At 49.2% G+C, this 69,224-nt stretch overlaps 2 protein-coding genes and 1 long non-coding RNA gene across 10 annotated transcripts in view; 2 read left to right on the plus strand and 1 right to left on the minus strand.

Annotated features, from left to right (window-relative positions):
- The window catches only part of IQCA1 (IQ motif containing with AAA domain 1), a 102,193-nt gene extending 95,991 nt beyond the window's left edge, over window positions 1–6,202 (minus strand). For 3 of the 4 annotated variants that reach the window (XM_053947732.1, XM_053947731.1, XM_053947734.1), the window contains exon 1: window positions 5,932–6,111. In XM_053947732.1, coding sequence (XP_053803707.1) covers window positions 5,932–5,942 — 11 coding nt within the window. In that variant the 5' untranslated portion in view covers window positions 5,943–6,111. The other variant, XM_053947735.1, reaches the window with a different exon arrangement.
- An 893-nt stretch (window positions 6,203–7,095) lies between these two features.
- On the plus strand, window positions 7,096–50,347 carry ACKR3 (atypical chemokine receptor 3). Of its 5 annotated transcripts, XM_053947737.1 has the most exons (7): window positions 7,096–7,184; window positions 7,504–7,548; window positions 8,807–8,936; window positions 18,276–18,358; window positions 28,081–28,256; window positions 30,321–30,435; window positions 48,761–50,347. In XM_053947737.1, exon 7 carries the CDS (start codon window positions 48,788–48,790, stop codon window positions 49,880–49,882), a length of 1,095 nt encoding a protein of 364 aa, XP_053803712.1. In that variant the 5' UTR covers window positions 7,096–7,184; window positions 7,504–7,548; window positions 8,807–8,936; window positions 18,276–18,358; window positions 28,081–28,256; window positions 30,321–30,435; window positions 48,761–48,787; the 3' UTR covers window positions 49,883–50,347. The 5 variants fall into 5 exon arrangements, with proteins under 5 accessions (XP_053803712.1, XP_053803715.1, XP_053803713.1 ...); XM_053947740.1 differs by lacking the exon at window positions 8,807–8,936; XM_053947738.1 differs by lacking the exons at window positions 7,096–7,184; window positions 7,504–7,548; window positions 28,081–28,256 and having other exon boundaries at window positions 8,809–8,936.
- An 845-nt stretch (window positions 50,348–51,192) lies between these two features.
- On the plus strand, window positions 51,193–52,670 carry LOC128790947 (uncharacterized). The gene is made up of 3 exons (XR_008431916.1): window positions 51,193–51,290; window positions 52,004–52,127; window positions 52,563–52,670. It is a non-coding gene; the product is annotated as an uncharacterized LOC128790947 (long non-coding RNA).
- Window positions 52,671–69,224: the final 16,554 nt, after the last annotated feature.

Below are 69,224 nucleotides of genomic sequence, written 5' to 3' on the forward strand. Positions count from 1 at the left end.
GTGTTGGAGAGGCGCAAGCAGAATCAGAGATCGGTGTGGCCTTACGACACAACCTGTCTGAGTTCAACAAGTGTTTAGACAATGCTCTCAGGCACAGGGTGGGGTTCTTGGGATGTCCAGTGCAGGGCCAGCAGTTGGATCGATGGCCCTGGGGGGTCCCTTCCAACTCAGCACTGATTCTGTGAGCCAAATTGACTGAAATGTTGTCAGAATTAATTGCTGATTTCAAAGCCTTTAGCCTGCAGTCTGAAGCAGTTCAGGCTCATGAGCCTGTTTAAGCCTGCCTTGCTTCTAAAATAAGATTAGTCTCACAATTATGCCAAACTTCTCAGCTGGTGGTGAATGTGACTCTGCCAGATGACTTTTTAAGCAGGCTTGCTCCAGCCACGATGTTTTACAGAGTTGGAAGCATTTGGGGGAAAATAAAGGATAAACCTCAGTAGGCTTTGGTTGTGACAAGAGAAGAAAACACACAGCCTGCTGGCATTGTTAATGTGAACAGCTCTGTGCTTCTGTCATCTCCAATTTCAGTCCTGGGTACTATGACAGAAAGTGAAGGGGGGAATAAAAGATTTGTGTGGCAGAAATGTAATGGGAAACCACAGGGAAGGCGAGGAAGCAGCTTCACGGAGCAGCAGCAGCAGCAACACACCGCAGCAGGTCTCAAGCACCTGCTCCAGCCAAACTCACAAGGCTGGCAGGAAAAAGAAGTGTTTTCTTCTAGTTTTCTGACAAAAAAAACCCTGTTTTCCTAAATTGCAAAGCAATTAAGGTGTGGGAAAAGCTATTTTGGGCTGTCAAATGCTCCAGAGGCTGCCCTCCTGTCCCTCAGGCTGCAGCTCCTGCCTGGGCCGTGCCCTGGGCTGATCCCACAGTGTGGGCAGCAGGAAAGGGGGAATTCTGCCCCTCTGCCCTGCTCAGGTGAGACCCCACCTGCAGAGCTGCCCCAGCCCAGCACAGGAAGGACCTGGAGCTGCTGGAGAGAGTCCAGAGGAGGCACCAGGATGATCAGAGAGATGGGGCAGCTCCATGGGGAAAGGCTGGAAGAATTGGGAATGCTGGAGAAGAGAAGCTTTGGGGTGACCTAACTGTGGCCTTCCAGTGCCTGAAGGGAACCTGCAAGATGGATTGAGAGAGACTACAAGGGCCTGGAGTGCCAGGACAAGGGGGAATGTCTTTCCCACTGCCAGAGGGCAGGGTTGGATGGGATATTGGGAAGGAATTGTTCCCTATGAGGTGATGAGGCACAGGGTGCCCAGAGAAGCTGCGGCTGCCCCTGGATCCCTGGAAGTGTCCAAGGCCAGGCTGGATAGGGCTGGGAGCAACCTGGGCTAGTGGAAGGTGTCCCTGCCCATGGAAGGAGATGAGCTTTAAGGTCCCTTCCCACCCCAAACTATTCTGTGTTATATGAACAGCAGCCTCCTCTCCTCTGCAAGCAGAATTTTTCCTTCCAAGCAGTATTTGCCTGTAACACACTTCACTGCTTCTGACAACAAAGTTTATTTCAGCTTTAACCATCCTATGCAATCTTTTTACCCCCCTCTTCTTTAGGACAGGAGGGGCAGTTACCCATCGAGCTGCCTACAGTTCCATGCATAAAGGGCTGTGTCTGGGTGCTGCTCTACCCCAGCCAGGAGCAGGAGGCTTTAGGCTCAAAGCTGACACCATCTACTCAGTTTCTTGAAAACTGGGGCCTTTTCTTTCCCTGTTTTCCAGCACAAGTGCTGCTGGGATATTTCCACTGACAATGCTTTTCCCCAGAGGAGACGCTGAACAGAGTAATACACAAGATCTTTCCCTACCTGCTCATTAAGGATGAAGGGAGGCACAGGAGGGAGCTGCAGCTTTGAGTCTTAGCTGTGATCAATTTGATCCTGTCTCTGATTTCCTGCTTTAACATAAGCAAGATGATGTGCTAATGCTCACCAGGGGTGGAAAGAGGGGCAAAGATGAATCTGTGACTGCTTGGGAGATGTATGAGAGAGAACATGCAAGGAATGCCCAGGAGGAAGCTAATAATTGTGGCGTTTGGTTGGAATTTGAAGAATATGGCCTGGGGCCAGACGCTGAATGAGGGGATAAAAAGAAATATTCAACAACGGGCCAATGGCTGAATGAGGCTGGGGCCCCGTGGGAAGAGAATAGGATGTGATCACAGCATCAGAAACTGCATCGTAATGCAGCCGCAGAACGTGAGGGGGGAGAGGAGAGGGGATTAGAAGTTGACATTTTTTCACATTTGGGTGTTGCAACCTTAATTTTCTTCAGCTGAGCCTTCGGGATGTGATATAAAACAGAGAGCTCTTTGGTTGTTTCTGTTGGAAGCAGGAAGGGAGATGCTCAGGATCTTGTCTTAGATCAATATTTAACCAGTGAATTAATATAAATTCTATTTGTGACACGAGATTAAATTTTAAAGCGCTTTGATTGTTTAAAGCTCCTTGGTGGCAGTGGCAAATGTCTTGTAGCTGATTAAAACCTGGCAGGAGTGGTAGCCGTGCCAAGACTTGGCTTTGAACATGTCTGGACTAGGGCTGTCAGAGGCAAGGTAAGAAATCACTGGTCAGGATCCCCCGGGTCAAGGAGAGGGTAAACAAATCCATAAAAGAGGAGGAAACAGCAGGAAAACATAAATGCAGCAGCATCTCTATGAATCTCCAGTGTCTGGAACAGAAGGTACATCTGCATGCAAATGCTGGGGCTGAGTGCTTTGGGAAGTGAGATACCCCAACACTTTTTAATCACCCTACACTTAATGGCTCTGCTCCCTCCAGAGGGCTGAGACTGTCCCTAGAAAATCCCAGGCATGTCTGGACATGCTGACTTCTCCCTTGGCTGGCTGCTGGACTTAGTGACCCTAAGAGAACATTGCTGCTCCCTGAGCATCCTCTCTGCCCTGACACAGAGCTTCCTGAGGCAGTGGAATTAAATCTTCTGCTTTAGCCCACACCTCTTAGAATCACAGCACCTGGAGGATGGTGAACATGCCTCAGAACCCAAGGATTAGCTCAAGGAAAGCTGTGTAACGTTTCTATTTCTGAAGAACCAAAGTTCTTTCTCATAACCCTCTTTCATTATTGTCTCACTGCCTTCAGGTAAGGGAGGCTGTTATAAGTCGTTTTTGTCACACAGCATTTAAAATACCTTGGATACAGCCTCAAGTTGCACCAGGGAAGGTTTATAAAGTAACAAACAGAATCATGGAATGGTTTGGGTTGGAAGGGAGCTTGAAGATCATCCCATCCCACCCCCTGCTATGGGCAGGGACACCTTCCACTAGCCCAGGTTGCTCCAAGCCCCGTCCAACCTGGCCTTGGACACTTCCAGGGATTCAGGGGCAGCCACAGCTTCTCTGGGCAACCTGTGCCAGGGCCTGCCCACCCTCACGGGGCAGATTTTCCCCTCAATATCCAATTTTTAACTGCCCTCCTGCTAAAGGCCATTCCCCTTTGTCCTGTTACTTCATACCTGTGTGAAACATCCCTCCTCAGCCTTCTTGTCAAGCCCGTTTAGCTATGGGGAGGACACAGGATAGACTGGATTTTAGCAAAAATTTCTTCATGGAAAGAAGAAAGTGGTAGATTGCCCATTCCTGGATGGATTTAAAAGCCATTTGGATGTGACACCTGGGGACCTGGGTTAGTGGTGGCCTTGGCAGAGCTGTGTTAAGGCTTGGACCTGATGATCTCAGAAGGCTTTTCCTACCTAAACAACTCTGATTTATGGTACACAGCCAGCATAACCTCACTACCACCAGCCACATCACCAGTAGCCTTTGAGACTCAACTCTGGCTCGTGTTTAGGAAGGGCTGGATTAGCCCAGCTGTAAATCCTGTGCTGTGCACAGCTACAATGTCATTACAGCAACCTGAGCCAAAGAGCTTCAACACCAAACTGGAGTCCCTCAGCAGCACCTTGCTCAGAAACAGGAGTGCATGTGTGGTTTTGTCGTGTGGTGTGGGCGTGTGTTTATATGGATTCGCTGTTCAGTGCTGGCAATGCCATAGGAAATGCAAAAAAGCCCTGTCTCTGTTAAAACTAAACTGAGCCAAACCAGTTGAAGCACAAGTGTTTTTCCAGTTATGCTCAGCTTAACTCCTTTGGTGTTAATCTGACTGAAATAACAGCAGCCATGATTCAGAGACTGGGTAGAAATGACAGATTCTGAGATAACTCTGAAGAAGAGGCCAAACACTACTTTTATGGGTTTTTTTTTCTTTCTTCCTTTATCTCTTTTTTTTTTCCTTTTAAAGAGCACAATTCAGATAACGCTCCACTACCTTGTGAACTTCACTGAACTGATTCCATGGGAGTATTAGGCATGATTTATACAAGCCCTGCGTTGGATCCACCAGGGATCTAACCAAGCTTTCCTCCAACTGGAGGCTGAGCTGGGTCTGTCCTTGGCCACAGCCCCCAGACAGTCTCTGCCCTGCCCTTGGGGATGTTCTTTATTCCTCTCACCTTCCTCTCCTGAACCAAGGAGCTGCCTGGCTGGAAAGGAGTGGAGTTTTCACTGGTATCTGGCTGGGGCTGCCAATGTGTGGAGGCAGGAGAGGAGAAAAGAAGGCTGGAGAAAACAATCTCAGGAGAAACCTTACTGCCCTCTGCAGCTGCCTGAAAGGGGGTTGTGGTCAGCTGGGGCTCAGCCTCTTTTCCCAGGCAACAAGCACTAGGATAGGAGGAAATGGCCTCAAGTTAAGCCAAGATGGTTTAGATTGGTTATTAGGAAAACATTTTTCACTGAAAAGAGTAATTAAGCATTGGAAACAGGCTGCCCAGGGGAACAGCGGAGTCACCATCCGTGGAAGCAGATGTGGCATTTAATGATATGTTTTGGCTGAAGGTTGGACTTGGTGATTTTGCAGGTCTTGTCCAACCTTAATAGCTCTATGAAACCCAAGGTGTTGGTGACAAGGAGGGCTGCTCTGGTTCTGAATTTGGAAGGATGTTTTAGAATCTGAGGGAGTTTTACCTGGCAAAAAACCTGTGAGTTTGGAAATGGGATACTGGGCAAAAGAAGCAGTGGGCTTTGAGCTTGGTACCACTGATACCAGAGGAGGGAGACCATGGGAAAGATGAAATGATTTCCAGCACAGGTGCCAGGAAAGGCTTTGCTCACAGCCTGCTGGGACAGCAGTTTGGATATGGTCAGGTCTGAGCGTGAAGGAGAGGAGCAGAAGGAGGTAGCAAAACCACCCCGAGGTGTTTTCTAAATTTTTTTTTTCTAATACATTATTATTCATTGAACTCGAATGCCATACCCAGCTTGGAACTGGGAAAAAGAGCTTCCACAAACTGGGCTGTGCTGCTGGAGCTGGAAGCAGCAAACAGCACTGAGGGATAATATTATGGAAGATGCTCACAATTTAGCTCCCAGCACTGTAGCAGCAATAATAATAATAATAATAATAATAATAATAATAATAATAATAATAATACTTGCTGGGCTTGGAGTGATGTTTCTGGGGGAATGAGCACAGCTCCTTGCAGGCACTTTGATCCAATGCCGTCATTGCTGTCTGGTTTTTGCAAACGAACTTGTAAAGCTTTGCACTGTGCTAAAATTACTGGGGGGAAACAAGACACTACGTGGGCTGTAAGAGAGAGGAACCTTTTGCACAAAGGGCCTGAGTGAATAACATTAATATTTGCCTGGTTTTCCTGAGGCGACGTGGTCGCTTTGTGGGGTGCGCCCGCCTCCCCCCGGGCTGTGTCTCCCCGCTCTGAGGGGATTTTCGCGAACGGTGGGCTCTGAGAGAGGGGAGCCTTTTGCGCAAAGGGTCTGAGTGAATAATATTAATATTTGCCTGGTTTTCCTGAGAGGACGCGGTGGCTTTGTGGGGGTGCAGCCGCCCGCCTCCCCCCGGGCTGTGTCTCGCCCCTCTGAGGGGATTCTCGCCCCTCAGCCCCGCGCCCCGGGCTACTCACGCCTGGGACATGCCGAGCACCGAGAGCCCAGCGGCACCGAGACCCGGGGCGAGGGGCAGCGAGCCCGAATCCCGCTGGGCTGGCACCGACACCGACACGTCCTTGGAGCCCCGGAGCACCGAGCCCGAGTCGCGCTGGGCCGACACCGCCACGGGCCCGGCCCGAGCCGGCCGCGGCCGCGGCGTTACCTTGGACACGGCCCGGGGGGGCCGAGCCCTGCCCGCGGCTTCTCCTCCGAGCCGAGGCTGCCCCAGGCTTTCCGCCTTCTTCTTTCCACCTTTTATTGCCCGCAGAATCACAGGGTGCTTTGCGTTGGAAAGGAGCTCAAAGCTCATCCAGTCCCACCCTGTCCATTCCACTAGCCCAGGTTGCTCCGAGCCCCGTCCGGCCTGGCCTTGGGCACTGCCAGGGATCCAGGGGCAGCCACAGCTGCTCTGGGCACCCTGTGCCAGGGCCTCACCACCCTCACAGGGAAGAATTCATTCTGTGTATCTGATCTAAATCTCTCCTTTTTTACTTTAAAACCGTCCCATGTCACTATCACACCGTCCACCCCTTTAGTTTTGTTTTTTTGCCCCGAGTTGCATTCCCAGCCCCCTATTACTTTCACCCTCCATTAGTTTTCTTCACCCCACCCCTTTATTTGCCTCACTTGATTTTCCTTTTTTCTCCCTTTCTTACATCTTAATTTCCCCCCCTTTTCACCTTTTCCTGTATTTTCCTTTCCCCCTTCATGTATTTTTTGTTCTCTCCCCTTTCCTATATTTCCCTTTTCCCCCTTTGCTCCCCTTTCCTATATGTTCCTACCCCTTCCCTGTACTTTCCCCCCATTTTCTTCCCCTTTCCTGTATTTTTCTCTTTCCTCCTTATTTTTTTACTTTCTCCCCTCCCTGTTATTTCCTTCCCCCACCAAGGGCTTGTCCCTGTGGCATTCACATTTTTCCTCTTTTTTTTCTTTCTTCTCCTTATTTCTTTCCCCAGGCACCTATTGAGGCAACTTTCTAGTGGTCTTCCATTCCCTTAGCACTTAAAAAACCAGTTTAGAGAACAGGATTACGGCACAGATTTTGAGGGGAAAATGCACTCATCCACAGAACCAGTGAGAAGGAAAAAACCAAGAAGTTTGGGACAATGAGTGTTTTGCCAGTGATCGTATTTTTTTTTTGCCACAAATTTCTGTATGCCTGCATTCCTTTTCTTTGTTTTTCCCCCTTTTTTTTTTTTCCCATTGAAGCTCCAGCTCACATAATTAGGTGAGACTCTTGGCTATCGAGTTTTTGAAATAAAGTTTCTAGCCCCCCTTGGTTTTGGAGGAAAAGCTTGAAAACATGAATCTTGAAGACCATAATGAAAGCATCTAAGGGTATTATTTTTCAAGCCATATGATGACTATGCCCACTGCATCATTTCTTTAAGTGTATTGGATCAGTGGGGGGTTTTTAGAACTTGTTGCATTTTCTTCATGCTGAGGTTGGAAAATGCAGTAAAATCAGCTTGTAATTTTCAATGTTAATATCAAAGTGGTTCTTCACGCTGAAATTTAACATGGGAAATCTGTCTGCTTCCTTCCAGCACCTGATCCTCATCCACGTGCAGGTCGGGATGGTCTCAAAACCAGTAAGTAACTTGTATTTTTATTCCTTTTAAAATAAAATATTCCAGTCTTTGCAACCCAAATAGGAACCTTGCATTTTTATTTCCATTGATGCTGGCATCTGTACGCCACTTTTGATGCCAAACTGTGTTTTTTCAGCCAAAAGCTTTACCTGCAGAGTCCCAGCAGTGCTGTCTCCATCAGCGTGTGTGGTTTTAAGGGCTGATCGACCTATTGCATGTGTTTGCAATAAAAAAGTAAGAAGATTTCTGAAGCAATTGAAATGAGAGCACCAAGATGGCTTGATATGATGTGGGTGTTAATTATTAATCTGAATTTATTGCCCTCTGTTAGCACCTCGGTGTCACAGTGCACGAGGTTGTCTTTATTGTGCTGGAAGCTGTATTAATGATGAAATATTACTCATTGCTCACTTCCCCACCTGCCTTCTCCAACCTTCCCCCCCCAAAAAAAAAAGTTGGAGGAAAGCAAACATCTTCCTTTTAAAAATGGGAAATTAAGCTACAAAGAAGTGATGTACATGAGAGCATGCAAGGAGGCTGAGGGGATTTTCATTTTCATCAGTTCATAGAGAACTTGGGGAAAAAAATGAGTTGTGTTGCTGGGAAAAGTCATGCAGAAAATTAATTATGAAATGAGTAGGGTTGGTTTTTACTTTTTTTTTTCCATGGGAAAGGAGCCTGTTTTTGAGCTGAAATGGGAGATGTGTATGACTGAGAGTAAGTAACTGTTTAGCCTAAGAAAATAGACATTTATAAACGGGAAAAGAGGGGAGTGGGAGACGTTCTGGTTTCCAATAGGTTTCCAGTTGAGCCCTTGAGCTTTTCAGTAATTTGAAGTGAGAGGACACACAGGTCTGCCTGGGCTGTGATGTCCCCACAGGTCAGCGTGGAGAAAAGGAGGCTCAGGGGGGACCTTGTGGCTCTGCACAACTCCTGACAGGAGGAGACAGCCAGAGGGGTTGGGCTCTGCTCCAGGGAACAGGGACAGGATGGAGGGAAATGGGATCAAGCTGTGCCGGGGAGGTTTAGGTTGGACATCAGCAGGAATTTCTCCATGGAAAGGGTGGTCAGGCCTTGGAAGGGGCTGCCCAGGCAGTGGTGGGTCCCCATCCCTGGAGATGTCCAAGGATCTCCTGGACATGGCACAGTGCTCGGGGTTAGGTGACCAGGTGGGGATTGGTCACAGGCTGGACTTGATGATCTTGGAGGTCTTTTCCAACCAAAATGATCCTGTGATTCTGGATACTGATCACTGCAGGCTGACCTGCAGCTGAGGTCCAGCAGACCACTCATTGTCAGTGAACAACATGAAGCATCTCCCTCTTTCCATTCTGGAATCATACGTCTCCAAGAATCCCTGCAGGCTCCAAACAGTCTGAGATGTCGAGGTAAGACCAGAGATTAAAGGGATTTGTAGTTGTTATCCCACTCATTGTACATTTTTTGTACAGCATCACTGGCCACTTCCTCATCCAGCTCGTGTTGCATTAAAAACTCCAAGTGTGTTATTTGATCTGTCCAGCAGGAACAGGGGATGGGTTTTATACAGCCTGTGCCTTTTGGCATCTCTAATTCCTCAGGCTCTTGCAAACATGGGCTTAAAAGTCCTGCTGCCTTGGAAACTAGGTGCCATCATTTTTCAAAAAAAAATCTTTTATTTCGAGCTTAAGAGGTGACTGTGAGCTTACAAAGGGGGTAAAACATAAAACTGGAGGGTCTTGTTCCTCTCAACGTGTGTCCCTGGCAAAGAGCTTAGTGCACCTGTCTGTTACTGAGTAGGGCTTAGGGAAAGCAAGCAACGTAATAAGGGAATAATGTTCTGCCTTTGCAACTTGTATTTCAAAGCACTTCCAGAGGTCTGGACTGTCCCTCGAGGCACAGGGCGGGAGGTGGAGTGGGTTTTTCCTGAGTGTTGCTGGCCCAGAGGTATGCAAAGGGAGAAGCTGGGGGTCAGGGCTTCCTCCTCCATCCCTGGTGAGCTGAGGCTTTGGGCCACCACCTGGGAGTGCAGCATTCTGTTTGCTGTGTGGCCACAGGGACAGGTGGGACAGCCTGGGATGCAGTGTGGCATGTGCTCTGTGAGGCTGGGCAGTCACCAGCTGTGTGAAACTTAACAAAGTGCTGGATTCTGCGCCTGGAATGGGGCAGCCCTGGATGCATGGACACACTGGGGAATGAGAGCCTGCAGAGCAGCAGGGATCTGCAAGTCCTGGTCGATGGCCAGCTGGATCTGAGTGAGCAGTCCCTGGAGCCAGGAGGGACATCCCTGTCCTGGGGGATCACCCCAGCAGTGCCAGCCAGGCCAGGGAGGGGATTGTCCTGCTCTGCTCTGGGCTGGGGCAGCCTCAGCTCCAGTGCTGGGGGCAGTTTTAGATAAGAAAAGTCTAAAGCTGTTAGAGAGTGTCCAAAGGAGGGACAGAATATGGGGAATGGTCTGGAGGGGCCACACGAGGAGCAGCTGAGGGCACTTTGCTTGTTCAGCCTGGAGGAGACAGAGGTCAGACCTCACCAGGGTCTGCAGCTTTCTCTGAAGGGGCTCTTGGGCACAGGGTGGGATCTTTGGGGTGTCAAGGGCCAGGAGTTGGACCTGATGATCCCTGTGGGTTCCTCTCATCCTGAAGGACAGCAGCTACAGCAGGACAGCTGTCCCCACATGGGGACCTGGTTGCAGCTGAGTTGCACAGAAAACCTCCAAGTCTGGAAAATGAGAAGTAGGACCTTGTGATGGGCAAGCCTGGGGAGTTGCTGCTCGGGGCTTCACAGAATCCCAGAATGGTTTGGGTTGGAAGGGAGCTCAAAGATTATCCCATCCCACCCCCTGCCATGGGCAGGGACACCTTCCACTAGCCCAGGCTGCTCCAAGCCCCGTCCAGCCTGGCCTTGGACACTTCCAGGGATCCAGGGGCAGCCACAGCTTCTCTGGGCACCCTGTGCCAGGGCCTCAGCACCCTCACAGGAACAATTCCTTCCCATTATCCCACCTAATCCTGCCCTCTTTCAGTTTAAAACCATTCCTCTGTGTCCTGGTGCCCCAGGCCCTTGTCCAAAGTCCCTCTTTGGATCTCCTGGAGCTTCTTTAGGGCTCTGAGGTCTCCCTGGAACTTTCTCTTCTCCAGGTGAACACCCCCAGCTCTCCCAGCCCATCTTTGCAAGAGGAGTGCTCCCTCCCTCTGACCATGCCTTCCTTGCAGATGGATGTTTGGTTTTCCTTTAGGCTTGGATGGAAATGTTTGAAGGAGCTCTGGGTGGCCCTTTGCAAACCCTGGGGACTGGGCTCAGCCTTGTGGCCTCAGGTGCTGGCTTCCAGTTCACGGTGACACCCAGAAGGTGTGGTTCTGCCAGCTGGGCTGCACTGACCACTTCATTTAGCCTTGTGACCGGGCTATTTTTTGTAGTTAACATTGACTCCTGGATCTCCAGGAGGTTTGCTGCTTACTTCCAGGCTAAGTGAAGGGGATTTGTCAGCACTCAGGTCTGTTAGACTTTGATATAACAGCGTGTTCATCAGGCCCGAGCGTGGTACATGGAGGAGGAGGAGGATTGCAGCAGAATTAGAAGGTATAAAGTTCAAATCTAATTTGAAGAATTTTCCCTCTATCACTTAAATGTGGGAAATGTTCCTGTGGCTTCAGGGATAAAATGTCACACTTCATAAGGAGCATGCGTTTTAAATCTCAGCCAGATATTAAGTGCCGTGTGCTGCACTCCACTTCTCTCTTTGTTAAAAAGTAAAGCCCCAAATCATCTCTCCTGAAAGAGTGTTGTTTGATAAAATTAAAGCTTTCCAAAGAAGCTGGTTCAAATAGTGCCAGCTCTGTATCATTATGACACAACAGGGAGTGGATTGATTTTATTCTGTCTTGACAACAGTTTCGTCAGCGCTCAGTTATTTAATTATAGAGGATGCTGTTCCTAAAGATGCCTACAGCATCAAGAGAGCAGTCAATACAGACTGGCAACACACACCAGATGTTTTTTGGGTGAGAAAGAAACAGAAAAAGGGACCAGACTCGGGCTTCTGGCAATTATCCAAGTAATTTGTAAGCAGACGTTTTAGGACATTGGTTGGCTTGAATGTTTGGCTTCAGCTCAGGAGTTTTTAATAAATTCACACAAACCCTCTGTCAAGCTTTAGGCACTTATAGGGGCAAAGTTCACTTCTATATCATCCTGCAACCCAAATATTGGAAATAAGTAGCATTTCTTGTGAAGATATATTCAGTATGGTATGTGAAATGACACTTTGAGACAGATCCTTTTCAGTTCTGCTATGATATACAAATCCTTTGACCACTTCCTCACTTTACAGGCTCACCATCAGCAATCTGAAGTGCTTTATGTGCTTTTCTCATGGTTTTGATGGAAAAATGACAAAGTTTGGCTGTTAACACCGGCTTGTGTGCACATTAATCGCTGAAAGCTTCGAGAAATTCTCATGCAAACACTACGCAGCCTCGGCTGCTGTCTGCTCCCTCCAGCTGCAGTGGGATTTTAGCTGACCCAAGCCCCCATGTCTCATGCTGTGGCCAACAGGAGTTTTGGTGGGACCAGCTGGAGAGCCCCGGGTTGGTGAGAAATCAGAACAGCAACTTGTAATTTGCTTTCCATGGCCCAAAGGGGAGGAAGATGCTGGTCTCTGTTTATTCCTGTGCTGTTTGATGATCTTCCTGCTCATGAAAAAAGAGCTGTGAGGTGTTACCATGAACTTACAGGGCAGTAGTCTGGGCTTCAGCCATCCTACTCCGTGCACAGGGCACAGAGGCTGCTGGAAAGTCCTTTGTACTCCAGCTGGTGTCTCTGAGCATGACCAGGCTGCAGAAGACCACGAGTCAGGGGCAGTGGAAGCAGCTCTACCCTTCAGAGGTCAAGTCTGTATCAGGAAGATCCCCTTCCAGACCTGACTGAGGGGAAGCATTTGAGCTCTGGGACTTGAAGTGTTTAAAGCCAGAGCTAAGAGTGACTCAGGGCTGGAGGAGAAGGGGATGTTTGCCATCTGCTTTAGCAGTTCATTCCTCAGAAAAGGAGGAGGAATTCATCTGCTATTCGTGCACGTAGGCAGTTGTTTCATTGTGTTTTGTTTTGTTTTCCCTCCCACTCTTCACTAAAACACCTGTTGAGTTAATCCTCTTTGACTCGGCTCAAAAGCAAGGAAGTCAAACTCCAGGAGAGGCTGAGCAGCTCAGCTCTCATTTCCCCAGGTTTCTGAGGGGGGGCTCTAACAAGTGTGTTTTGAAGGCTTCCAGAAGTGAAACTATTAAAGGGAGGACATGAGGTGAGGGAATACTTAATTTTGCTGGACATAAGAATGACTCGAGTCACAAAGTGTTAGTCTGGAAGGCAGACATACCTTGGAACTTCCTGAGTTGTTCTTAAGGATGGTGAGAAACATTTTAGAGGTTTAATTTTGGTGCATCTTCAGTGAATTTGAATGAATTTGATTTTAAAAACCTGATGTTGTTACTAAATTGGACATGTCCTGCTTTGTTTAAAACTTAAAAGTTGAAAGCAAGCAGAGCAAAATGTCATGAGAAAGAATGCAGTGATTCTGTAGGGGGCCACAAGCCATCAGCAGCTGAAATTTGGTGACAGCCCTTGGTTCTGCAGGTGCACTGTCCAAGGGAAGGTGTTCCTCCAGAGGGGCCCCTCTATGTCCTCTCTGAGCTCTGGAAGAGCCTCTTGCTCTGCTGGCCCTCAGGATCCCACCTTAAGTGCTGAGGATGAGGAATTTCCCTCATCCCTCCCCCAGAGTGTCTGTGAGTTTAGGCTTTTGGGACTTTATTTCCAGTATGTGGTGACTCAGTTTCCCTCCAGGGTGTCCCAGAATGAGTCAGGTTTAACTGACACTGTTGCATCAACGAAGCAAACCCAGCAGGTTGTGCCCTGATCATTAATTAATTGCAGCCAGAGCTGAGGGGTTAATTAGATCCCAGAGCTGAAGGGACAATACAAGCCCAGCGCCTGCCACGTCGCACGTGCGTCACTCCTGCGTGGAAATGAGTGAGAAACCTCTCACTTCTTTTTTCCTCCTCCTGGTTTAACTTCTTGTGCTATAAATAAACAGCCCAGTGTGAGAAAAAAAAAAAAAAAAAAAGAATAACAAGGGGCTGCAGCTTTTTAGGTGCCTGTGGCAGGATGTTTTCTTGCTTATCCTGTTTCTTGTAAACACGGCGATGACTTTTGTGGCCCAGATGTAGAGGCAGCTCTGCTTCATTGTTCAAACACCTGCTGCCTTTTGAAATGGACCCAGTGCAGCCCATTGATAAAAATTCAGACTCAGAAACCTGCAGCACCAGGCTGAGCTCCTGTAGATAGCTCCAAAAAAAAAAATCCTTGAGGATCCAACATCCGCCCTGTTGAGTTTTTTTTTGTTTTTTCTCTATTATATTTGATTGGGAGGGGAAGGGAAGCATAAGATTATTTTTTTCCCTGCTCTTGTTCCCACAATAGCAATAAAAACAATGCTCCTTGGCTTGGAGGTGGTAAACTGTGAGAAATAACAACAATAGCTGACTTGGTGGTTGTGCAGCCAAATTTATGAATGAAACTAGTGGGTGCAGTTTAATTTCCAGGCCTGGCTCTGCTTTTGGTGTTATGGAATGAAATAAAAAGGCCAGAGAAGGAGCAACTCATAAGTGCTGCAGGGTTCTCACTGGGAATGAGTACAGGGGAAGGTTTGGTCTGAGTTGGAGAAGAGGTTTTGCTGCTTCCTGTATCACAAAGTATGAAACAGGTGAATTTGCTCAGTCAAACAGTGGCTTTGCAGCATTTTCTTTATTTAACACCGGTGTGTGGTGGTGGGACACCTTTGAGGCAGCAGTTCCAGCTCTTCCCAGTTTGTTACACGGGGTAAATGAAGCAGGTGGGACCTTGCTGGGATAGGTCTGCTTTGTGAGGTGCACAGCAGGGCCACCAGGTCTGGGAAGAAGGGGGTAAAGTTTAGGGAAAAAAGCACCAAGGATACTTGTTTTTGCAGATAAAGGTCAGTTCTTTGCCAGAGTGTTTCTTTGGATGGGACTTGAGGGCTAAAACCTGCTTTTTGGGAGGGCTTTTTGTGTCTGGAGCCAGAGGTTAGAGTTGAGGTGTTCAGGACTATTTGTGTTTCAGCAGCCTCTTCTCGTCCAGGAGATTTGTTCTCCACAGTGCTCAGAGCAGGATTTTTCTTGTTTTGAGATCTCTTGCATCCTTCTCTGCTCCTCACGTGTCCCCCACCTGTGCCTTTGGCTGCAGGAGCAGAGGGGACGTGCTGGGTTTGCTTCCTGCTGCTTTGAGCAGGGATTTGGAGCAGATGGGGCTGTGAGGATCCCTTCCAGCCTAAATGACTGTACACTCATCCTGCCAAGAGAGGCAGATGCCAACAGCAAGTCCTCACAAAGGCCCGCAACGGGTCAAAGGCTTTCTCCTCCACCTCTGAAAGTGAGATGTGGGGCTCTGAAGGTAGCAGTCCAGCCCCAAAGTGATCATTCTGCCTGAGACAGGTAAAACCAGGCAGCCAGATGTGGCCAGTCCCAGATGTTGTGCAGACAGGAGGGCAGGGTTTGAAGGATTCCTTGCCCAGAGTGTCCCTGGGGTGTCCTAGGGGAGGGAACACCGCTCTGGCTGTGGGATGAAGCCGTGGAGGGACCTCTCTCCTCAGCAGCCCATCCTCTGGCTCTCCTTCCTCGGTGGGGACGTGGGGAGGGAATCACCTCAGGATAAACATTCCTGCAAACCTCCCTCTGCATCTGCCTTTCGTTAAGGCTCCCCTAAAGCCGCGCGTGGATGTCGGCGTGCGAGGGGAGCTGCGGAGCTGCCGTGTGCCGGGGCCTGGCTGCCACCCCATAGGCACCGTGGGCACGAGCCAGCTCCTGCTGGATCATGGGACACACGGGGAACTGGCGGTGGGACAGGAGAACCTCCCAGCAGCCAGCTCCCGGGAGGAGTTTGGCTCTTAAATCCAATTATATTTGCAGACTGAGCTCTTCTGTCCTCACTGCTGCCAATGCGTGCGCAGCCTTCGCTTCTTACCCCCGTTTTTTGGTTGCTTCAGATTTGTTAATGGCTGTGTTCAAAATCAAGAGAGCAAGGAAGGTGTTCCATGTCCTCAGCTCTTTCCAAGGGGAATGCCTGTTTGCTGATGTCATCTCGTGTGGCTCAATGACAGAGCTCTGCTCCGTTCGCTGGAAAAGCTGCGCTGACCACGCGAAATGCTCGCACGAATTTTTCCAGCATGCACAGGGAGGTGTCCTTGATGACCTTTCACGGTAATTATGGCAGTTAGGAGATGTTTGCCCCAGGCAAACTTCTCTCTCAGGTCCTCAGGGTTGTGCTCTGAGTCGTTTTGGATTTCCCCTTCCACATTCTCCTGGAAAATAGCAGTGTGGCCTCTAATGTCTTACTTTTCCTCTAACATCTCTCAGTCGCTGTTGGAAGGCAGTGAAAGCTGCTGGAGATTTTCACAAACAACCCGAATATGGGTTTAAGGAAGCATTTATATTTCCTATTTATGTTTTGCTTTTAAACTCTGACTTCCAGAAATGCATTTTTTCCCAAGAAAAACCCAGACAATCAGACTAATGTTTCTTTTAAAACGTGTGAAAGATGAGGGATGAGGCGTCGAGTTTCCTTTCAAGCGACTCTGAGCGAAACCGAAGCCTTTTTGAAGTGGTTTACTGCAATTGTAGTTTGTTTTGCTTCCTGCTCCTGCTTTGGGCACACCTCCCAGCTCGTTGTGTGTGGCTACAGGCGCTGGGGGAAGTTGGAAGGCCAACAAAAGGCAAGGGGGCTCTAAAATCTTATTTCTTTCTCTATTTAGAGTGCTGCCAACGAGACGTTGCACTTCATTCCTTCCTACCATCGAGGCACAATGCCTCCCCCAGCATCAGCACTGATGGAGGCAGGAAGGGGTAGGGAAGGAATGGGAATAGATTTCATGCTGGATGAGTCTTCAGTTAGGAGTCCAGACTGTGGGCAGGGTAAAAAAAAAAAGCTTTGTTTAGTCTGCAGTCAGTAGTTTTAGCAGGAGCTCTGGGCCCAGAGCTGAAAAGTTGGGTGTCCTCTGCTAAGGCTGATGTGATTTACAGTGTTGGGATCTGATTATGGGATTGACAGAGCCAAAGCAGAGGTAAAAGTGTTCTGGAGAGCTTGTCTCAGTGCCAAAGGGTGGGAAGCAAGGGTAGAGTTGCTCCTTCCCTGCAGCCACATTTCTCCTCATGGCTGGCTCCATCTTTCCTGCCACCCTCTGTGATATCTGGACTGTTTGCCACACCAGAATTGTGCTGGCAGAGCTGTCTGAGGGACCTGGGGATGCACTGGTGAGGATGAAGGAAGCTTAGGGTGGCTTTGACACTGCTGCGTGGTTGGGATGTCCTGAGGGATGAGGGTTAAGGACATTCCTGCCCAGCTCCGGCTGCGTCCGCGGGAGCGGGAAGCATCTCCTGAGCCCCTCCTGGCCTAATTCCTTCAATAAATAGGATATTGCCAGAGCAGGACTCCACCAGCTTGGTGAAAAGCTGGGGCTTGCAGCAAGGCTGTGGCTTTGTACCACCATGGTCTTGCCAGTTCCTCCAGCAGTATAAAAACTTGTTGCTTTTGGTGCCAACACCATCAGAGGAGCTGAGTGCCTGAGTTTTCTTGGCACTGTTTCAGGGCAATATCTGTTCTTCTTGCTTGATCAACAAATCTGTTAATTACATTAAGGTAATCTGACCCGTGCTCTTGCAAAATCCTCCTCCTGCTGCTGAAGATGGTGGAAACCCTCCCTGAAGAGAGCAGTGGAGCAGCACATGTGGGATCAGAGGGTGGCTGGGGGACCTGGGCGCATCCAAGCCCTGGAAAACACCCTGCATGGTAAAGATGTGTCAGCTCTCTGATACCCTGGTGGTGTTGGTCTCACACTGGCCTCACATCCCCATGTGGTTCCAAATCCAGAGGCTGGCAAAGAGCATACAGTCCCTAGGAGATGCAGCTTGTATTGCTAAAAAAGCCTGGAGAACTGGAGAGCAGCCTTTCCCTTATCTCGTGCCTGGCCCAGGGAGGAGCAGGATTTAAGCACGTACCTAAATTTCAGCATGTGCTTAAGTGTTGTCCTGAATGGGGACCCTCTTGAGCTTTAGCTGAAGTGCTGTTCTGAACAGACTGTGGAAGTCACCTCTTGTTGCCTCTGCCCCACTGTGTTTGTGCTCATTGCAGCTCTCTGGCTGTTTACTACAAGGAGAAAATCACTTCATTTACTTGCAGCTCACTCAGTAACTGAGAGCAGGCAGGTTGGGAGAGTCTCACATCAGCTGGGAGCGAGACATCTGACCTTGTCTCTTGTCTGTCTTGTTTCTATGATCCTAATTCTGCTCTAAATTAATTCTTTTGTTTAGCTGCTGGGGGTTTTTTTTCCCTCCTTTTTGTTTTCGCATGAATGCTTGTCTCTATATTTAGGTCTGCCGGGGCGGGATGTTATGAATAATTGTTGATTGATATTATTAAACACTAACACGCTTGGCTGTGTTGCACTAATGATGGGGCTTTGGGGATATGCAAATCAATTAATTGCAGTAATTGCTGTAATAGCTGTTTTGGAGGAGGCTGTTGAAGAGCCCTTGGGAGAGCGGACAAAGACAGAGACGTTTGAAGTGCAGAGGAGAAAGGGTGCTCGAGTATCACTGGAGAGGGCTCCTTCAAGTTGCCAACTTGTAAAGTGGGGTTTGTTTTGCTCTCTAAAACCCACTCACACCAAATCCTCTCTTGCTTTGTTTCAGAGTTACCCCAGCATGGCTACTTCCAGACTTTTCTGCTGCGGTGGAGCTGAAGAAGCTCACGGATGAGACAGAGCCTTTTCCAGGTAATCTCTTGCCTTAGAAATCTGGGAGACCTCCCTGGAAAACACCCGAGGGGGAAAAAAAAAAGCCATCTCTAAGGCTAAACCTCTGTGTCACCTCACACTCAACAGCTTTGGTTTGTCAGCTGATTCTCATTCATGTCAAAGCTCTTTCTCCACTTCTGTGGCAGCATCACGGGGCCTCACAGTGGGCACAAAGGGACGTGAGGTGCCTCAGGAGCCACGGTGGGAAGGCTGTGAAGGGAATGGGATTTTGGGTATTGTGAGGATGGGGAGGAAAAAGTCTCTTCTGGCTTCTTCCCCGTGCTATATGTGTTTTCCCTGCCTTTGTGTATTATTGTATATTCTTTTGTCTGGCTTTCCATATGCAACGTGCCTCAGTCTCCGTGCTGCGGGGCGGGTGTTCAATGTGGTGCACAGATGGTGCTCCCAGAAATCCCGTTATTTGCTAATGGGATTTTGTGCTAAGCGTTTCCACTCTTCTTTTCAAAAGTCTGCGTGTTTGTGTCAATATACCCAGACCCCCATCTTGCAGGGACACCCTCTCCCATGCAGCTGAGAACACCACTTTATTTGCCTGTTTTTTTAATCCCTGGGAAGGATGTCAGGACAGCTTCTGTGGGAGGCAAAGGTTGCAGGACCCAGGCAGCTTTGAGATCACCTTGCACAGTGAAGGAGGGTCAGGATAACTGGGGTTGGATGGGATCTCTGGAGATCCTCCAGTCCAACCCCCTGGGTCACCTGGAGCAAGTGACACAGGAACCCATCCAGGTGTGTTTGGATGTCTCTAGAGAATGAGACTCCAGGACCACCCTGGGCAGCTCTGCCAGATGTCACAACCCTGCCAGGTGGCCTGGCCAGGCCGATTGGGGCAGTGCAATGTGCACTTGTCACCTTGCTGGTGGCCCTGCCCTTACATTTTGTACTGAGATGTACTTACCTATTCAGCAGCTTCCCCCGGGGTCCTGCAACATTTCAGTAATGCAGTGTTCAGCTATTATGCAGCTATTCCCAGCTATTATGCAGCAATTCCCCTCTGTGCCCTCCATTCTTCAAGCAGTACTGAAAATCAGGATATAAATAGCAAAAGCCTGGAATATATTGCTTTTGTTACCAGAGGCCTTTCAGAATAGGTTAGATGTGTGCCTGACGAGGATAATACAGTGCTAACTCTTCCAACGTGGCACAGAGCTGGACTAGGTGACCTCCTGAGGTCTCTTCCAGCCCTCATTTTTCCATCCCTGCATGACATCCCCTGCTAGTGGGTAAGTGGAGCTTTGTTTTGCGTCACACTGGCTGGAGCGAGGTCAGGGCCGTGTGTCAGGAAGTTCCCTGTCTGTCTGCACACCCATGCATGCCTCAGCCTGCACAGGGCTCTTCTCCTGGACGCTTCTCAGGCTCCTCTGCCACGGGAAGGTGAGTCAGAGCAAGGCAGAGGCTCTCCTGGTGCTGGCCAAGAGCTCCAGGTGGTTCCTCTGGAGCTGAGCTTAACCAGAAGAATCTCATCACAGCCCCAGTTCACAAAGTCCGGGCAGCCTGAGGCAGGAAAACTGCCAAGGATTGCTGCTGTGGTACAGGGCCACTGAGATGGTGAATTTGGGGTCAGGAGCTGGCAATGGCTTGCTGACCAGGCAAAGAGAGCCAGTTGTGAGATAGTGCTGTGTGCAGATTGACCCTTAGAGCCCCACTGTGCTTCTCTGAGCATCCAGGGCTGTGCTGTCCTCCAAAAGGGGGTCTGACACTCAGGAAACCATCATCTTCAGCTCTGGGCCTGTGCCAGATTCCAGCTCTGGCCTGGGGAGCTGTGCTAACAAAGCACCTGGATCTGTCTCCCAAGTTTTGTTTGGAACCATCACTGCACCTCTTGAGCATCTGGCTGGCACGGTGTCAGCCCATCTATAGTGATTGTGACTGCTTTGTCCAAATTTTTGGAGCTATGGGGGACTGTGGAGTGCAGCCCTCTGTGTCTCAGAGCCCTCCTCAGCAGCAGAGTTTGGGAAATAACACTTTTGAGGTCTGCAAAAGATGGCAGGGAACCGGCACAGACACTTCTCTTCAGCAATGCCCCGCCGTGATCCGATGTCTCTGCGGGGAAAACAGCTCTTCAGAGGTGTTGGCTTTCCATGCCCATCAAGAAATACCTCTTTGCCTCGTGTTTTTGCAGCCTCTCAGCTTCATTGACTTTATCACCCTTCTGATAAGGGTGATTAGATCTGATTTGTTTGAATTACAGCTCGGCTGCTTTCAGCTCTCACAGACACAACACGGTGCTGCGCGGGGTTGGAGCAGGGAAGTGAGGAGGGAGAGCCTTTCTTCCCCTCTGATAATAGTTAGCAGATGTGATACCGTTACCAGGTCAAGGATCTGAAATCAGCCAGCAGCAGGAAAAACGCTGTGCTCGCCTGGCACTTGAAAGCCGTGCAGGGAAGGATGTGGCAAAGGCTGAATCATCCCGTGCTCAGCAGCACTTCGGAGCACTGCTCTGCAAGGTCTCACAAGCTGTGGGATTTTTAAGCAGCCCTGGTTTGGTGGTTTGGCCCCAGGAGCTGTTCTTTACGTTTGGAATACACCATTAGTGATGTCTTGTTAAAAATCAAGGCTGCCCATGGCTCATTTATTGCTTGGAAGCTGTGAGCAGTCAGTTTGTCAGCGTGTCTTGTTTTTCTGGATGTGTGATGCCCCATTTTTCCCCTTTTTAGAGGCTCCTGGGCTACTAGAAAGACTTTTCCCCCTGAACTAGGTTTTGTGCAAGGTTGGTGCCCTGCTGTGAGCCACACCATGATGCACACAATAATAAAACCTGGCTTGTGTTATCAGGAGCATTTTTTTTTTTACTAAAGCCTAAAGCAGCTTTCTAGGGTAGTTCAAAAAATCTGGGACAGGTCAGACAGATGACTGTGCCCTTGTGGCTTTGTCCTTTGATCTAGGGGCTGAAAATCTGAAAGAAGACACATGATTCAGCTGTGGGTTTGGTGCTGGTTTGGGCTCTGGGAGGAGCCCGATTTCTACCTGCAGGTGCATTTTTTCTGCAGAGCTTGGCCAGGAGCATCCCTGGCTCTTGCCTTGCAGTCTCCTCTCCCCAGTGATTGAAATCCTCGTGGCAGAACCTTGTGGGATTGCTCTTTAGAAAAAGGCTTAACTTTGGCTGGTTTCAGTGAGAGCAACATGCTTTAAAAGCCATTCCTGGGCTCCAAGCAGCCCTTGGAAGAAGAGCTTCCCAGGCTTCTGGCTCAAGGGGTGGTCATCAGATAGTAAGTGGTCACTCCTAGCATGAGGGCAGAGAGCTGCAGAAGTTTTAAGGAGACAAATGAGTGTGCTTACAGCATGCCAACAAAGAACAAAAGATCTGGGAATACTGGGATGAGGCTTGAGGAGTTACTCTGGGAGAAAGGTGAGTGAATTGCATCTTTAAAAGCTTCCATGGGGAGGATGTGGCAGCATCACCTTAACATGGAGGTGTGTGTTGGGAAGGAAAAGTTCAGCCTGGGTTGTATTTTCATTGCTGCAGTGGGTGGTGGTTATGTGATCTACTGGTGGTCTCATGGCAAAAGTCCTGTCCTTTTCTCTTTCCTCTGCTTTTTTTTCCTTTTCCCTGTTCCCCTCACCTGCAGCAAGGTGTCCTCTAGGTCAGGTTTAGGGTGAGAGAAGGGAAGTCCATGTATTCAACTTAATGAGTGGTTTCAGTGCAGGCAGCATGAATGCAGAGCAGGGGGGGACACAAGTGTGCAAAGGCGTGTCTGGAGAGACTAGAAATGAACACCATAGATTGCACTCTAGTTTGCTTTTCTCTTATGCTGGTGGCACATTTGCTAGCCCCACAGGTGGCCAACCCTTCCAGGTGATGTTTGCCCATATTGAGAGGCCCTGGGAACTCTCCTGCCACTGCTCTTTGCTGCCCGATGGCCATGGGAAGAAAACTGCAACGCTTGCAGTGCGCCTGCTCTCTCCCACCTCCCCGCTACATCTCCTTCCCCAGCTGCTTTGACCAGGTCGCTCCCCAGCTTTGATTCTCTCCTCTTGCTGAAAGACCTCCCGTGGCTGCATTGTCTGGAGAGCTCTGGTGGAGGCTTCAGAGCTGTACTTCCACCTCAGCAGAGAACAGGCTCTCGTTAGCAGCCCTCGGGGAGGGTGAGCATGGCCGCTGCCTTCAAAGGCGGCGCGGAGGTGCCGAGCCAGCTCCTGGCCCCCAGTGGGATGGAGCTCTGCTGAAGGCACCAGCAGGATCAAAACATCAGCTGGGGAGAGCAGAAGGGATGCAGGTATTGCTCCACGAGGCTGGAGCTGCCGCGGCTCCTGGACACACCAGGTGTGAGTGGCGATGGCACCGATGAAAGTGCAGCAGGCCCAGCTCTTGGGAGGGTTTCCATGCTGCTGCCAGCACTGACTGCTGGTTATCCTAAAGTTCTCCTAGGGCTGCCCACGCCAGTGGCAGCTGCACCATCTGCAGAAGAAATGGACCCTCAGTTGCTGCCAAGTGAAACCACACTGAAGCTCAGGAGCCAAAGCCCTCGTCCCCCTCCTGACCTCCTCCTCTCTGAACACCTCTGCCAGGCCCTCTGTCTCCTCCCCCAGAGCTGCACCTTGGTGGATGAGCTCCAGATGGTTGGGTGGAACCTTGCCAAGCACAGGGGGCTATCAGCAGTGCTGGGGATGACTGTAGGCTTCCTGCTGGGAAGTACATGGAGGTCTGTTGGCTTCTTACTTCAGGCCCCTAAAAAAGCGCTCTCCCAACTACTTTTGGCTTTCCCTTTAACCTAATGAGTTCTTCTCCCTTTTCCAAAAAGTCTGAGGCCAGTCAGTCCTAAAGTCTCCACAGCACCTCTTTGTCTGATTCCCCTTGTCTGGAAGCATATCCGAGGAGTGCGGTGGGGTGGAGGTAGGTTGGACCTGGGCCATCCTTTGGCTTCTTCCATGAGTGCATAAACTTTTATCTTTTCAGTGTTACCATTAAGGGGAGTTAAAAAAAAAAAAGAAAAGGAAAGGAAACTAAACCACAAACAACTGCATTAAAATAATAATCAGAGCCTCATGAAAGCGCACAAAACCCCAGCAAACCCTCTGTGCTTTGAAACTTGAATCTTATCTCCCCCTGTCAAGGTTAATTGTTGCTGGGTTCAAACCATGGACAGGCTTTCATTAAGGCTGGAGATGGGAGCCACGGCTGGGCTGGGTGCGTTGGAGCAGAGTTGAATTTGGTCCAGTCTGTTAAGGAGGGAGTCACATCTGCAGCTACACAATTTCATTAGACTCGTTGGATTTAAGTCTGATCTTTAATGTTCCTGGGCTGTCTTCTCCCAGGGTTATCACCTGTGGAGCTGTTTTAAAGGTGGTCACTTAATTTCTTTCCATATAACTTTACTTCTTTCCGTATCACATGGAAGACTGGAGTATTGCAGTGTGATCAGATCTGGAGAGCTCAGAAAGAACTGATAAATATTCCCCTATATAAAGACCTTTTTAGTTTATGTGGTGGGGAGCAAATAGTGTGTCCTGGGAAGCAAATCCTCCTCATTTCTCACTTAATCAACCTACCAAGAGCCAGACACTGCTGGTTTTCTCTTTTTTTTTTTTTTTTTTTGCTGTTGCAGCCCAACCTGAGTGTTCAGGATCCCAGCTCTTCTGGCTGTGGTTGTTGCTTCTGCAGCTCATGTTCTTCTAAAGGGATGCTTGGAGGAAATGGGCTTCTAAGAGTATTTTCAATGAGAAAAATACATCACAGCATTAAAAATACACTAATGAAAAAGGCATAATGAGCGTTGGAAATAGTTTTTTACCTCCTTGAACTAGAAAATATAAAGATACATCAATATAAGGACAGTCTCCTCCTACCCCCCACACAGATTAATTTGGGGGACAGTTTTTCATATGCAAATATGTTGGGATTATGGTTCTGCCTGGGTAAATTAAAGAAACTGTTCAATGCCTCAATTTGGTCAACCTTGAAAGTGTTTCCTTGGATGCTCAAGCAAAAAGGAGGCTGAGGAGATACTGGATGAAAAGAAAATGAATTTATTTTCTCGCTTTCAGCCATTTTTATGAGGTGGGTTAAAGAGTTGCTTGTGCCAGTGCTGGAATCTTTCCTTTGCTGGAATCTCTGGTGTTTATGTTAGAATAAGCAATAGGGAAAACAAGCTTGTTTTGGAAATAACAGTGCTATTTTTTTGTTGTTGGATTTTTTTTTTAATTTTCATTACTTTTATCAGAACTTTGCAAATTTCTAATACCAAGTAAAATTCATTAATTCCTCTCCAAGCTCCTCTCCCCCAGCTGCACAGTAATTTTACAAAGCATCTCCTAAAGTGGTGGTGATTTTGTAGGGCTGAGCCTTGGGTGATTTTTGGGTTCTCCTGGTGTAAAGCAGGGGAGCTCTGGGCTGTACAGCCACTGGGTGCCAATGCCTTGAAGGAGCCCTTGTCCCAAAAAAGCACCCAAGGTGCTGCAGGATTGGCTGTGCAGGATCCTCCTGGGCTGTTTTGACACAAGGACCCCTCAGACATGGCTAACGGGATGTGGCCAGCCGTGACTTGACATGATTGCTTAGCATTCCATCCCCACCTTTCCCCCAGCCCGCTCCTTTCCTGTGGCTTGTTTTCATTTCCTTGCTAATTCAAGCATGTCTGATGTTAGCAGGAGGAATTTTTGTGTGGTGCAGAGGTCAGGGAGAGCTGACTGGGACTGGATTTTACAGGTGACGTTCATGTGTAGAGGTGGGGGGAGCAGGACAACGGAAAGGTCACGGAGATGGGAGCTGGAGAAGCCTGGGAAGGGGAATGCAGTGGTGGAAATGAGGTTAAAACACTTGTGAATGGGTTCAGTCCATGGGGATTTGTGTTACTTTCTGCTGTTGGAGACACAGGAGCGCCTGCTCCCTCTCTGTGGTCAGCAGCCTTTGGCACTGTGTGCCCTCACATGCCATCCTTGGTCACCACAGAAGTGCTGGTGAGAAGCAGGTGTCCCTGGCTGGCATGTGGGAAGGAGAGTCTGCTTTCCTTGGGAATGCTTTCCCCAAAAACTGCTGCAGCCCTTTTATGGGGCTCGGCCCGTTCCCTGTTGCTGTGGCTGACAGAAACCAGACCCCTCACTTTGGTGTGGACTCCATCCACCAGCAACCAGCTGGTGCTGGTATTTGATATCAGCTGGGAAAGCCATCAGGAAGCTTTGGTTGTTGTTTTTTCCTTCCCTTTTTTTAAGATTTCCATCACCTTCTCAGCCTTGCTCCCCACTCTGTGCTTGGTCTGTGTGGTTGCATGTGCCCCCAGCAGGGACCCACACAGTGCCAAGCTGTGGGGACATCCCTGATGTGTCTCACTTTGGGCAGTCTGAACTTGGCAGCATTTCTATCAAACTGGAGAAAAAGCTCTGGAACAGTCAAATCCATTTCCATGCCTTAAAGTGGGTACATGTACAACTTATTAAAAGCTATCCTTAGAAAGCTACAAGCTGTAGCTTTTAAATTTCTTGTGTGTTTATTTTTATAAAAAAAACCAAACAACCCATGTTTTCTTCATTCATGGATGGTATTTACTTTAAGTACAGCAGAAATCTGATGTTGAGCTTCAAACTAAGTAAATCCCCATTTATTAAAAGCCTAAGTGCCTCTGTTTCCAGATTTTTTCACGGTACATTTAGGCTCCGTGTTGGAGACTCAAGGCTGAGCAGCCTGAGCTCTGATCCAGCAGGAAGGGATCTAAAAGTGGGCCTGATTTTGGGCTGCATTAAAGGCTGGTGCCATGCAGGGTGTGAAAAACCTTTCATGTGGCCACAGGAGGACTCTTCAGAGGCCAGCCTGTGTGGAGGAAAATCTGGGAGCAAGGCAAAGACAGGGATCCAGCCTTAGTTAGAGGCACCAGATAAGGTTTCATTTCTGGGGGCTGGTTCCTGTGCTCTAAGGCAAACAAAGCCTCACGTTTGATTTTGCTCGTTTGGTTTTGCCTTTTCTGGAAATGTGTTGCTTTATCAAGAAGTGCTGGAAGCCTCTGAAACCTTGGTTTGCAAGAGGACACTTGAGCAATTTTTGAGAGATTTCTGTGTCAAATCCAGTCATCTGAGGAAGGGCCCTCTTACCACCAGTGTCTCCAGTTTTTACCAGTCTGAGTGATGCAGTTGGAAGGAGAGGTGGCACTCACACCAGCTGTGCTTCCTAAGCTTTGTATCCAGCTCAGTGTCACCAGGTGCCTTGCAGGTACCATCATTAGCAGATAATTGTCCCCTTCTGGAATCAGGTGAAGCCTTTGGACTTGCCTTTGATTTTGTCCAGTGCCAAATGGGTACTGAAAGGCTTTCCCTCCTCTCCAGAGGTGCTTAATTCCAAAGGATCTCAAGATGAGATAGGTTAATAGCAACAGTGAAAATCTGTGCCCTTAGCACAGGTGCTGGATTCAGGTGGGTGCCCCATTTGTAGAAGAGAAAACAATTTCTCCCCACTGGCACAGGCTCTGTCAGGCCCTTTTGCAGTATTCTAGTGCTGGTATTATATTAATAGAACTGGAAATAAGGAAGCCAAGAGTTAGTCCAGCAAGAGGTGAAACCACCCCAATGAAAAGCTCCAGAAGGCCTTGACATCTCCCTGCCCCTCCCAGTGTTCAAAATGTCCACAAGACTTCTGTGTGCTGGGGGGAAAATATGTTAGGAAATGAGCAATGCCACAGGTGATGGTCCTGCCCTCACCTTTCCTCCCTGCAGCCATCTTCCCCTCCTGGAATAATGAGACTTGTTCCTAAATAAATCACATTAAATTCCACACCTTCTTCCCAGGCAAAACCACCCCGGAGTGACAGGCATTAGCATAAGCAAAGCTAATTCCCTAACTTCTCTCCAGCGTGCCGTATAATTGATTTCATCAAATAAAATCTGCCTAATAAAGCTCTGGAAGTGAAGGGAAAGCTACAACTTAATTGTAGCTCAGCCAAGAATCAATTTCTCATCTTCTATCTTGTTTTCTGACAATTCCAGTGTGTTGGTGAGGGCCAGAAAAAAAAAAAAAATGGACATTTTACAAATATTTCTATGCCCTGGATCATTGAGATTTTGTACCCAGACTGAAAATGAAAGGAAATTTTGCAGATTGGATCAGCCACAGTAAGGAAATATCTCTGTCAAAATGTCCAGCAATTAAGAGCTTTAACCCTCCATAAAGCTAAATATGAATTTTATCTGTAAATTTGTATTTTAGGTCATCCTGTTGCTTCCCCTGAACACAGAGTTAGGGAAAAAAAGGGATCAAGAGTAACTTGTTTTATGATGTCTTCATTTCAGAGACACAATAAAAATGTAAAACACCATAAGAAGTTACAAGCTCAGTCCTTGTTTGCTGAGTGAAGATGTTTAGGAAATATTTTGGATGCAGTGAAATCCTGCAGTCATTCACACTGAAAGACATTTAGCTTTTCTTTGTTTTCAGTGTGGAATTAAGTGTCATATCCAGGAGGAAAAAAAGGAAGGATTGGACCACATTTATCCAATTTATTTTCTGGAATGCCTGGGTAGCAGGAGAGTGATGGATGGTCTGGGTGAGCAGGTGCTGCATAGGCAAAAATTGCCTGTGAATATAAATATTGTACGAGTCCAGTCCAGCCAAAATGCAAGAAGTAGGGTTTTTTCCCTCAGGATGGAACTGTTTCCGTTTTGGGAATAGCTTGGATCTCTCCAGTGGGAATGTCAGCTGCAACTTTAGAAATCTTTAGTTCTTCACCTTGTCTCAATTTGTTGCTGTTTTTCACAACCAGAGAAAATGCAGGAGACGTTTTGGCCAAGTAAGAAGCCTTAAGCTCTTCAGAGGAAGATGCTAAGGGAAGTGGTGAAGTGACAGCTCCTGTCTCCTCTCCTTAATCCTGTGAGCCTTGGGATTTCAGCACGGGCTGCTGAGATGGGAGCATCACCTTGATTTGGAGCTCCAGTCCAGGTGGGTTGAACATGCCAGATGTAGCAGCCTGGCTTCAGCAGGGATTAGTCAAAGCAGTCCTAACATGGCAGGCTTTTAATTCTGGGGATGCCCCACGTTTGTCTTCAAGCTGAGAGGCTGCAGAGATCAGGGAGGGTCGGGAATGGATGGAGGAGGAAAAAGGAGTGTGCTATCCAGAGCCTTGAATTTCCCTCATCCACCGTCCACACAGAGCTGGCCTTCACCAGAGACACCTCTCCTTGCTTCCTCTGTTTGCACAGCTGGGTTTGAAGCAGGCTTCTGCAGCACATACATTCAGAACAAATATCATCCCTATCCATCCTCCCCCTGGCATTCCTTGTGTGCAGGACCAGCAGCTTGCAGCCCCTGCTTCAATTCCTGCGAGATGCTGGAGCTACCCTGAGAAGCATGGCCTTGAAACACACCCTTCCCCAGGCCAGGCACCAGGACACTGGGAATGGGGGCTGGAAGGTGCCTTCAGCCAGGCTGAGGATCCTGAGAGAGGTTTCAGTCTGCAGGGAGGAGCAGCGAGGTGTGACAGGGCTGCCTTTGTGCAGCTCATTACGCTCCCGTCGCCGATTTCTGAACGGAGTCCTGGCGCTGAGACAGACCAGGTTTGCTTTTACTAAAAACAGAGGGGTGGGTTTTTTATTTTTCTTGTACCAAAGTATGTAACTTTAGATGGCCATCTCTGTGCCTGGTCACCTCTGAGATTTTTTTTTTTTTTTTCCACTGACATTCACCTTGATAAGCTACAAAGAGGTAAAACTACAGTGGCTTGCTGTGTCTTGACTAGTGTCTCACTTTGATAGAAATCCTCAGGGTAAAAAAAACCACCTTGTGCAGCGAAAGCAAAGGCTGAAGTGGCTTTCATGAAGCAGGCTTAGTTCCCCTGGAGGACTGACATCCCCATTTTTGAGGCCTAATTGCATGAAGTCTCCTGTGATAATTTCTTAGACAGCGATGAAAAGCAGCTGGAGCCAGCCCCTGGCATTGAGGGGTACGAGCCCAGCGGGTCGGAGCAGTGTCTTGATAGGGCAACAAAGAGATCCAAAGCCTTGGACAACAGTGATCCTGTCGGATGTGCTTAAAGCCTTTCTTCATCCATTGCTGACACAGATCCCCGGGGGTGATCAATATTAAAATGCTTCCCTGGAAGGTGTGTTTCCTGTGCAATTTGGGACGATGTTGTGAAGATAAAGGAGTGCTTTTGTATGAAGTGATGGTCGCTTTGGAGCGGAGGCAGTGTTTGTAAGAGCCCTCAGTCTGACACGGGGCTGATGACATCAGCCTGGCCACACAGGCTGATGGCAAGGACCCATCAGCAGCACCTGCCTTTGTGTGGAGGGACCCCAAGCCAGGCTCCCTGCAGCAGGAACCTGAGGGTTTTATATTCCTAGCTCCCCTTTTTCACTCCATATTTCAGGATCAGGCAAGGCTGTGCTTGCTCCCTGTGTGTTATCCCGCTCCCAGCGTTCCCCTTCCTTGCTTTCCCGGTGATCCAATGTCCCAGCCCCCGGGCTCAGCTCGTAGCAGTGTGTGGGGTATTGATTTCTGTTCCACAGAATGATAGCCTTCAAAGGATGGCTGGGCATAATGAGCTGGGCAGCTGCCAATAGCTCCGTGTCACCAGCAGCTTGTGACTCTCCGTGTGTCAAAGCTTTGCTGCCCCTCAGTACTTCAGATGGCTTTGTGTCTGTAAGAGCAGGCACAATGTCTCAGCTTCTTGGGGTGCGCCTACATCTTCTGAACCCTTTTTGAAGCTATTTCTGCATTTGATTTGGCAGCCTAAAGCCCACAGAAGGCAAGAACATAGGTTTGGAGGCATGCAACCCCTACGTTTAACTTGGACATCACAGCCCCCTCATAAACCCTAAGGAACAAGCAGTTTTGAAAGCTCTCTGCAGTATTGATTTATCATTTTCTGCAGCATCAGCATCACTTTGAAGAACAAGGGGCTTTGTAATGTAGTTGTACATTTTTCCTAAAAGTATCTTATGTGCCTCATAAGAGTGCGTGATTGCTCAAGATGCTTCTTAATTTATTCCTTCTCACATTTTTCAGCTGTGCAATAAAACATTTGTGAATATCCAGGAACGAGGGTCCTTACAGATGGCATTGACATGTATCAGGCTCACATGAAAACCCCCACATCACCTGCAGGAAGGAGAAAAAGAAGGTAGGAATGAGCCTCAGAATTTCCTGAACCTATGTGGCAGGTTTGAAACGCCTGAAAAGGTTTTAAACGTGGTAATTTTGCTTATTGAATCCTCTTCATTCTCAGCTGTGTTGTTTCTGTTCAAGTACTTGATAGGCTGATGCTGAGCTGGTAGCATCATGTCCTAAAGGATTCCAAAAGCAGCTGTCCCAAAGTGTGAAGTTCCACTTGTAACTCAGAGAAGACCTCAATGACCAAATGTATGCAAGGGATTACAAGCCCCACTTGCCTCTTGCTGGTGAGAGCAGGCTTATGTCATCCCAGATACTTTTTGAGAGTAAATAAATGGCTTTGTTTTTACATTATCTGAGAGAAGCCCAACAGGAAATTTGCTCTGTTGACTTCAATGACCTCAAAAACACTTGTAGCCATTTAATCTGGCTCATTCAAGTTCTGTGTGGATTTGTTATGGGGATGTAAATGCTGGTTGAAATCTTACAAAGATAAGTTTTTCTTGAGTGGGAAAGCCAAGAGACTGCACTTCAGTGAGTAAACAGAGAGGAATATTTATTTCTGCCTCCACTTTGGGATTTCTAGCTCACTGCTCCTCCAGGCTGAATGCCAGTGAATCCTTGAAGGTAAGGCAGGGCGTGGGGGTCCTTTGACAAAATAAGTCTTGAGGGGTTGAGATACCATCAGCATACCCCTGTCTGCTTAAATGAGCTGATGCAGAACTAACAGTGGTCGTATGACTCAGGGTATGAAGTAAATACCAGTCACTGCTGAATGTTGATCTCTGGAGCACAGGAATTGTTCATGGCGTGTTGACCTGCCCTGAACTCCTGGGCAGTCCCAGGAGTTACTGATAGCTGCAGCCCAAACACAGTGTGAGACCAATGCTCTGTGCAAACACACTGTGAGACCAATGCCGAGTCCCAGGGGCTGTCCTAAATCCATCTTGGGTTTTCTCTGACTTCCCAGCATGTCCAGGGCACAAGGAGCTGTTCTGGAGCGACTGGTCGTGGGCACCAGATGTTTGCCCTGCCGTGGCTGGCCACCCCTGCTACCCAAACACCTGTCTGTGCTAATAAGTACTTCATGCCAAATCCTGAAGGATGAGCCAAAATGTCTTGTTAGCCTGGGAAAGCCCCGAGAGTGTGTGTAATGTCTGTTTTGCAAGACCAGTCATCATGTGTGGGCCTCTTGCTCAACAGCGGGCTGCTCGGTGAAGGTCTTGCAGAACGGTTGGAGGTGCCTTTTGCCCTCTCCTTCATCCATCTGGCCATTCACAGCTTGTTGGGGGATCCAGAGGATTTAGAGGGACTGGCAGAAGTGGCAGCTGGCCTGGTGGCAATCCTGCTGTCTCCTGGTTCCCTGTAATAACCCATAAATTACCCTCCCTCGCTTCTGGAGCCCGCGGTGGGTGTGTGCTGATTACAGCGCCGTGCTTGACTCATCATTGCAGCTTGGCTTCGAAACCAAATGGATCCTTTTCTTTTTTGTGTCAAGAGCATGATTAAGTCCTCCTGTTTCTGTGCAAGAGCCTGGAGCAGCTGCCTCCATTCTCCTCTGGCTGGACTGTGTTTCTCAGGATACAGGAGGGATGCCAAGGAAGCAATGTCTCTCCTGGGAGAGGGTTGGATGAATCATGTTAAGGGAACTCCAACAGAAAGTTTGACCCACAAAGGGTGGGGAACAGCAGCTGATCTAGACCAAACGATGACTTAACCTTGAAAATTAAGCTGTTGTTCCTTCAATTTTTATCCTGCTGGAAAACTGAAAATATTTCCATGACGATATTTCCATGAAACTCGACATTTTTTTTCGGCAGAAAACCTTTCTTCTGCCCAAAATCTGCCTGTTGGAACATTCCCCGCCAGCTCTACTGGTGGGCTGGGAGTTTTCCAGGACTAGCCTGAAGTTTCAATCAAGTTGTTTGGGGGTTTTTGGTTTGTTTATTTGTTTGCTTTTAAGGCAGCCAAGCAAAACAACTGCTGGCAAGAACTTTAGTACCTGATTCATCCCTATAAAATTCTCTGCAAAGTGAGAAGGCATTTGCTTTTAAAAGTGAATTTCCTCTGCTACTCCAAGCAAGAGTTAATAAAGGACTTAAAGGTGTTTGTTTCATTTTGGGTGCCTAATCGGTTCTCAATTTGTTTCAGATGAGCCATGTTAAATTTATCCCATGACCCTGTAATTACAATCTGTCTTTCCATCCCTTAAATAGCCACTCTGTCTTTTCAAGCATTATTTTGGTTCACCTTCCTGGCATCCAGCTTTAAGTAAATATTTTAAGCTCCGAGGAGTGTGGTTCTCTGCTTTCCGCTCTCCTGGCTTCCTTGAGGACAGCGAGGGCTCCACCAATTTCCGCTGATGGGCTTCAGATCAGCTCCAGGTTTCTTTTCTGGTGGAGAACAACTTTTTGGCTGTTTAGAGAGTGGAAAGGAGCCTCGGGGAATCTCCTTTTTGACAGTGGAAAACGGGCACTTTCTTTGTCTTATGTGCCTTGGTGCAGCTGGAAGGTGCTGGAGCAGGCCCTGGAAATGGAAGGTCCTGCAGAAAGAGGAGGATGGGCCCATCATTCCTGGAAAGGGTGGAGCAGGGTGGCCTCTGGCTCTTCAGGACATCATGGAACGCCACCCATCAGATCCTGGGGGTGACTTCAGACTGGCTTGAGGATGGAACATCACCAAGGAATGACATTTCACTTGGATTTTTAAAGTTCTAGGCAGAGCTTCTGCTCCAGGTCTCGTTGGTAAATGAGTTCATAATTTTGGCTTCCACTGCTTGGCCACAAGCAGTGAGCTTAGAAATGGGACTATCCATGAGGCAGTACTGGAGTTTTTCTCACCTCCTTCTCCTTAATGCCTTCCCTTTCCTGCATTTCTTGTGCTCCTTCAGGCTTTATTGCACTGGCCAGGAAAGATGGAGTTGAAATAGCCACAGCTTTACTTTGAAGACTGATACATTAAAAAGAGCTGCTTAACTCCCTTTATGTCAAGCTTATGATATTAAAATCAAGAATTCTCTCTCTTTTCCAGCTGGTTTTAGTGGTGTGAGCTGTGCAGAAAGGACTCTCATACTGTGACTGCAATGCACTTGGCACCTGAGCAGAGAAGGGGCAGGTGGTGGATAAAGACTGGGCAGGTCTTCTCTTTGCTGGGACCTCTCCTGATGGCTGGAAAATCTCCAGGGCTGGTTTTGCTCATGTTTTTGCTGTTCTAAGTGGAGCTGACTTACAAAAAGGAGTGTTAAGATGGTCCTGAAAAGAAACACAGGGGTTGAGAAGTTCAGCTACTGTGATGATGGGTATTTTTTGGGAAGGAAAGATGTGTCCATTAAAAAAAATACTTGAGTTTCCACATGCATAATGCTTAGACCTGCCTCAGCAGAGCAAATTCTTCTCAGGTAAGAAGTGATTTTACAAGGACATTTAGGACAGGACAAGGAGGAATGGCTTCCTACTGCCAGAGGGCAGGGTTAGATGGGATATTGGGATGGAATTGTTCCCTGTGAGGGTGGGCAGACCCTGGCACAGGGTGCCTGGAGCAGCTGTGCCTGCCCCCTGATCCCTGGAAGTGTCCAAGGCCAGCTTGGATAGGGCTTGGAGCACCCTGGGCTAGTGGAAGGTGTCCCTGCCCATGACAGAGGGTGGCACTGGATGGGCTTTATGGTCCCTTCCAACCATTCCATGATTGTCCCAGAGCTCTCCAAGATGAGCAGTGACAACTACCTGCAAAGCCCCTGTGGAGGGACTGATGTGTGCCTTTCCTCTGTCTGAAGGAGAGACAGGTAAAGCCCTTCCCAGCACTGGTTTCTTCGAGATGGCATTGCCTGGCTGTGAATATTCATGTGCAGCTTGTTTCTGCAGCAAAAGTGTGAGCAGGGCTGTGATGCTGCTAATTGCAAGTGAAAGTGTTAATTTTCACACAGTTGTAAAAGAAATCCCAATTTGTGAAGATTTTGCTTGTGTCAGGGGTGAAGTTTCTGTCACTTTTAGAAGATGCAGATGGGAAATGCTGAGTTGGAATATTCAGTCCCTCTTAAAATACTTTATTCCATCAGAAAGATTCCCAGGCTCTCTCAGCATGTTACTTTGTCAAACTCACCTTTTTTTTTTTCCCTGAGAGAGGTTGGAGTCTCGACTTATTATTTAGCTTTCTATTGCAGCTTTGTTTAGTGGAGTTTATACATTCTTAGATCAAACATTATACAATCTGACCAGGAATCATGCAATCACAGTGGGAGATGCGAGGAAACAGCATAATTTATTTTATAAACAAAGGCATCACCCACATTAAAGTACCAGTTGGTTAATAAAATGGGTTTTAATGCAATAAAAAAAATAAATATGCAGCTTTCCCTGAGCTGAGTGTTTAGAAATAGTTGCACTCAAATGAGGAATCTGGCACCCATATCTTCCCACAGAGGCTGCCTTCATCTCCTGAAAGCAGCTACCCTGGCTGGTTCTGTCTGGGAAGGCTGCAGGGATTTGACCAGCTCCTTATTGTAAAATGGAGTGGATAATGAATGCCAGCAGAAGGACTAAACTCCGTTTGATATTTATCCAGAGATGAACCAGCTGCTCTAGCTTGGAAATGTGTAAAAGCTTGGGCTAGGAGAACTCTGAGGAGGCTTAGCAGGGACAGAAAAAGGTGTTGTCCAAGCATCACTAGATGTTGTTGTCACCCACAGCTTGTTCTGGAGGATGTGTTCATTAGATCCTGGTGGGACAGCTTTGCTGGTGAAGCTGGAACTCTGGGAAAATGGCCAAATTACTGTGCTTGGGCTGCTGGCTGGGCAGAGGATCCTCCTGAGTGGTTGCTGGACAACCAGCCTCGTTGAGGAGCTGGAAAATTTGCTGAGTGGGATTTGTGTTGTGGGCAAAGAGCTGGTGGATCAAGCTGCTGCTTCTGGAGCTGAGCCCTGGGAAGGAGGAGAGCTGGGGGGCTGTCCACTTTTTCTGAGGATGTGTTGCAGTGTGGGTAGGGATCTGGGAATTATCAGCTGGATCAAAACTTGCTTTATCCAACAAACATTTTGACAGCTCCTGGAAGAGGAGAGAGGCTAGCTTCAGTGAAGGTAGTGGTACAGAGAGCCTGGAGAATATTTCATGCTGGAGCTGCAGTGAGTACAACCTGGACTGCAAACCAAAAGCTGCAGAAAGTTATTACACACACGTGCACACAATAGAGCTCAGAGCCCAGCCACTGAGACCCTTCCTTGGGGATCCATATAAAATACCTCTCACAAAAGCTGCCCTGTGTGCAAGCAGAGGAACTCCTGCTAGTGACGTTAAAAATGGTTAAAAAAAAAAAATAAAATCCCACAACCTCTTTTTCACACACATCCAAGTGGTGTAACTCTTATCTTGCTGCCAGTCTGTTGGAGATACCAGCACAGCTAAACAGCACACACCATATGGGACACTAAAAATGCTGCCTGGGAAGCGCTTTTCAGTCGCTGCTCTGAACTGTGCCAGTGTAAAAAAAGTCCCCTTTGTCGTGGTGGTGAATGAATCTTCTTGTTCCCCTTTTTGCCTGGATTTATGTTAAGCCTGGCTTTCAGCCGAGTTTGATCTGCTCACTTTATTGTATTGCAAACAGTAGTCAATGGCTCTTCAGCTCGAGATCGCCTGGATTTATTTTCAGGTCAAGTCAACTCTCCTTGACCCAAGTCTGAACCAAAATACATTCCCAGAAGATTCCCCCACAGGATATAGGATCCAGAGACAGAGTGACATTGTAATGAGTTCAAGGTTTCAGCTCAGTACAACAGAGCCCCTGTTGGTGCAGGGAAGGCACTGAGCAATCCTTATTTCAGCAGATTTTGTCACCCATCAGTCACTTCCCTTCACTGAGCAGGGTCACCACGGAATCCCAGGATGAGAAGGGACCTTAAAGCTCATCTTGTCCCACCCCCTGGCCATAAGCAGTGACATCTTTGACTAGACCAGGTCGCTCCAAGCCCCAACACACTGCTGGTGTTTGTGGTCTGCAGGGAAGCCAGTCCTTACGGATGTGTTTGCATGGCTCTAATGTGCCTGTGTGGAATTTGCTCTGCAGGCTTTAAGCAACTGATGAGATGGTCTGCATTCTTTTATTATTTTTTATAAGGAAAAGTGGCATGTCTTTTGGGGACTGCCTGGCACAGAGGCAGAACCAGCTGATACTGTGTCCTGAAGTGTAAAACACAGCTTTGAAGATTTGGGACAAAACCAGAATGAACTCATGGATTTAGCCTGGGTGATAAATCTTCCTTCAAAATAAGGCAGCCTTATGTTTGGTACAAAAGACTGTTTATTTCTTCTGTGAAAAAAAAAAAAAGAAAAGAAATGGTGTCATCATCTAGGATTAAGTTTCCAGGGGCCCTGGACAGAAGCTAAAGCCCACATTGCCTCCTTCTCATGCTCACATTGGATAATTTGAGTAGTTTAAAAACTCTCTGGCTTCCTATGGTTTTGGGCTATGAGCTGCTGCCAGTGTGCCTTGAACCTAAAGCCATTGCTCCGGACCTCAGCAACAGAAATTAAATGTCCAAGTGTTTGGCTGGTATCAGCTGCCTGTTTCAACTAGGAGCCTGGCCCAGGTGTGGAAAAAAAATGGGGCCTTATTCCTGTTTTCCATCTCAAGGAGGTATTGAATCCACATGGCAAATACACAACTGAGGTCCAGCTGACTTAATGCTGCATTAAGAGACTTTGTGGTTCGGGTGCACTGCCTTTGTTGTTCTGCCTGCTCGTGGTTAATGTTTCATCAGCCCTTTTTTTACTTTATCTCCTCATGTAATTACCCAGGAACAGCCCCGTGTGCACTTTGGTGGCGCTTCAAATTTCACACCTCGTTGGGATGGATGCTGGGAAAGCTGTCAGTGAGAGAGCCCAGCCAAGGGAAGGAGAGCTGGAAGTCCTGCAGGAGCTTGTATGTGTGAGCTCTCCTGGGCAGAGTGGTCTATGCAGTCTGAGTGATAAGCAAATCCCATCTTTTCTGGTGGCTCAGGTTGGGTTATCTGTGCCTGAGCTGGCTGAGAGTGTGACGGGGTCAAACAGGCACCGATTGTTTTATGGCGCAAGAGTCGCTCAGCGGTCCCTGTTATCTTGTGTGGGGAGCTTAAGCTGTGCTCTCCCCTTGCTCCCCTGGAATAAACTCCTTTGGTTGGTGAGTTAGCACAGGGGAAGGCCATGGGCACGAGCAGTTTCTGTACACTGAGTTGTGTGTCTGCTGAAAACCTTCCTGTAGCTATTCCCTGAGGTGTTATTTTTACAATCCACAGGTTTCTCCTGAGGAAAGATACACTCCAGGAGACAGGCAGGGAGGAAAAAAGGGAGCAGGGATGTTCCTCTTTCAGAGGAACACAAGATTTGTGTGATCAGGAGACAGGTGGGAAGCCAAAGGTGGAGTGTGACCGTACCTGTGGAAGGGGGCCTGCAGCCAGTCCCACCCCACACTGTGGAAGCAGCCTCCGTGAGGAGACCTCGCTGTGTGCAAGGTGTCTGCCAGGAGAGGTCTCTCCAGGGAGGCAGAGCTTTATTTGCCTCCATATGAGGCAATTTAGGCAGGAGATGGAGCTGGATCTGCAGCAGGAGCATCTGACATGTGCCACTGGAGCCTCCTGGAGAATGGAGACCAGGCATGTAGGAAGCCTAGGCTGGGAAGCAGCTGGAGCAGGGCTTTGGAGAGCCCATGTTCTGCAGGTGGTTACTGAGCTCTCCTCAAATCCTGAGTGTCTGGCTGGACTGAGAGCCAGGAGAGCTTGGCAATTTCCCCTGCTGAGCCAGAAGCAATCCAGAAGGAGATGACCAGACAGTTCCCAACCACCAAACATCAAATGAAAGCAGCTGTAATGTCTTTGTCTTCTCACCTGTTTGCTGGTGGGCAAACAGTGACTGTTCACAGTAAAAAAATTACCCTTTGTGTTCACTTACTTAACATTTTCAAGGAGTTGTGGCTAAATGGAGGTGACCTTCACTCTCAGCTCCCATGCACGGGCTCAGCTCCAAGAACTGCAGTCAAACCACGCTGACTTGCAGCAGCTGGGACTTGGGCCCTGCATTTAATGTCCCTTCCTCGGTGCTCATGCACTCGGTTTTCCTTGCCAAGATTATATTTGCTTTCCTTCCTCAAGGACCGCTCTAAATATCAGACTTTAAAACAATATGTCTTTTTTCCCCTGCAGAGAACAATATGATATGCCACCGTTGAATTAATATGTCCATGAGAAGTGAATATAATCTCCCCAGTAGATCCCCTTTCCAAAAGATTTACGATTTAATGAATTTTTTATTTCTTACCGGCCTGTAACATTTAGTGGTTTTACACCCAGCAGGGCTCTTTCCCATGGAAGCAAACAAAGGTGGGAGGGGATCCCATCATCCTAATTCCAGCTCCTTGCTTTCTTCTCTCTGTCCCCAGCTTGCCACTTGCTGCTGATGCAGATTTCCATAGCATGGCTCCTGTCAAAACCTACCCTTGCCATGTTCACGTCTCATTGCTAATCTGAGAGTGCGCTGTGAGGACAGGAGAAGTTTTGGAATAATGTTTATGTAAAAATCAGTGTCTCTGAAAAAAATCTTGTTTGCTGCCTGCTTAGCTGCTCCAGGCAGGATTTCTGGCTCAGGGCTTGATGTTATCCTCCTCATGGTCACATTCTGGCACGCTCTCAAATAAATGGCAGTAATGTCTCTGACAGCAGATTAAGAAGCAGCAAATAACATCCATGGGTAACACCTTTATTTAGTGGAAAGGGTAAGATGGAAATGAACTGTGAAGGGGAGACCTATCTTCTATAATTACTGGCTACACAGGTCATATTCCTAATTCCACCACCAATTGATTTCTCCTGAAAGCTCTCATTGCATTGAAAATAGCAAATTGATTGCTCTGCCAGCTCTTTCCTCAGTGGATCCTGCTGGAATTGCTGTATTATTGCTTGGCTTTGGGAAAGCTTGCTGGGATTGACAGAAAATGCCCTGCCATGCAGGTGAATGAGACCTTAAACCTTTCTCCTGCTGCACCTCTCTCCTTCATCCCTGGGGCTGTCCAAGGAATGCTTGGATGTGGCACTCAGTGCTCAGAGTGACAAGGTGGGGATCGGTCACAGGTTGGACTCGATGATCTCAGAAGCATTTTCCATCCTAAATGACTCCGTGATTGTGTCTTTGGGTGGACAAAGCCAGAGAATGGTTAAAAGCCTGGGTGGCCCAGCTGAAGAAGGCCACGTGAAGCACTGTGTGCTTTGGGTTGTCTCTCTGAATCAGAGCTGCTCACTGTCACTTGTCAGGAAGCGAGAGCTGACGGCAGCGTCCCCGCGCCGGACAGGGCCTGGAAAACACAGATCCCTCCTGGCTTTTCACAAAGCTTTCAGCGTGTGCTGCCTCAAACCACAGATGCTAGAGGCCTGTGACAGCCCAAGAAGTTCAGCTTTATGCTGGAAAATCTTCGTCTTCAGTTTGGTCCTTACTGCTGTGGTGCTGAAGCTGAAAATGCAGCCTTGGAGCTGCAGCAGAGATGGAAACCAGCCCACGAGTGGCTTTTTGCAATAAAAATATAATATCTCATGAACCTTTGAACTAACAGGTGGGTGCTGTGGAGGAGGAAGGGAAGTCCTGAGCTGTGATTTCTCCTTCATTGCTTGGTTTAGTGGTTTAGGCTAGGCTAGGGGAAGCAGGAGCTGTGGTTGCCCTGGCAGCCTCTCCGTGCACTTCTCTTCCTTCTTTCTCCACTTCTAAGAGGTCAGTTTTTTTCTGCCACAGTTTCTCTAGCACTGGCTGTCCCACCCCCTGAGCAGTTTCCTCAGCTCGGGGCACCTCTGACTCGCTCCATCCTTGTGCAGAGGAGGATTCTGGTTTCCTGGAGCTGCCTGTGAGCACGAGAACCTTTCCTGCCCTGCAGTGCGAGGCTGCTTCTCCCTGCTCTCTTCCTCATCGTGCGTCTGTTCCAGACCGGACAGGACAGGACAGAGCTGGACAGGAGAGCAGCCCTGGGGCTTCCCTGAGGCTGCTGACGCTGCTGGAGGCAGGGCTTGGCATTAAATGACCTGATTGTTCCCTGCTGCTGGGGGAAGTGAAGCCGGGCAGCACCGCGGCCGCTGCCTGCTGGAAATGCGCCGCTCGTTTCCTTTCTGCTGCCATTTCAGAGGTGACTCCTGATGCAGTCATCTGTTTATTCCTTTTGTTAGCACAGGGGCTCGTTCCTCCATCCATCCATCCATCCATCCATCCATCCATCCATCCATCCATCCATCCATCCATCCATCCTCCATCCACCATCCCAGCAATGCAGCGAGGAACACGACTGGGACAGGACACAGGGCTGTCTGTCTTGGCAGAGGGAGGAAGCGGGCGCTGCCTGTTCATCCCTCAGGAAGCTCAGCTTCCCCTTCAGACACTTCAAGGATCACAGCCTGCCTTCCTCCAGGGCTGTGCCGGGCTGTGGCGTGGCTGGGTGGGTGTTTGAGCTCCTGGCACTGTTCTCTGTGTGTGCGTGAGGCTGCTCCCACCTCGCTCCCGCTGCACGCAAACCGACTCTTGTGCAACTGGAGAAATGTTTCCCTTTGTCCCATTCTGATACTTGCTGTGCAATCAAAATGCTCCCCCACCCGATACAATCTGCACTTTGCCTTCTTGGCCTTCTCTCTCATTCCCAAACCTGTGTCTTCTCAGCACTCAAAGCTTCCAACTGGAGTTTTTCACTTTTTGTTTTTAATTTCTCCGTTGATTTGAGTAGGCAGAGCTGGGTGTCAGCTTCCATCTGCCTCACAGCTGGAAAGGGAAGCCTTAAGAGAAAGGGAGGGTGCTTTCAGCCTGTGTTCCCAAAGTCAATAGGGAAAGGCTGTGAGAGATTCAGGATTTTTTATCTCCCCTACCCCCATTAGTAAAAACTTGTGCTTTTGGAGAAAAAAGAACATACTGCTGTAGTTCAGGCAGTTAAACAAAATATAAATGCAAACCAAAGCAGTTAAATAATGGTCTGGCTCTCGGTGCTGCATTTTGCCTGACACCGACATGTTGCCACAGACTCCTCCATAACAGGATGAAAACTGCAGAGCTTTGCTTTCCTAAGTCATAACATGCTTTGGGTTGGAAGGGAGCTTGAAGATCATTCCATTCCACCCATGCCATGGGCAGGGACACCTTCCACTAGCCCAGGTTGCTCCAAGCCCCGTCCAACCTGGCCTTGGTCACTTCCAGGGATCCAGGGGCAGCCACCCTGTGCCAGGGCCTTCCCACCCTCACAGGGAAGGATTTCTTCCATCTAACCCCACCCTCTGGCAGTTGGAAACTATTTCCCCTTATCCAGAGTCCTTCTTCAGCACTTTTGGAACCCCTTCAGGCACTGGAAGGTGCTTTAAGGTCTCCCCAGAACATTCTGTTTTCCAGGCTGAACAATCCCAGTTCTCCCAGCCTGTCTCATTTCAGTGAGTGATGGATCACCTGGACAGCTGCATCTCCAAGGAGTTGCTGGCCACAGCAACTGCAATCTGCAATCACATCTCTTGGATCACCTGCTTGGACTGGTGGCAGACACCAATTAATCATGGCAAGCACCTCGACCTTCTGCTGATTTGATCTGAGGTTCCCAGCTCTGCTTGCTGTGTTCTAGGGAGGTGGTTTTGTATTGTGCAGATTTTTAATGCCTGAACACCAAGCAAAATCTAGGTTTTGTAGCTAAAAGGGAATTGGCCCTGGCTCTCCTGTGAGGAGCGTGCTCCCTATAAAATGACACCTGACAGGAGGAACCTGGAGAGGGCGGCGAGGGCTCTGCCCTTGGCAAAATGCAGGAGAGGGGAGGTTGCCTGTGACTCCTGGACTTCCAGCAGCTTTGAGGTTCCAGGTGCTGGCTGTTATTTTTGAAGAGCTGTGGAAGACTTTTCACTTTTTGATGTTATTTTCTGACACACCAAGTAAGGCAAAACCACTGCACTTGCTTTTTTGGCCAAGTGATCAGAGTGCCGCTAGAGTGCCTTTAGTTTTGGTTTTGTGTGTGTTTTTTTTTTTTTTTTTTCCCCTAGGATTTTCAGAGCCTGATTTAGCCAAGTTCTTCCATCCCTGCTTATTTTTAAAGCTAATCCTGTCGCTCTCTGACATCACCGTGCTTCAATCCCACCGACATCCATGGACTTGGGCAAGCACTCAGAATTCAAGCAGATGATGAAACACTTTGCTCACCAACAGCTGTGAAGTTGGGAAGACCTCACCCAGGGAGAGCAGGGGTCAGGAAGGGAGATGAGACACTTTACATCCCACCCTTTCCATCCATGGGATGGTGGGAGACTCATCCCTCTGTTCTTGTTCCCTGGCACCCAAACCAGAAAGGACCCCAAAGCCCATCCAGTGCCACACCTTCCAATATCCCAGGTTGCTCCAAGCCCCATCCAGCCTGGTCTGGAACACTTCCAGGGATGGGGCAGCCACAGCTTTTCTGTGCCAGGGCCTCATCACCCTCCCAGGGAAGATTTTTTTCCCCAATATCCCATCTAAACCTACTCTCAGCTTGAAGCCATTCCTCCTTGTCCTGTTAATTGCCTGTGGATATAGGATTATGTGTTTTTTTGGGAAACCAAATACGTGCTTTCTGGGGGCAGGTTCAAGGGCTAAACTTTAGCCCTGTATCTTTTAAAAAGTCGTGGTTCAAAGGTGTCAGCTGAGCTGCGTGTGCTGGCTGGGCAGTGGCTCAGCCCTGCTGAGGTGATTTAGCAGCTGTAGGGCGGTGTGGGCTCAGGGGGAGGGTTCGGGGGCTGAGCTCACCTGGTGTTTTGGGAGCAGCCGGGTGGAGACCCCTGGCAGCTGGCAGGGCTGGGCAGGTGGATGGACAACTAATCCTGGGACAGCCAGCCTGCCTGAGCCCCCCTTTCCCTCAGAATTATTGTAATAAAGGGATGGGACAATTTTTGGGCTAAGAACGATTCGTTGCTCAGATTAACATCAGTCTCAGAGGCTGTGAGATTGTAAACAAGCAAGCAGTCAGCCATAGCTCAAGAGCAGTCACAAGTTCTTCATTACAAGACAATATATAAGTTTCTAAACTAACAGACAGTTGTCACAGGGTTTATTTTGCTTTTCTAACCTATCACTTTTACTTATTTCTGCTGCACTGTGGATACTTTTATCTAATGGGCTTCTAACTCACATACACACATATGCTTCTACCATAACTTCTAAACTCTTAGTTACTTATACAATGACACCCCGACATTATAACCCTTCACTATCTTATCCATACAATTTCTCACTTAAGGCATATTCTTAATTACCACTATAGAAATACAAGTTTATGGTTTCCCTGCTTAATGTCTGTGTATTGCATTTTTACATTAATCTAAGCTTCTTCTAAGATTGCAGATCAAACTCTTCAGTGTCCGTGGAAGTTTCTATTTTTTTTTTTTTTTTTTGATTCCCAAGGAAGGAGATTTTCACTTGGACTCAGTGACTCCCTGGCTTCTTGCTGCTTTTTCTTGGCCTTAGTTTTTCATGCCCTTGGGAGGGAGCAGAGATGAGGATCTGCTGCCTCCCCTTACCTTGTCTACCCCAATACTTTATTGTGGCAGGGAAGAAACAAATGAAAATAGAAAACAACTACAGACATGCTGATGAAATTTTTTTCCTCTTACATATTTTTTCTGCTTTTTCACCTTTTAAAATATTTTTGCTCTCCCCATTTCCTCTATTTTCTCTTTCTCCCCTTCTCTTTCATCATATTTTCCCCTCCCCTCTCTTCTTCTGTATTTTTTCTCATCTTTTTCTCTTTTTATTTTCTCTCCTTTTTTCTCTTTTCCCACATTTTCTTTTTCTCTTTTTCACCCTTCTTTTTATTTTTCTCTTTACCCCTCTTTCTCTGCTTTCTCTTTTCTCTACTTCTCTTCTTCCTTCTCTTTTCTATATTTTTTCCATTTTTCTCTTTTGTCTTTCCTCTCCTTTTCTCATTTTTCCTCTCTTTTTCTATTTTCATCTTTCCCTCTCTCTTTTTCTCATTTTTCCTCCATTTCTTTTTTCTCTTTTCTTTTGCTTTCTCACTCCTTTTCTCTCCTTTTTCCCCTCCCTTTATTTATCTTTTTGTCCTTCCTCTTTTCTTCTGTTTTTGCTCTCCTTTGCCCTCTTTTTTTCCCCTTTTATCTCTCCTTTTTCCTTACTTCTCTTTTTCTCTCCTTTTTCCTCTCTGTTTCTCTCCTCTCCTTTTTATGCCCCTTTTTCCTCTCTCTTTCTCTAGTTCTTTTTCTCTCCTTCCCTGGCTTCCACCTCTCTCTTTCCCCCGCTTTTCCCTTTCTCTTTCTCTTTCTCTCCTCATTTTCTCTCTTTCCCTTCTCTCCTTCTCTCCTCATTTTCTCTCTTTCCCCGTCTTTTCCCTCTCTCTTTCTCCTCCCTTCTTCCCCTCCTCATCTCTCCCTCAGTGCCGGCATCACCCCTCTCCTACCCCGGGTGCCCGCACCCCTCGCTCCCGTTCCCGGAGACCCGGGCGGGGCCGGGGCCGAGCCGGGGCTGGGCTGAGCTGATCCCCGGCCGAGCCGGGGCTGGGCTGAGCTGATCCCTGACCGTGCCGGGGCTGGGCTGAACGCCTTTGGGGCCGTGCCGGGGCTGGGCCGATCCGAGCCGGGCCGCCGGAGCCGCCCCCGGGAGGCGGGCTCCCCTCACGGCCGATATAAGGCGGCGGCGGCGGCGGGGCCGCGCTCACTCGCTCGGGCAGCGCTGCCGCCAGGCCCCGAGGTAAGGGCGGCACCGGGGGAGCCCCGCGGGGCTGCGGGACCCGTGAGGGGTCGCGGCGCGGCCGGCCCGGTTCCCCCTGAGCGCTCGCAGCCTCCCCCGCGCCCCTCTGGGCTCGCTCGGGGTGGGGGGAGCCTCTCCGGCTTGTCCCCACCCGGGTTTCCCGTGGCGGGAGGGTCTGGGGGAGCTCGGAGCGGCCGCCTGTGGCTCCCCTGTGGGTGCCCTTGCGCGCCCAGGTGCGGTCCTCGGCTCCGTTCCTTCCCCTGCGCTTGTTGTTTGTTTCTTCAGCTCGGAACTGCCGGAGAGTTTGAATGTGCCGGGCTCGGTCTCGCAAAGCCCCTTGCGGGCATGGCTGTCCTCTGGTGGTGGCAGCCCCCTCACGCTGAGGAGCCGGGGCACGGCAGGGCTGAAGCTGTGCGAGTGACAGCCCGCCCAGCGGTCCTGACTTTCCCTGGCGTGGCTCCTTTCCTTCTCCATTCGGGAAGGGCAAAGGCCGATTTGCCCACACCCCTGAGCAGTCGGGAGGCAGGTCTGAGTGCGGGCAGGAGCGGGCTGTGGGATGCTCTGGGAAGCTCCCCAAATTGCTGAGGGCTTGGACGCTGGGCTGCCCTCCTGGGCAGGGATGCTGGTGCCTGTTTACTTTGTCACAGCCTGCAGAGGGTCCTGGGCGGGAGGTGGGATGGGGAGGGTGCAATCCTGCAGGCTGCATCAGCTCCAGGGACAGCTCTGGGTGTCTGGAGCAGGATTTTGGGTGCGTCTCCTTTCCTTCTTGTCCTAACTCTTGTAAACTAGCAGCGACTGGACTCAGCACTTGTGCCTGCCGGGTGAAGGGGTGATGGCCTGTAGGAGTTTTGCAGTGTCGTGGACACGAATTACGGTCCCAGCTTCCTTCACGAGTTTTTCGGATGCTGTGCTGTCTGCAGAGAGCGCTGAAGGCGTTTTTTTTAGGAGCACGGAGTGGCTTTATTGAGTTTGTCTGGTGGGTCCCCCCCGTACCTCCCAGCTAATCTGGGTGGGAGTCGGAGCTCAGGTTACAGCAGCTAATCCCAGACTACAGCCCGGTTTGTGGGGCTGTAATCCGTGAGCACAGCCCTCCTCCCCGGCGGGACCTGGAGCCTGGGAGGCCGGCTCGGTTTCGGGTTTTTATTGCCGCGCTGGGGATGCGAAAGGCGCAGGCAGATGGATGCACGTGTGTGCAGCAGCCGTGGGCTGGGATCGGGCTGAGCATCCTTCGTGCTCCCTAACGTCCCCAGGGTGGCTCTGAGCCAGCAGCTGCGATTGTGGTGGCCGTGGTATCCCCAGCTTCAAGGGCTCTCTGCTGCCCTGCTTCTGCCTCTCTGTCGGAATCTGACACCCCTCAGCCAGCTTTGAGTTTCTTCTCCGTGAGGTATGTGCTGGAGGCTTGCTGGTGCTGGGTGGTCACAGTCCTGTCCTGAATTGGGGTCTTGGGATGTGGAGTGAGCCTGTTCCTCTTGTTTTAGACCACGTGCCTTTCCAGAGAAGCCCAGGCCCACCCATGCTACTTCTGTGGGGTGTCAGGGGGGTAGTGGGGTAGTGCTCCTGCTCCAAAATACCAGCAGGAGCCGGTGGCCTTTGCCATGGGGCTGGAAGTTTTTGTGGCTTTTAGGGAGTTTGCTTTAATTGCTGCTGAATTTTGAAGTACAGGGACTTGGGGATGGTGCCGCATCTCCTGTGTGTGAGAGGGTCGGAAAGATGGATGGAGCCCCATCCCTCTGTCCCACTTGGAGCCCTGGGATGAAGTGAACATCCAGGGGGTGCATCCACCACCAGGGTGGTGCTGGCAGCTCTGGGGGGTGGATCAGCCCTTCTGCCCTGCATAGTGTGAGTTAAATCACTCTCTGCTTTCCCGAGATGAGCACAGGATCGGCTGTCCTAGGGTGGAGAGCTGCCACGGGCTCAGCTCCCTATTTAGCCAGTGCTTTAGCAAAATCCGTGCTTAATTTGGTTCGAATCTCGGCTCCGTCTTTCATCAGGCCAGCAGGATGAAAGCCATAGACCAGATCTCCTCACGGGGCCAATTTGGGCCTGTTTGTGGAGAGATTTGATCTCCCCTGAATGTGTGCAGGGCCCCCCTCATTGTTAGTGCCACCAGCTTCCCCTCTGTTGGGACAATAGTGCCTTGAGTCCTCTCGGGTAATCTCCCCCCTTATCTCCCTTCTCTTCCGTAGCCTCTGTCCCTGACAGGCAGGAGGGTGGGAGCTTTGGGAAGAGCCGATTATGCAGAAGGAGAAGTGCTGTTTCAACCAAGGTCCCATTTTGGGGAGAGGGGGTGAGAAGAGGGTATTCAACACATCCGAGTTTTTTCCAGCTTACCTCCCCTCTGTGCTCCTGGAAACCCCACCAAGAGATCCTGTGGTGGGGTCAGGGATATTTGGAGATCCCCTGTTGCTCTCTGGTCACTTGGCCACACTGGCTTTGCCCCAGGCTGGTCCCTTTCCTTCTGGGGCTGTGGTCACAGGGAAGAGCAAGGTGACCATTGTTGGGGATGCTGGATGTGTCCATGGGTGTGCTGGCTGAGCTGATGGCTCCAGCTCAGGTGAAGCCATGAGGGAACAAGGATCCATCCCTTGCAAACCCACCTCTGCAGCTTTATTTTAGCGTGTCCCAGGCTGGATCCTCCGCTCCAAAACTGGCCTGGCCGAAGCATGGTGGGCACAGGCCTGGGGCTGTGGGTGGTACTGAGGGTCCCAGGGAGGGGGACAGCATTTTTATACCTCCCCAAAAGCAAGAGGGCAATTAGCAGCCCCACTTGGGGTTTTGTGTGAGCCATTAAGGGCCTTTTCTTTCTGCTGGTGAGGAAGTTAACAAGTTGCTTTGTCCACTGCCTGCAGGTAGAAGAAAGCGCTGAAGAGGCAGCAAAAGTAGATGTAGAAAAGCAAAAGGGTGGAAGGAGGCAGTTGTGGAGCCAACCATGATGGGGGAGTGTTTTGAAATCAAAGCATTCTTCTAAAAAGAAAACTTAAGACCAGCAGATCTTCTCAGCAGTCAAGCTCCGAGTTTTTTTTTTCTTTTCTATACACTGTGTTAATAATTGTTAAATGCAGGGAATTCTTTGTAGAATAGAGTTTGAGGGAAGAGGGGAAGGGAGGACAGAGCAGAATTTAAGTTTGGATAGGAGTACAAAGCCCCTTAGTTCCCCACTTCTACTTTATGCATCTGTACAACTTGACAAGATGCTGACCAGAGCCTGTGGTAAATGTTTTATGGTACCATGTATCAGCCAGATCAATTCTACTGTGCTTGAGGGAGTGCAGATAAAATGGCTCAAAGATTCCCCTGCTGAAAGCGATAGGAGCATCATTTATGCCAGAGGAGACAGATTTAGTCGCCTGACATTTATTTGGCCACAGTGTACTTCGCAGATTTCACACCCGGGGACGATAGCCAACTTGATGATGTCAGATGTGAGCTGGAAGAGAAGGAAAAATCGCACAAAACCTAATGCTGCTCCTCTTTTGTCAAGCAGATGAGTTTTGCTAAGTGTCTTGGTTGTTTTACTCCATGGAGTGCTTTAATGGAAGGTGCCTGGCAAGAGCAGGATGTTACTGAAGCGGCGCGTCCCGGTGTGACACGGCAGCAGAAATAGCTCCGTAATTTACGTCATTTCTTTCAATCCTGTTTTGCCTTTAGGTCATTTGAGTTCCAGTCCGAGCGACCATGAGCGCGCTTGACTTGACTTCCATCCTGGATTTCCTGGAGACGGCCAACTTGACGGAGATCAACTGGACGTGCAACAACGGCGAGTGCATCACGGTGGATGCGACAACATGCCCTGGCACGCTCAACAAGAGCGCCCTGCTCTACACCCTGTCCTTCTTCTACATCTTCATCTTCGTCATAGGCCTGGTGGCCAACTCGGTGGTGGTGTGGGTCAACCTCCAGGCCAAAATGACCGGCTATGAAACCCACCTGTACATCTTCAACCTGGCCATCGCCGACCTGTGCGTCGTGATCACCCTGCCTGTGTGGGTCGTCTCGCTCGTCCAGCACAACCAGTGGCACATGGGGGAAATCACGTGCAAGATAACTCACCTGATATTTTCCATCAACTTGTACAGCAGCATCTTCTTCCTGGCGTGCATGAGCGTGGACCGCTACCTCTCGGTCGCCTATTTCACCAACTCCAGCAGCCGCAAGAAGAAGATCATCCGCCGCTGCATCTGCATCCTGGTGTGGCTCCTGGCCTTCTCCGCGTCCCTCCCAGACACCTATTACCTCAAGACGGTCTCCTCCAACAACGAGACCTACTGCAGGCCCGTTTACCCCGAAGAGAGCTTCAAGGAGTGGTTGATTGGCATGGAGCTCATCTCCGTGGTGCTGGGCTTCCTCATCCCCTTTCCCATCATCGCCGTGTTTTATTTCCTCCTGGCCAAGAGCATCTCCACCTCCAGCGACCAGGAGCGGAAGAGCAACGGGAAGATCATCTTCTCCTATGTCGTGGTGTTCCTGGTGTGCTGGCTGCCCTACCATGTGGCTGTCCTGCTGGACATCTTCTACAGCCTTCATTTCATCCCCTTCAGCTGCCAGATGGAGAACTTCCTCTACGCCACCCTCCACATCACTCAGTGTTTCTCCCTAGTCCACTGCTGCGTCAACCCCATCCTGTACAGCTTCATCAACCGCAACTACAGATACGAGCTCATGAAAGCCTTTATTTTCAAGTACTCTGCCAAAACTGGCCTCACTAAACTCATCGACGCCTCCAGAGTGTCAGAAGCAGAATACTCAGCTCTGGAGCAAAATGCCAAATGACTGCAACCCCAGAAAGAAACTTCCTTGACTGTCTGACCTGATGTGGTTTTTTTTGTGTGTTACGGTTTGTTGTTTTTTTTTTTTTTGACCCCTTCCTTTCAATGTGCGTGTTACGAACGCGGCGTGAATTCCAGCCTACAAAAGAGAGAGGACAAAGTGTAATTTAAGAGTAGGATCAGTTGCAAAGTGGAAGTGGTACCAAAATGAAAACCTTTTCTCCTCCTAGCCCAGTGTGGACTCCTCAACAACGCTATGCAAATGGAAATGACTTCCTAGCAGACAAAGCCATTGTGTACCATAGATAACACGGATAAGCTTCTCCTTCCATGTCTTGATTCCCTCTTGTCTCCTTGTATATGTTTATATATATAGTGTGTTGTATTTAAAAGCTCGAGACTTTATTTTCTGCCTCTTGGTGTACCTTATACAAGTGTATTTGAAAGTTAAATATATTTTTATCATGTATTTGAAGTATATTGCTGATGAGTGTATCCAGAGTGCTGTAGTCTGAGTGTTAGGTGGCTGTTTAGCTCCAAGAGGATGCTGATAAATAGGATGGAAATGATCTCTTGGGAGCATCCTCCCTGGCTGGCACACTTTATGGACCATGGCTTTATGTGGTGTCACACCCACATGCTGGAGCATGAAATATATGTAGTGTAATATAGCTGCCATCATGTTAAAATTAACATTATTGTCAGAGTCCTTAACTCCTACACCCCTGCTTCACCAGGCTGTATCCTCCTGCACAGAGTGAGTGATCTTACTGCTGAGAGTTGTCGCTATTTGTAAGTTATTTTTGTAAAATAAAGATCTGAGGAAAAAAAAAAAAAACAAAAGCTGTGCCTACCAGTGGTTTGACTTGCCAGCCTTCTCCTCAGGTTAAAAAAAAAAAGTCAAAAAGGAGGAATCTCAAGGCCACCTCAGTCCTTTGGTGCAGGAACAGACAGGTCAGTCAGAGTTTTCTGGTGTTTGGTGGCCAGAAAGAACTGATGGAGGAATGGGAGATGGCACTGGAGCATGGTGAGCAGGGAAGGGGTGGGAGGAATGGGTCTGTGCTGGTGGGGAAGGTAAAAGTGATGGATTTATGAGGTAAAAGCTGCTAGGAATGATGAAAAGCTGTGTTTGTAGCTTAGAAATAAACACAGGGAAGGAAAATACAGAAGCGTGCAGATGGAGCGGATATTTGGACTAATCCAGGTTCAGCCCTCGGTGGTTTTTGCTGGCGATGGAATTGGGGGTTAGCAGTCCTGACAGCACTAAATCCCTTTTTATCTCCTCTTCCCTTTGTTGGGGATTTGCAGTGCCGTAGTGTCCAAGTGGGGCAGGATCCAGGCGCTGTGGGATGCCTCAAGTGGAGCTTTAAGCCAGCAAAGGACTTGAATCATGGTGTTCACCTCAGGACAAGGTATTTAATGTCACATCAGTGATGTCTCCCAGCGGTGTTTGCTGCTCCAGGGCAGTGCTACACTTAAATTCCTGTTCAGTGCATGCATGTCCTCATCCCTCTGCGATCCCAGCAGCCAAACAATTTGGGAATGAGTGTATTTTGTTTCTTTCTACGTGTTCCATTACTGCCTCCTCAAAGGTCGTCCTGTAAAAACAGATGTTAAGTCTGCCATCCCCTCCTTGTACTGGTGTTGCTAAAAAAGCACCAGTCCATTCCCAAATGGGGAGAAATCCCAAAAGAAAAAGGATTTCTGGTTGCAGAGAAGCTGTCAGGATGGAGAGCAGGCGTAGCTTTTTGTGCTGATGCTTCTTGTGCACTGTGGGTATTTTGAGTTTCCTGTTAACCTTAAGCTGCTGCTGAGCTGCAAGGAAAGTTCTCACTCATGCTGACACTTGAAGTGAGTTAATGCTGAGAAATTAATCTCCTGGTTTAGCTGGGCATTGCTTCCCTTCCCTCAGCATCTCTGTGTGCAGCTGTGTGTCCTCCCCAAGGTGCTGGATACAGCTCTGGCATCCTGCTCCTGTCCCCCTGCAGGGTGTTGCTCATCTTAGAGCAGCAGAACTGTTTCAGTTCAGGTTCCCTCTCAGGCAGTGGGTTGTTCTCACGTGGTGCTGTAGCTTTATGCTGGCAGAAATTCACAGAATTTCTTTTTTTTTTCTTTCCCTCTGCAGTTTGGTATTCACAGAGCGGCGTCAGCCCTGCACAGAGCCCGGGTGGTGCTGAGTGCTGGGGAAATCCTGCAGACCTGCTGCTTAAACCACACTGATAAAGTCTCCAGGCCTCTTCCTTGGGGAGGTGAATCGTGGTGTGATGGTGCCTTTTCCAAAAGCAGGGTCAGACAGGGAGCAGGGAAAGGTCAGGACTCTTGCTGTCAGTACTTTGCACACATGGATCTTTTCCAGCTCCTTCATGGGAAAACCTGGAGCTGAGGACTCACCTTGTCCCTCGAAAGGACAAGTGGAGCTGGGAGGCAGCACCCCCCATACAAGCAGTTTGGGAAGTGGGAACACTGTCCTCTCCAGGGACTGGCACTGCTGAGTGGACCCAGGGTCCCACAACTCTGTGGTAGTGGGCAGAGGATGGGAAATGGGTGGAGGGCAGAACAGTGAAGAGGGACAGGAGCGATGGAGTTTGTAATTGTGTATTTCTCATTAGGACTCTGGTTTCACGGTCAAAATTCTCAAAAATCAAACTGGCAGGGGTGTAATAGCTAAAATTCCTGTGTTCTAGGAAGCGTTTCTCCTGTGTGACACAATACCCCAGCTGGTGTTTGCACTGAGACCAAAGTGTGGATCTGGACTCCTTGGAGACTGAAATGAGGGAATTTATCAGCAGATAGCAGGTGAGTGAAAATAGGTGTCAGATTCTGAGATGTGACTGTGACTTAGAGTGATTGATGTGATGGCTGCTGTCACTTTGTTTGGCCAAATGTCCCGAGCCTGGAACTTGGGGAGTTCAGGAAGAATTTCTTCATGGAAAAGGTTGTTAAGCACTGGAAGGGGCTGCCCAGGGGAGTGATGGAGGTGTTCAAGAAAAGACTGGACATGGCACTCGGTGCTCTGGGCTGGGTGACAAGTGGGGATTAATCACAGGCTGCTCTTTGAAAAGACCTCCCAGACCATCAAAATGATTCTGTGGTTCTGTTTTATGAAGGGTCCCTGCTCCTCCCTGCTGTGGCTTTGTGGCTTGCTGTGCCTGGGGATCTCCCTTGCTCCTCTGACAGCTACAGGTGTCCATGGGGATTCAGATCTTATCTTTTCCAGAGGGCCAAATTCACAGCGTTAAGTCTTGGCTGGAAAAATGAGCACAAATCAAACATAATCCATAACCTGGAGCGAGTCCTCCTGCTTAACTCTTGGGCTTTCTGGTAAAGCATCTCCACGTGCCTCAGAGGCAGGCACTGAGCAAATAAAAATACATCTGCTCCATGAGAAAGGCTTTATTTCTCTTCTTCCATAGAAAGTTTAGTGCTGCTTTATTGTTCCTTAAACACAGCTTTCCTTTTATGAGCCATAAATGATGTTCAGGTGTAGCACAGTGACTTAAATCAGCTCCTCTGGCATTATGCAGATAATGTACTGCAAGAAACACCCTATTGGCCCCTTTCTCCTTGTGCTAATTCATGGTTTCAGCGCTGCTGACTTTAGGTACTCTCTTTTCACGAGTTCACTGAGCATAAAAGCCAGTTAAAATTCCTAAGAAGCGAGAAATAACTCAGCTGTGAGCAATATTGAAGCACGTGGGGGCGGGGGCAGTGCTGCCAAAGCCCAGCTCTTAATTCTCTTCCTGAGAGTTTCTCCATGACAAGAGTGGAGCTGGTACTTTAAAAAGGGAAGGGGCATGGGGCTGAGCAGGGCATGATGTGGTGGGGATGGGTTTTGGGGGGTACTGGTGTGTGCAGAGCCCAGGGTTTGCTTTTAGCCTCCCTGCTCCATTAGGATGTGTGGCTGAAGAGCATCTGAGCCAGAGTCTGCTCCAACTTACACCCCGGATTTACAGTAGGATAATGCTGCCGATTTAAAAGGAGCTCTCTGGGATTTATAGGGCTTTTTATAAGCAGGATCAGGAATTTCAGCCATAATCCTGTGCAAATGTATGGGTGTGAGTGGCGACGTGTGCATCTGCATGGCTAATGCAGAGTAATACCCACATCCAGCCAGAACTCAGAGATGAAATCACAGCAGCACAGCAGAGGATAACCATGGCAGTTTGCTCCCACAAAAGTACTTGCATTACAGGGTTAGAATGGGATTCAAACCAGGCTCCCAAAGATCCTGGCATGGATAAGCCAGCTGTAAGTCTAAAACATGTGGCTGACTCTGCAACATCCACTGCCACAAGAAAAATCAGCCTCCTTCCCCTTTGGTAGTTGCTGTTTGAAAGGAATTTTTTTCCCCATAGAAGTCTTGATCTCTTTGTTTTTATTATATGAAATACATGCAAGGCCTTAGGTAAAGGAAATGCTGTAACTTCATAATGCCAAGGAGATGCCAACATCCCAGTGATGTGAATCCAGGGAGACCCCTCAATCCTAAAATACTGAGCAGGATGGCACTGGAATGAGCCTCAGAGTAAGGCTTTTTGGGGTTTTTAACTTATTAAAAAAGTAAGCACTGGGAAACCAACCAGACCCTCTGCAGATGATGCTTCTTGTCATCCTCTGGTTTGAAGCCAACTCTGATGATGGATGGTGCCTCTTGCCTTTAGGTTAAGGGGGGAAAAAAAACCCAAGCCCCTCTCGTGTTTGCTGTCTGTACAGTGCTATTTCCAGACTAAAGAAAAAGAGTTAAATTACATTTTAGCAGAACAATACTGACAACAGCAAAGGTCAGGAAACTTTTTCGTAAGGTCACCCTATCGATTGCAGCAGTGAAAGGAGAGACATCAAATACTTGGCCGTGAAAGGCTGAAAAGCAGTAAATTCAGCATGAGATATTGAAACCCAAGCTCTTTCTTATGTGGCAGAGCCTCTGACATAGCAGGTTTACTGTTCAAGCTGAGATATGTTGCCTTGCCAACATATATTCTGAGTTACCCAAGCAGATTTAATGTTTTTGCAGTGGTGACTTTTCACTTTTTTTTTTTTTTTTTTTTTGGCTGGGTGGGGGGGGAACGCTTTTCTTTTTCTTTTCAAAAAAGAAAAAAAATTGTTGCAGAAGATTTCAAACCTACCTAGGAAATGACCTTAATCAATTTAGTTCCACCGATGAGTATGAAAACTCAGATCTTTCTTTTTGCTTTCTCTGAACATTGTCTTGCCCGCATTGAGCAGGGTGACCGAGTCACAGCTTGAGAGAAAAGTGTGTTTTGTTTGTTGTTTTGTTGTGGGGTTTTTTTAATCCATCCAAGTGGCAGCTCTGTTTTGTCCAAAAGGATTGACGTGACTGACAAGTGTTTTGAATTTCTAAGCTCCGAGGTCTCCAAATGCATGAAAAGCGAATGACACACACATAAAAATGTAAATCTTTGGAAAACAAGCACCAACTACACACAAAAAACATAACAATTCTGCAAAAGGGTGACAGACGCTGCATTCATTCTGGGGGGGGATTTTCCCTCCCTTTTTCTTTTTAATAAGCCAGTGTTTGTGGGCCACCTACAGGCACATTTGTGTCTCCTGCAGTGGGGAATCGGGATGCACAATAAGGCAAAGTCATGGTTGTGGGTCTTGCTGCAGCTCCCATCGTCACCAGCTCACCAGGATCCATTCCCATCAGCTCCCTGTCCATTGGGGTCACTCCCTGGATCTTCATCCAGCAGGCACACAACACTCCAATGTCCTCGTTACCTGGGGCTTGGGCTGTGGGAGTCCCAGGGGAGGGAAGCCACTGGGCAGGGCTGTGCCTCCCACCCTGGGCTTCCCTGGCAGTGCTGTCCAAACCCTCCTGGAAATCTGGCAGCCTCAGGGCTGTGCCCATTCCCTGGGGAGCCTGGGCAGTGTCCAGCACCCTCTGGGTGCTTTCCCTGATCTCCAGCCTGGCCCTCCCCTGACACATCTCCATGGCGTTCCCTCCTGTCACTGGTCACCACAGAGTGACCACAAGGTGTGAGAGGGAAGGAAAGGCACATTTCTGGTCTCCCAAGCAGCAAGGTGGCTTCTCCCTCCTTCCAGGCATCCCATCACAACCTTGTTGTCACTGTCCTGGGCAAAGGCTGTTCAGCTCAGGGTTATCCATGACAACCACGTGGAGTTACTCCAGAGAGTATTTTAATCAATTTTGCCTGCTGGTAACATGTCTGAGACCAGAGCACCTGAATGCAACTCCATGGAGCAGCCCAGGAGCCCTCTGTGGCATGGCCCTGCTCCCTCCTGGCTCTCTTTTCCTTTGTGGCAGGATCAAAGATGTGGGAATGCTGCACTGTGTGGAGGAGGCTGGGCCCTTGATGACACAATCTGGAGCTCTTGTCCCCAACTCAGCCACCCTGTTCCAGGGCAGGCTGGAACCTCAAGGTCGTGCCTTTGGTGGGTGGCAGTTTTATAAAGAGGAGTGGTGGTGGGGAGAGAGGTTTTCTTCCCATTTCCCTTCCTGTCTGGCCTGGTGAATGCCATGTTTTGGTTGAGGGGTTTGAGAGAGCGAGGGAAGCAGTCAGTTGGAAAGGCTGATCCTGCAGCTTCCCCTCAGTTCAGCTCCAGTGCTTCCTCATGGCTGCTTTATGGGAAGCTGCCTGGCACAGGAGAATCCATACCTTCCCTTTGCACTCCGTCCACAAAACACCAGAGTGTTTTGGATTCCTGCTTCCAGGAGAGAATAGCCCTCACTGTACTCCTGGAGAATAAAATAGGAGAGGGAGAGGGAGACACTTCCCCACTCACACTCCGGCTCCTTTGGCTGAGAGGCAGCTTTGCTCATCCACGTTTGATTTTTGGCATTATTGGAGACTTTCTAAACATTTCCTGAGCTGTGGAACAAATGCCAGGCATTCCTTGCTCAACCTAATTATGGGATGATGGTAATGGATCCTAGGAGATCCCTGGGGAAGGATGGAAAGTGGATTTTTCCATCAGCAGCCCTGGTAGTTCGCTGTCTTCCCTGGGCACCATCTCAGCTCCTTTGCACCTGGTGATCTCTTGGCCCTGCTTCTGCCAAAGATACTTCAGGATGAAAGTCTGGATTTCAGGTTGGAAACTCCCAGACAGGTGAACACCCTGTGTGTCTGAGAGGGGTGACTGCTTGGCTCAGCCGCTGGAAGTCTGGATGCAAACCTGAAGTGCATTAAACCTTCTCCAAGAGCAGGGAGTGGGGGGTGTTCACACTTTGAAAAGCTTTCTGAGCTTTCCAGTGTCTGCTGCTTCCAGTCAGGCTGCAATCCAAAAGTGCAAAGGCTCGTGAAAGTGATTAATAAGGAACAAAAACCAGACCCTGAGACAGGTTCAGCTCCACGACAGCTCTGAAATCATGGGCTTGCAGCAGTCTCGTGCTTTCCTCAGGTAGGTTTACTCTTGGAGAACTGGAAATCCATTTTTTACTCTGCATTCACTTCCAGGTGCTGTTTGTGTAAGAGTTAGGAATGTCTCCAGGTGTAAAATTTCCACTGTCTGCTGGCATCCGTGTCTCACACTCCTTTATGTGGCTGGAAAGTCTGGTCCAGGCAGTTTGGGGAAGTGAAGGGGATTTACTTGCAGGGTGGGTAAGTGCCCCTGTACACATGGCCTTCTCCCTGAGCTTCCCATAGATCTGGTGACAACCTCTTTTCCCTGAAGTCAGTGAGAAATTCCCAGACACCTCTCAGCCTGGATTTCATCCTAGGAAGTTTCTTGATTCCCCTCTGCTCTGTGAGACCACAGCTTGTTGCCTGTTGGGAAGGAGATGCTGTTTCCTATTTGTGCCAAGGAATGTCTAGGCAGGAAAAGATGCCTTTGGGGGTGGTACAACCCCAAAGATGAATTGTTGTCACACAGACTGTGAAAGGAAGCGATGTACAGCACCAGAAGTATTGCTTGGGATCTCACAAATCCCTTCTCCTTTCCTTTGGGAAGTGACCAACCCTTTCCACTTTCCAAGCAGTTGGAATACGTCCATGTTGCTGCGGAGCTAAAGCTGTGTCAGCTTGCAGGGTGATGGAAAAGGGAACTTTAAATGAACTGCAGGTTTGTGTTACACATGTTGCACACGCTGTACCTTCCTGCAGGGAGTCCTCACAAGCTGATTTGATCACCTTTCCCCTTCCACTGACAGCTGGAGTTGTGCATTAGAGGAAGATTATAAAGGAGAACAGTTCAAAACAAGGCTCTGAGGCAACCCATCAACCCATTCCTCGTAGGAGAGGGATGGAGACAACTGCTGGGGGAAGAGCAAAGCTGTTGACTGTTTCCAGGACCTGTGGTTCACAGCTAAGGAAGATTTCTTTTCCCCTTTGCAGCTCTAAGATATAAATTAAGCTGCCCTCTTAACCAGAAACACATTCAGTTCTGATTTTGAGTCAGCTGAGGTGTTGTTTGAGCTTTATCATAGTGTGCAGCCTCTCTGCGTGCTCCTGTTGTTCATTTGCAAGGAATGAAGGTGAGAGCTTGGATTTGGGAGAGCCAAGAATCCCACACTGAAGTGGAAGGCTGTTCTTAGCAGCAGCATCTGCTTGATAGCCAGCACTGCATTCATGGGGATGGATAAAACAGATAAGGTGTTTTTCTGGATTGACTTCACTGTTCTCTGCCTCCTGTGCTCTTCTTGCCCTCCTCCTGCAAACCTGAGGCTGGGAAAACTGTTTTTCCTCCAATTGCAGGAGCCTTATCTCTGCCTTACAGCCAGGAGCAGGGCCCTGTCCCACCCGGTGCTGCAGGCTCCTGAAATCCAGCAGGGCTGGAACGAGCTCCAAGCTCTCTGCTCGTCTTTCCCAGGTCTCTTCCTGCTAAGGGATGTTTCTCTGGGCCCCCTGATGCAGGTGACAAGGGGTGATGCTTTGTAAAAGCCATTTTGTAGCTGAGAAGTGCCTCAGGCCTCCCTGGCACGCTGGTGGGTTTGTAGGGAGCAATATCTCCTGTTAGATTATCCAACAGATTTGGGATAAACCAGACAAGCCACTCCTCAGGCTAAAAGCAGGTCTGTTTTTTCCCCCAGTTGTGTCTGTGCTGGTTTTTCCAGATAAAAGCCATGTGCTCCCCAGAGGGATGTGCCTGCTTTGGCAGCCAGCCTTGAGCTGCTGGGCTCCGATTCCTGCTCGCTCTGCCTGGAAGCCCCTTGGTGGGTGATCCCAGCCCAGCTGGGGCTTCCCATCCATACCCAGCTGCTCACAAAGATGTGGAGGTCTCTTCTTTTGGCTGGAAGTGCCTTTTCCTTGTGGCTCCTGAGGGAGAGGTTGCCCACCTCCCCTTCCAATCCATGTTTGACAGACTGAAGCAGCTTCTTGTGAAACCCCTCCAAGGTAATTGAAATCTCTTTTGGTTTACAGTGCAATCCACTGACTTTTTATTCCTCCACCACCAGCAGCCAGTTGTTTCTGTGCAAGTCTAATACAGGTTAGTCATACATCATGGAATAAAGTTATGGGTTTTTCTCCAGTGCCAGACACGTGGAAGCATCTGGTGAGACAGAGAAGTACCCAGCATGGATAAATCATGTTTAAAAAGCTTGCAAATTTTAGCTGCCTGTTAAACTGCTTTATTTTTTCTCGTGTATGTGCTTCCACCTTGGGGGCATCTCCCAGCTGGCTAGCAGTGAAAGCCTAGCCCAGAGGATGCTCTGCTGGAAAGGCATGAAAGTAGTGGGAATGTTCTGAATTCAGTTTTATACCTCATTTACTAGAGATTGCCTTCAAAAGCTGATTCTTCAGCTAAGAAAAATATGTTTCCTTTACTCACTTGGCAAAGGAAATATTTTGTGCAGGGTTCTTGTCAGAGCATCTGTTCCCTTTGTTTATAACCCAGCTTTTTGAGCTGTGCTTTGTAAATGTTTAGTACAGCATATTACTGATCTAGTAATTCCCTGCTCCTTCTAAAAATAGGACAGGATGTCCTCTCAGCTCCAAACACCTTTGCTTGTTGGGATGAGAGTTTTCCAGCTGAGGTGTCTGCCTTGGACCAAGTTCTTCTGGGGAAACACCAGCTCAGAGTGGAACAGCTGCTCCTGAGAATAAAATTGTGAAAAACCAAATCATTTTCCATGCTGAAGCAAGCCTGGCTCTTGTGGAAAAGGCAAAGGGGAAAGAAGAGAAGCTCTAGTAGAACTTTCCAGTTAATTCCCTGAATATGCCTCTACCTGGCTCATGTTTAACCTTTCCTCTGAGCTGTCCTTAGTTTGTGCAAGCCTGAGGGCTTTGGCCACAAGGAAATGGGGCCATTCTCCTTGGGGGAACTTTATCTCCTTTTGGTGGCTTCCAGTGGGATGAAAAGGGGCACTGAACTGGCTGGAAACATGAGGAGTTTGCAGTTCATGCTTTTATCAAATTTAAGACCATCTTTAATATAACTTCTTTACTTTTTAAAGACAGACCATATCCCAAAATGAAAGAAGTTACATGATTTCCAGAACATGTTAAAATCTGGATGAATTAATCACACTGAGGTGTCCCTGGGGCACGCCTAAAATTATCATCAACTTTGTCTCCAGTTCTGGGCCCCTCACCAGAAGGACACTGAGGGGCTGGAGTATATCCAGGGCAGGGAACGGACCTGGGAAGGGGCTGGAGCTCCAGGAGAGGCTGAGGGAGCTGGGAAGGGGCTCAGCCTGGAGAAAAGGAGGCTCAGGGGGGACCCTGTGGCTCTGCACAGCTCCTGACAGGAGGGGACAGCTGGGGTTCCCTCCAGGGAACAGGGACAGGAGGAGAGGGAACGGCCTCAGGCTGGGCCAGGGCAGGCTCAGGGTGGACATCACAGGAATTGCTCCATGGAAAAGGTGCTCAGGTATTGAAGGGGCTGCCCAGGGAGGCTTGGAGTCCTTTTCCCTGGAGGTGTCCAGGGAACAACTGGAGGTGGCACTCAGTGCTCTGGGCTGGGTGACAGCCAAAGGTTGGACTCTATGATCTTGGAGATCTTTCCCAACCTAATCCTGTGATCATAAAACCACCAGGACGTGGAGTTGCCCAAAGAAGGACAGAGCTGACTTCCTTCAGGACCTCCAGTGGTGGCAGCCTGGCACAGAGCAGCACCAGTGGGCAACTGGTGTGGCTGCTGGGAAAATAGCATCCCAGTTTGGTAGTGATGGGCAGCTTGGACTTTTGGGCCACCTCCAGCCCGGGGCCTGCAGAATGTGCCAAAGGGGCAGTGGCTGTGGGAACATTCTGCTGAGGAGCCTGTCACCCTGCCACATTGCAAATGGGGAATTGTGTGCTGTTCCCCAGCCTCTCACAGCAGTGACACGGGGCACAAACATCCCTGGGGTTCAGGGAGCTGCTGGCTGCTCTCCCAGCAAGGAATCCGTGGTGTTTTTCTCTTCAGAGCAGCTCTGAAAGTGAAGATATTCAAAGCTAAATAATAAAAAAAAAATTATCATGTTTACATGTTGTTTTCCAGCTGAAATCTCCCACCCGGATTTCCTGATCAGACAGGAGGGTGTGAGTGGGGTATTATGGATAATTTCTGGATGCATCATATCCCAGGGATTTCCCCTGGGCACTGATGCAAGGGGACATCTCCCCTGGAACAGCTTTATGTTCCATTCACGAGCGATTTGCTGCGAACAAACGAGGACGGGTGTGATCTGCATGAGAAAAGCTCGGAGAGGGCCGGGGGCTCCAGCTGCAGGGTCCCACTCCATGCCCTGCCTGCTGCAGGGTGGGCTCGGGGAGGCCACCTTGGTGGCAGCCCGGCTTCCAGGGAGAGCAGCAGAGGCAGCTCTGTGGTAGATGAGCGATGCCACGGCTGACTCTCACAATTAAAAGGCAAATATCATGGGTATATGTTAGGAGAAGCTTTATAGATTTATAGTTATGTTTTACCCCCCCCCTTGTGCTGTTATCAGGGGGTGGCCGGGGTTTGGGACATTTGGGAGGGTCAGTTTGTTACCACGGCAACAGCTGACCCCCAATCAGGATGTCAGGAAGTGATCTCCAGCACTGGACAGCAAAGGAGGAGTCAATGGACAGAACTTCGGGAGGGACTGAAGGGTTAAAAGGAGAAACCTCCATTGTGTGGATGAGCACAAGGTGGGAAAAATCCTCTGCTCCAGCCTTTCTCTATTCAGCTTTCTGTTGCATTTTTGATAAGGTTTTTATAATTTTTTTTCAATTTTTGGAAGTGAGTAGCATTTCTCACAGCTCCCAGAGCAGCTCTGGAGTTGAGGGCAGAAAACTCGCTGGATTAACTGGTCCAGCAATCCCTGCTCAGCAAAATCTGAGCTGATTCTGCACGGCTTGGCCTCAGCGTTTATGTTTTGGGACAAAGAATGGCCAAAGCCCGTGCAAGGCATTGTTATCCCTCATCATGCACAGCAAAAATGAGCTTGTAGAGTGCTGCCCTTCCAGGGACACAGGCAGGGGTGGTTCTGGGTGATGCAGGGAGTGCCAGCACCAGGACAAACTTCCTGAGGATTTAGGCAAAGGTGCAAAAAGGCAAAGAAAATTCCCATGGAGTGAGAGGTGGTTTTGACTGCTGCCTTTCAGAGGAGATGGCCAGAGGCTGGGGGGTCTGGCCACTCTTCCCAGTTTTGCTGTTTTATCCCTTCCCATCCCAGCACTGACCAGCAGCGTTTGGTACCCCAGTTGCCTCTGGCAACCTGTTGCCCTTGGCAACTCTCCTGTCCCTGATGCTTGTGCCTTTTAGGCAGTGGGAAAGGAAGGGCTTCTGCTGGGGTTGCTTCTCCTGGAGCTGACATTTCCCTCCTCTCTCAATCACTCCATCCCCTGCTTCTTTTCAATCCTGCTGGAAATTTTTAGGTGCAGTTGCTCAGCAGAGTATTTAGCCCAAGCAGATTAGGGAAAGGCAGGAAGGGCTTCTGATTGTGCTCTATCTGTAGCATAGGTGTTAAAGATGTATTTGTGAACCAGTCAGAAAAGAATGCTGAGGAAATCCTGTTTGGGTTAATCTTGTTTAATTTTGTAATAAAAACCAGATGGCCGGCCATCTGGTGCTTCTTGCAATCAAATATCTCACAATTAACAGTAATTTACTTGCCCTGAGACTTCCATGATCTTCATGTGCTTTTTTTCCCCTCCAACCTGAGCCTGTGTGGTCCCTTCCCAGAGGAAGGCTGAGCGTGAGCCTGCCTGTGGAAAGCTGTGATGGAGGGGCTCCCGGGAGGCATCTGCTTTTCTCCTGGATTTCCCCCCAAAACCAGAGGTTAGGCAGCACATCTTGTGCTTTTCTGACCCTGTAGGACCTGTGTTCAGGATAAGCAAAGTGAAGGACTGTGTGAACCTATGGATGGGTCATTGCAAGGTGTGTAAGTAAGCACTTAAGGGGAATATACAAATTAAATCTACATTTTTCACCAGGCTGTGGGATTTCTTCAGAGCTCAAAATGGTTATACCTAAAGTGGCTTTGCTCCAGCAATATGAAGTTGCTGGATGTAATTAAAGGAGATGCAGGCCATCATCAGCACTAGGAGACCTTTCTGAGGGAATTAGCAGCAAAATGGGATTTAAAATAAAATCTATGGAGCAAATACAGTATCAGAGAATCACAGAATGGGTGAGGTTGGAAGGGACCTTAGGGACCATTTTGTTCCACCCCCTGCCATGGGCAGGGACACCTCCCACTGTCCCAGGTTGCTCCAAGCCCTGTCCAGCCCATCCTTGAACAATTCCAGGGATCCAGGGGCAGCCCCAGCTTCTCTGGGCACCTGTGCCAGGGCCTCAGCATCCTCCCAGGGAAGGATTTTTTTCCTAATATATGCTGCAGGATTTGTTATTCCCAGAGCTGGCACTCTTCAGGATCTGCAGGTCTCCTGGCTGTGCCCTTCCCCAAGCACCTCTGTGGCTGAGCAGCACCAATAGTGATCAGGAATAAATGAATGCCAGGTGACAGCTCTGCGTGCCATAGGTAGGAGCTCTCCAGGCATTCCTGGGTGATTGCTGCCTGTTTACTATCCCAACATTTTTTTTGCTAGCAGATTAAGAAAAAAAAAATGGTGTTTTTCCCTTTCTTCTCCTCCACAAAACCATCTTGGTGTGCCCTCAGGGAATCTGGCCTTGGAGCTAAAGGATATATTCAGGTACGGGGGTACCTGAGTGCTGCTGTGCTCCACCTCTAAGCTGTTTATTTAAATACAGAGGAGCCTTCTGGAGGGCAAGAGCTCATTCCACCAGGGCTCCCAAAGGGGCTGTCAGGGCAGCAGTGGGGTTGATGGAGCCAGCAGGGATAGGGTTTCACACTGCCTCAGCTGCCAGATGATCCCATCTCAGCCTGGGAGTGGATCCCACATCCAGCACCTCACCTTCCAGCCCAGAGAGGGGCAGCTGGGAAAACAGAGTGATCAGTGGAATGGCACGAGCACACAGGTCACTTAAATGGGTATTATTATTATTATTATTATTATTATTATTATTATTATTAGTGATGATTGGGGGAAGATTCTGCATGTGATGACCCAGGAACTGTGTATCTAGAATCATGCATGAGCATTTCTAGGCAAGTGCTGCTCAACTCACGCTGTATTTTGGAATGTGTCCCCCTTTTCTTTCTCCCTTTCTCCAGGTAGGACCAGGGCAGACTCTTTGGCCCTTTGATGCTCCTTTTCCCTCACCTAATTCAGTTGTTTTTGGTTTTGTTTTTGGTTTTTTTCAGTGTCTTTTTCTGAAGAAGGAGAAGAATGGATGGGGCTTGGAGCAACCTGGGGTAGTGGAAGGTGTCCCTGCCCATGGCAGGTGATTGGAATGAGGTTTTTCAGGTCCCTTCCAACCCAAATAACTCTGTGATTCTATGATCCAGTGATGGCAGGTAACTCCACAGGGTTTTCCTGAGGGATGTGCTGCTTGGGATGTCACTAAGGATGCGATTACAAGCTTTGCTCCAAGTCCAGTTTTCCCACCCACCCACCCACCCAGTGATTTATGTGGAGTAGAGGGAGGCTGTGGGGCTCTCCAGGTGGGATTGCTGCCACGTGAACACCCCCCATCCCTGTTCCTGCATCTGGCATGGCACAGGCACCCACCACGGGTGATGTTTGGCGTGTGTTCTGCCCAGGGGTGTGGAACACGAGGCTTGCCCAGTCCTGCTCTTCTCCCCACCACTTGGGCACTTGAAATGATTGACCCTGCAGGTTTCACCACCCCATTCCTGCCTCTCCCCAGGCTGCAGAAAGCCTGGATGCCCAGCACACCTCTGGCACTGCTTTGAAGGGTCCGTGCTACCCCTGCTAGGCAGGGGAAAGCCAAGAGGCACTGGGGACAAATAAATGCTGCTGAATCAGCCATGCCAGGAAGTGAACCTTGTTCTTGAGCAGAGCTGGATCTTGCCAGCACAATAGCTGGATTACAAAGCCATTTCCTCCAATTACCTTCTCTGTCAAACCTCTGTGTCGTCTGGCACTGGGAGAGCTCAGATTCAAATTCATTGTGAATCGGGGCGACGACACCAGAGATTTCTAAATTAATATCCTGCCAAGAGGAATTGACCTTGTTTTTTCCAGCCACGTCACTTCTCATTCCTTTGCTTGTCAGGGAAAGCTTGGGCCTGCCATCTGTTTTCAAGGGCACGGGGTAGGGGAGCCGTGGCTTGCTCAGCTCAGTGCAGTGAGCTTGCAGTGCAGCAGCTGCAGGGAGCTTTGGGGGAAAAAAGGGGGAAAAATCAAGTAAAAGGGCTCAGTGGGCCATTCCCAGCACCTGGCAAAGAGCAGAGAGGGAGACCAGAGACACAGGGTGCTGCTGAGAAGGAAAAATAGGGCATGACCTCTTCCTTGGAACAGTGGGAATGTGCACAGCAGAGTGGACTGGGATGAATTACTGCCCTCTTCACGTCTGCCCAGTAGAGAGTCGTCAGCCATTCTGGATGCATTAACCATGGTCTGTTTGCTCCACAGGCTGCATTAAACATATTCAACCGAATGCCAAAGGGCTCCTTTGCACTGCAAAACCCACGGACCTTAACGTTTCCCGGAAAGGAGCAGCTCCTATGGCACTGAGCTGAGCTCTGTCCTACTCTAAATGCGTGGGTTTGTAAGTTGGGATGGCCTTGGGAAGGAGATCTCCACAGCTGATGATGGGAATGCTGTGGGAAGGTAGAATGAGGAGGAGTAGGGGAAACTGGGATGGTCTGCATATCCTCGTCCTGTTGCAGACAGTCTTCAGGAAGAGGGGGGTGCAGGGTGGAGGGCAGGGCTGTGCAGCAGCAGGGAACAGCTCGCTGCCTGGCGTGCCTCCTTCTGCAGGAGCAGATTTGGGGCCGTGCTTTGTGCGCCTCCTTTTGGCTCCCGGTGGGTGCAGGAGTCTGATGGGTGGCCCGGAGCTGAGCCGTCCCAGCTGGTGCCGCTCCTTTGTCACATCAAACGCTGGCCCTGGGCACCCAGCCAGGGGCTCACCCCTCTGCAAAGGCCCCGTCAGCCCTGGGTGCCAGCACTGCCACCCAGCCCTTGGGAAGGGACACCTGCTTCCCCTGGGCATCGCTGCCATAGCTGCAGCTGCCAGCCTGGGGACCGTCCCCAGCCTGGGGCCGTGTCCCTTCCCTCCCAGCCCCCTCCAGCTGCAGGCAAAGGGGCTGGGCAGTGCCAGCTGGGAAGGGGGAGGCTGCTGGGTGCCCGTGGGAATTTGGAGAACTTTCCAGCCCTCTCCCCCCGAGCTGTTTGTACAAACCATCTGCCTGGCCCGGGCACTGAGCTGGGATCTGGTGGAGCTGGAAAGACACAGCCATGGGCAATGCAGGTAACTCCACAGGGTTTTCCTGAGGGATGTGCTGCTTGGGATGCCGCTGAGGATGTGATTACAAGCTTTGCTCCAAACTCTGCTCCAAATGCAGTTTTCCCACCCACCCAGTGATCTATGTGGGGCTCTCCAGGCGGGATTGCTGCCCACATGAACACCCCTCATCCTTGTCAGCATTATCCCCACGTCCTGCCTGTGGCTGGCTGCACTGCTCAGCTCCTCACAGAAGGCTGGGAAGATGGGCAGCTCTCCCCCAGCAGCTGGGGGGGTGTTGCTTGTCACCCCATTTTTATCACCCCCTGCACACCCAGCAGCCATTCCTTATCTCTGGTCCCAGCACTGGGGCTGGAGAAACCTGTCTGTGTCACCCTTGGCTGCTCTGTCACCCTGTTGTGCCTGGCTGGGTGCTGGGGACATTCCGGGTGCTGCTCTGGGAAATGCTGCTCACGGCTGCCGGGGGCTCCCTCAGGCAGGGCTTTGTAAATCCCGGCAGATGTGGTTTAGAAAAGTTCAGCTTTGAGGCACGCTCGCTCTTCAGACGGCTTCCGAGGAAATTTGCACTTCAGTGGATGTGCGGAAAAATGGTGTTTTCAAAGTGAAAATGAAATGGAAACCAGCCTTCCCCCTCCCTCCCCCAGTGAAGCAGCGTTTGCAAAGTGGGGCCTCTGTTTTGAGATATCTGAAGCACACAGACGTCCTTCTTTCTGCTTCTTCCGCTTTGCTGTTCTTTCCTTTGCTTCTATTTCCCCTATTTTCTTTATGTCTCGAGTCCATTCCCAAGCAGCTCTCAGCTCCCCTTGTGATGTGTAGGGTGTCAGGAGAGGGCTGCTGAAGGGTTGACCAGTGTGTTAAATCCTGTTATTTTCCATTTTTCTTGGGGGCAAAATGTGCTCAGAACTGAAACTCTCTGTAGAAACTTTCTGCTTTTTCCATAAATCAGGCCTTATAAATTATTCCTGCTTCCCTGAGGCTGTGCCTGTGAGCCTTGGGTCCTGCCTTGCATGGGAAGGAAGGGGGATGGCTCCCCAGGAGCTTACCTGGGAACCGGGAGCCTGCTTGCACTGGCAGCTCCATAAAATCCTGAAAATCCTCACATCCTGCTGCAAATCCTTCCCTCCCTGGCTGAGGAGATGATGGGAGGGTCCTTTCGGCAAGTGGATGTTCAGGACAAGGGGCAGTGGATTCAAACTGACAGAGGGCAGGGTTAGATGGGGTATTGGAAAAAAATGAGGGAAAATTTGGGAAAAATGAGGCACTGCTTGCCAGAGAAACTGTGGAAGTGTGTCCAAGGCCAGGTTGGACGGGGCTTGGAGCAACCTGGGACAGTGGAAGGTGTCCCTGCCCATGGCAGGGAGTGGCACTGGATGATCTTCAAGCTCCCTTCCAACCCAAACCATTCCATGATGCTGCGTGCAGCATTCCCACGCCCACACAGCGGATTTAGGGAAAAGAGGCTGTGCTGTGTGAACCTCTGTGTGTGTGTGAGAGTGTGGCAAGTACATTTCTCTCTCTCTCAGGATTTTTTATTGGGGTGCACAGAGAGAAATGAAAGAGAAAACAATTTCTATTTCTGCTCCTTGTTTTTCTCTTGTGGAATGTGTTTGGAGAATTGTTTACCCAGAGTGAGTGCTTGGTTGGATCATGGTGGATTGTTTGGGCCTGAGAGCCAATCGGATCCACCTGTGTCTGGGCTCTGGCGAACAGGGTCACGAGTTGTGAGTTAGTTAGATATGATAGTTAGAGAAAGTAGCATGTAGTATTTAGTATCCTCTTTTATATAGCATATTAATGTCTTATAATTATAATAAAGAAATCATTCAGCCTTCTGAAATGGAGTTAGACATCATCATTCTTCCCATTGGGTTCGCCGACATCTACAACATGTGAGCTCGGGCACCCGAGCAGGGACCCCTCGGCCAGGGGGTGCAGAGGGAGCGCTGGAACGGCCAGAGAGGAGCAGAGGCCGCGCCGGATGCCGGCTGCACATCCCAGAGCCGGCTCTGCGCGTCGGTGGCCACGAGACCCCCACACCCGTGCTGTGTAGAGGGGCTGCTCAGGAGGGCTTGCCGAGCCAGGATCTCCTTTCAGGAGAGGGAGAAGGGAGCAGATGTCTCATTCTGGCGGCTCACAATGCGGCCCTCCCGGCACAGCGATCCATCAGGGGGCTCGGCGCGGCCCCGCAGAAAAGTGCCTGACACGGTTTTACGGCAGGGCCAGGTTCCCACCGCTTGTGTGCATTGGTGCCCCTTGACAAATAGCTCTTGGCTCTGGTTTTGTTCGGAGTCACGCTGGTGTCAAGCACGGGGCTCCCATTCAAGTGCCCACCAACAGTGGCCCACAAATCGCCATTTCCTCCCCTTTTCTTGCTTTGTTTCCCTGTGACAGTCACTCAGGAATTTTTTTTTTTTTTTTTTTTTTTAAATCTCATTGGGTATTTTTAAAGACAATTTTCAAGGAGCAGAGCAGCGCCTCTGTAATACAGGTTATAAAATGGCCTGGGAGTGAGTACATGAGGTGAGGGATTCCAGTTTGCATGGTTGTGTTGCTGACACAACATTTAATTGCCTTTTATATTTTTCCTTTTTTTAAGGCAATTTTTCCAGCAAGCTGATATATGGAGTTGGCTGGCAAAGCCTTGAATGCATTGAGAAATACTCAGACTC

The sequence above is a fragment of the Vidua chalybeata genome, chromosome 7 (genome assembly GCF_026979565.1).
Source record: "Vidua chalybeata isolate OUT-0048 chromosome 7, bVidCha1 merged haplotype, whole genome shotgun sequence".
Taxonomy (NCBI): Eukaryota; Metazoa; Chordata; class Aves; order Passeriformes; family Viduidae; genus Vidua; species Vidua chalybeata.

Coding starts and splice junctions, on each gene's coding strand:
- ACKR3 (XM_053947737.1), top strand. CDS start 48,788: ATGAGCGCGCTTGACTTGACTTCCATCCTGGATTTCCTGGAGACGGCC.